At 41.6% G+C, this 72,089-nt stretch overlaps 2 protein-coding genes across 2 annotated transcripts; one reads left to right on the top strand and one right to left on the bottom strand.

Annotated features, from left to right (window-relative positions):
* Positions 1-17,563: 17,563 nt before the first annotated feature.
* LOC147879853 (riboflavin biosynthesis protein PYRR, chloroplastic-like) lies at positions 17,564-46,970 on the top strand. Its single transcript, XM_087371589.1, has 9 exons — positions 17,564-18,463; positions 19,266-19,403; positions 34,497-34,596; positions 34,684-34,809; positions 34,925-35,238; positions 35,819-35,938; positions 37,108-37,353; positions 45,809-45,934; positions 46,154-46,970. Exons 1-9 carry the CDS (start codon positions 18,143-18,145, stop codon positions 46,418-46,420), a joined length of 1,758 nt encoding a protein of 585 aa, XP_087227715.1. The 5' UTR covers positions 17,564-18,142; the 3' UTR covers positions 46,421-46,970.
* Positions 46,971-67,635: 20,665 nt separating this feature from the next.
* Positions 67,636-70,059, bottom strand: LOC147879852 (uncharacterized). Its single transcript, XM_087372061.1, has 3 exons — positions 69,367-70,059; positions 68,704-69,219; positions 67,636-68,564 (listed from the first exon to the last, which is right to left on the bottom strand). Exons 1-3 carry the CDS (start codon positions 69,968-69,970, stop codon positions 68,065-68,067), a joined length of 1,620 nt encoding a protein of 539 aa, XP_087228187.1. The 5' UTR covers positions 69,971-70,059; the 3' UTR covers positions 67,636-68,064.
* Between the last annotated feature and the right edge of the window lie 2,030 nt (positions 70,060-72,089).

Below are 72,089 nucleotides of genomic sequence, written 5' to 3'. Positions count from 1 at the left end.
TATTTTCCAAGGATGGAAGCACATTAACCCGTTATGCTTTTTGTGCTTTTTAGCATTGACAAGATAGCATGAGTTGAAAGCATACATGTTTGAAAATGATTCATATTCATTTGATATTTTTATTTTATAAAATAATGTTAAGAGTACGTGAATAATCACAACAAGGCATGGTCTTTCATGGCCTTGCTCTCAACTGAATCCAAGTGAAGTTGAATGACAATTGGAAGCCTTAGTGAGTAGCTCAAAAAGTGCAAATTCTATAGCAGGCAATGTGCTAGCACAACCTGATCATCATGACTAGGAAGGGAAGAAGTGGCGAGCATGGGCTCCACAAGTTTAGGAAGGGAAGGAAGTGCAAGAGAGAACATGTTCGAGAGAAGCCAAATCCACCTCCAGCTCCAGCTCTGAAGAATACTACCAATAGAAAAGAGAAGGCTGCTCCTATGAGAGAAGCCAGAGCCACCTCCAACTCCACCAGCTTCGAAGAAGACTGCCAAACAAAAAGAGGAAGGAGGCATAGGAGAGAATAAGAAGCAAAAGACAAAACCCCTCCAAAGAGGAGGAGCGTTGACATGCAACCCTAGGGATTCTTCTACTTTTGGTTCATTCTTTTTCAGTACCTATAGGTTTATTTTTTCTCTATGTCATCTCCACATCGTTTATTCTGTGTTCAGGGCAATAGAAAGCTCCCAAACTAGAGTATCCAAAGCAAAGGAGGTTGTGCCTTACGAATGAGGCTTTTCACATTGAATATGGCCTTAGTTTGATGGGAGATGATCCAAAAACCTTAAAGGAGGCTAATATGTTCAAGATGGAGTGGTTGGGCGTGTTCTAAACTCCCAGAGATCCATCCGTGTATAGAATTAAGTGCAGCAATAATCGTCCTAAAGCATATAGGATTTTTCTTCTTTCCTACAATAAGGTATACAAAAAACAATGCCCTACTAATATGGAGGTCACAATGGCCTTTGCAAGGGCGTATGCAAAACAGTTTAGCCCGGTTGCAATCGATCAAGTCAGTTCAGTTGATTTTGCATGGGCAGTTTTTGTAGAGCAACATGTCAAAGAATTAAAGAAAAGTGGCTATTTTGAGAGCCATGTCATTAAGTGGAAGAGAAATAATGAAGGAAGTTTTGCAATCCATGATGATGAGGAATATTACTTTCAGTCGGAATAGATGAGAAGGGGCATCCTAAAGAAACCCCCATATCAAGAAGACAGTGTATAGGACATGGCAAGAAAAATAGGGGTCCTATGCTTGTTTGCCACCCACATGCAGAGGAAAGAATTATTTCTTTGATTGATCACTTGGATGCTGAACTCAAAAATGTTGCATAGGAATTGGAGAGGGCAAACACTTCATTAACAGATGCAATGGTTAGATAGCAGTTGCACCAATCACTAACAACACTTCAGTAGCACTAGTAGCACCAACCACTAGCAACTGTACTAGCTATAGCACTATAGCAACTACAACAACCACTACATGCAGCACTAACAACTAGTAGCAACATCACTAACCACTAGTAGTAGCCAATCATTATATATATGTCCTAAAAAGATGGTAGCCATTTAGAGTATGAGAAAAGAACCATCATAAAAGGAATGTAGGCCAAGATTATAGCAACACACACTAATGTAGGGACGATAAGGGACAATATGTTTATCAATGCAACTACTGTTAAATGATGTCAAGGTTTATGAGGATGCAAAGAAAAGGTGCCATTGACAGTATGATGGACAAACCTAAATATATTTAAGTAGATCATAGTCAAATTTGAAATAAACATATGAGCATAATGAACCATAAGAAAAGGATCTAGGCTGAAACAACTTTGCAATACATAGAATATCACTTTGCATTGAGGGGTTCCCTTTCATGTCAATATGGCCCTTGAGGGGTCCCCTTTAGGGGCAATAGCACTTTCCATTCCCAAGGCCTCAATTACTGTACTAGTCATTCAACAATGTACTCTCCTTTCTTTGCATGGCGACTTGTATCTATGGATTGATGAAAAGCATCACCTTTGAACATGATGACCATCATAGTAACAAGAGGTCTATTATGCATGTTCTTCCATCCATTTCTCATAATGGTACAAGCTATCTTATCCATGCCATATAGACAACTTGATGCATCTCTTGTTTCAACTTTTCATAGTACCTATCCAGCATGTCATTTCACACAATATTTTAGGATGGCATAGTGAATCCAAGGCATGTCCTTGTGATAGAAGCCATGGCCATTTTCCAATGGGGGATTGCACCACATTCAAAGTATTGTTGGTGACAAATGGCCTTGTTGCACTCTTTTCTACATGTTGTGATTTGAAATATTCTTTCAACAATTGTTAATGGACTCAAGTGTGTGGATGAGGTACATTCCTACATTGTTCATGTTCCTTAGATACATTTATGCAACTTGTTTTGTGTGGCAAACCCATGGTAGGGTGATTGAGGACAACTTGTGACAAACCACATTAAAATACAGACACCGCATTATGAGATTCTCGATCCACTATAATGGAGTCCACCATGCTATTTATATCTCTTTGTGGTGCCTCCAGTTTTTGTGACTTCCTTAGCTCCTGACCTAGTACACTTCCCAATTTTCTTGCAAAAATCTCCTAACAAGTCCACCCAATGTCATGTGCCTAATCTAATGAGCTCTCTCCCACAAAATTTACAATTTCACTGATTATATTTTTCTTGATGAGTAAGCCACTGATGTGCCCCTTCTAGTTTTTGACGTCCTCTCTCCAGAGGCATGCTGGCTATGAATTTAGGAGGAAAAATAAACCATTATTAAAATCTAAAAGTATAGTATGAAATATTGGCCAAAAAGAAATTTACTCAACATATTTTTTATTTAAATTTTTTTGTTTAAGCCTATATCATTTTTTACTTATGGCTTATTAATAAAGCTAACTTCAAAGTTTCAATAATTGCTACATCCATAACATTTTCCTTGTAACACTTCATGCAATCCAAGATAGCAAAAGAAATTGATTGTCCTGTCCCCTTCTAACATAATTGGATGATTACAAGCGTGGTAATCTACCTATTCAAATAGGCATGGGATAGTGGGCTACCTTTTCCCACATCCCCCTCTTTTTGCTAGTAAGCATATATTTACACTATGATCATTTAAGGCATTATGCTTTGTGAATAAATGTTTGTATCTAGCACACTTGGGGGGATCACCTTGCAGAATGTTAATGTACCACATGCATTCAAAAGGAGGGGTTGTAAAATTCAAATTCAATAAAAATTTTACCAAGATTACAACAATAGGAGGGGTTTTCCAATTCAACTTTTAGAAAAAATGCATAAGTTCATAAGTTTTATCAACAAAAAAATTAGTTGATGGGTTTTTTTAATACCACTTGAACACACGTGATACATAGGATTTCTAGTAGTGCACCCCACAAGAACACACACTAGTGCAGTAATTGGCAATACTTGCATGGTAGTGCAGGATATCTTATGATCACACCTAAAATGCTTTACATTCCAATCCTTATTTACAACTTATAACATTCTATGTAAGCTACACACGCACACACACACACACACACACACACACAGACTTTTGTAGCTTCAAATATCATAGTTTCTTGAAATCCTTTTTATTCATTGCAAGTAGTGGCAATCAATGCAACATCAAGCAAATTGCCATGCATCTATTTCTGACCACCTTTCATGTGGGTAGCCAATGACTACACTTTCTTATTGTCCTTGAGAATCTCCAAGAACTAACTTTGGACTATTTTCTACTATCTACGGGCTGAATCTCCCCTACCATTATATTTGGGAAGTTCCAGTTTTCCCAAGGGGCACCTGCCTTGATTGCTATTATTTCTACGATTAAAGACCCTCTCCTTTGTAACTACATGTTCAATAGCATGATCATCAAGTGGCTACAAATCAAGCTGAATGTTGGCATCAAGAGTAGGCCCACATCAGAGGCTTGTATTGAATGCTATTTTTTACAGTCCAGCCAAGGTAAAGCTATATTCTTAGCAAAAACCATGTCTATAATGACAATAACCTCGCTTCTGTTTGACTTTTGTCACATATATGAATAGCCTGAAGAAACCTACACATTCTTATTTTGTTCATGTGTTAGTACATCATTCATAAATATTGCATGTAAGTTTTTAATTTATAGATAAATGTTACTTTTCGGAGAAGTTTATTTAATTGCGAATGCCACATGCAATGCCTATTTTATCATATCTAAAACAGTCATACATTTGATATCAAGCACACATATTGAGATTCCTAGCATTTATAATTTATAAGCTAATCAAGGCCAACATATGTGGGCCACACAACCAACCAGACTACAAACAGGTTGATATAGACCCAACATTTGAGCAAGCCTCACAACCAGTTCATTATCTCTTACATTACAAGCATATGTATAATACATCTATGTGCATTCTATTTTAAATCAACATAAGCAGACGTTCTAATTGACACACAAATCTTTTTTTGAAGAGACTGCTAATTAATCATAGTATATCAACATTTTTAATACTATGAAATAGACATTAAAACATCAAATAAATATTTTCAACTTGCTATGTCTATAAATTCATTTCAAATTAAATAATAATATGCTACCACCAACTCTACAAACTACTTTTAAAAATGTGTATATATGCAACTACCAATTAACAAATAATCAGACACTATAGTCTACTTCTAAAGATTATATGCAACTACAGTCAAACACTACAGTCTACTTATAAAAGATTATATGCAACTATCAACTACCAAAAAATTAGACACTTTAGTCTAATAACTAGAAACATAAAATTAAAACATCTTATACCTACATGTGGGTTCATCCAAGCCAACAAAAGCAAGCTAAAAAACTGACTCATAATACTTTTAGAAAGGATAGAACAAAACTCACAAATTCAATGTAATCCTTATTAATCCTCAAAGATTCTTGAAATCCTTTTTTTTTTTTGGGAGGGTCTTGTATGATTGATCAGAGAGCATTGGATATTCAAAAAAAGTAACAAGTATTGTAGCATTGCAATAATATATAGTTAATATATACCACATGGTAAATTCAAATATTGAACGGTAATACAATTATTGCCAAAGACTTTTATAGCACGTTTTTTAAATTAAAAACTCATAAAAACGTTCCAAATGCAAAACATGTGTTATCCTCAATGGCCATAGTAAGTTGGTTGATCAGTTAAATCTCATGTGGTAAACCAATACACTACCAGGTATAATGTGGGTATTTCATGCGATGTTTTTGAACACCGTGCAATAAATTGAGATGTGCATGTGCTCCACGTGTCTTCCACATGGTAGCTTTTCAATTTGGATTGGGTCTCTTAAAAGCCCCCTTTCAGCCATTTTACCACATAAGTTACAATTTTCCCACTGCCATCATCATTGCTAGAGTTCATGTTTGCCTATTTTTGGTGAGATTTTAGGTTTTGTTTCAATTTTTTGTTTCCCAATCGAGGCTGAGTGATGTCTCAATTTCATTGGGTGAAACTGCCTCACCTTGGCTAATGTGATGAGAGAGATAGATAGATAGATAGATAGAGATAGAGAGAGAGAGAGAGAGAGAGAGAGAGAGAGGATCGAATCCAGGTGATGACTTGCTTTCTTTGGTCAAAATCACCCTACTTTGATCCAACCTATATATATATATATATATATAAATGTACACACACACACCTGCACGCACATGTGCACAGGTTGCGAGTAGAACCGGTTATTATCCAGATGATGGGTCACCTTTGCTGGTCAGTTCACCCTAATAACAAACTTCCCAACCAAATATGTGATCAGCAAATCTAACTAGATAAGTTTGGTTACTAATGCCCTTGAAGTGCATGCATTTTTCTCTGCCTATTCTTTAATCAACCCTATCAAAGGTGGCCGCTTCCAAGTTGTGCTCTTGCATTCTCTGTTTCTTGAGGATTTGGGTGCCGACAGGCTTTATGTATAAGCCTGTTTAAATTTCACACAGTCTCGATCAGCAGAAGGGTGATTGTTTCAATGCCTGTAAGCTCTACGTCTAAGGCTCTATTGATTTCACACAGCCTTCAATTATCTATTATTTGTTCATCATAGAGGTAGTCGATGAATCAAAGTTAAAGAGTCCTATAATTTCAAAAGGCCACAAAGCTTTGCATGCAGCAGAGGATAATTTCATAGATGAGTAGGCTCCGAAACTTCTTCATGTAAGCAAGGGTCTTTGGTCTTGGCCTTGCGTTCTTTCATTGTTGTCGTGCGACTTTGTACCTTTATTTGGAAGAAGACATGTCTGTTGGCCCTCCCATAATAGTTGTTATGTGTTGGTCAGACATCACAGCAGAAATGCTTATACAAATCGGAATCTCAAAAACATCATCTGCAAATGTGGGGCTGAGAAATGAACTTTCAATCCAACGGAAGGGAAATGCAAGAGAACAAATGCACTTTTTTGCTACAGTCCAATTAATCACCCTTCTATGTAGTCCCATTAAATTTTGGTGGTGGCACCATTTTTTGCCTTAGTTTTTGGCTATACAAGCATTATTTGCCCTTGTAAGTTTTTTTTTTCCCCATTTCATGAAAGGCCTTGGCCCACCAATAAGAGAGGCGAGCACTCACTCAACATGGCATTATTTCAATTTCTGGTGGTGGTTTAATAAAGACCTCTCTTCCTCCCCCCACATCAACAAAAAGTTTCCCTAGAGTTAGCCCCAACTAGGGAAGGTGGTATCCGAAAGCATATCAAGAAAACATTGAAAATTGCATTTTATGCGGCCACCAAGCAAGCTTGTGCTAAAGGTATAGATTCATTTTTTAACTTTTCTCATAATCAATTAGTATGCATTGGAGATGTTCATAATTATCCTCACTTGTTCAGTTTGGCAAACAATCTGTGACAAGGGATGCAATATTAAATTGAAGTACTAAACAAAGTTATAAATGTGAGGCCACCAATTTTAGAGGACGATGGTGCTTTAGAAGTTGTACACACATAGCCTTGACTTAGTAGATGCTTGCTCTTGTTTTCGAGCATACAGGTTCTTTTTTTAAGGACGTTATATCTTGCATAGACCCTATCAATGTGTTTGCTTTAATTTTGATATTAAAAAAATGTAATTTTACTTCCGCCTGCATGCAATTGTGCTTGATTTCAATTGGTTGTTACACTAATAAAAATGAACATTTTGGGCTCCTTGCCAAAGGACTCTTTCATCAATGCGAGGCATGCGGTGGAGCTCGAGTGAGCCAAGATCCAGCATGCCCATACTGTTACAGCTATGATGGCATCTAGACCATTTCCCAAGTTCCTTCTTTGAAAGGGTGTGTTTTTTTATGTTGACGGCACCCAGGTCACTGTCCAAGTTTGTGGCCCCCACATTGATGAAGAAAGTCTTCATTGGCCAATCTTCGACTTCCACAATCACAGTGTTGTTGCGATACGATCCATGCTTCTTGAGAAGAGGGCCACATGCAAATTTACTATCAACAGCTCAGGTTTTGTGACATCGTTCGCAGAGACTGCATAGCGATGATCTTTTCTCCTTTCCACTACACATTGTGAATATGCTGCCAACTGTTTCTTTTCCTTGCTTCGTCTCGCTTGATTGTGTGCTTGCTTCCTACCACTTAGTTTCTTGCTTTTGTGCATATGTTTTGCCTTGAGATTACAATGTTCAGTTCACACCAAACCCAAAAGGTTACTTTCATTGTAAATATTTTCACCTATGAAAATCTATGCACAAATGTTGTTTGAAAAATTCCTCGGCCCTTTATAACATGCTCATATCTTTGCCCGGGTATGTTTAGGTTTTTCTAAGCAAGTTTTGTAACGGTCTCTTGATTTTATGAAATTGTTTATTGGAAAGCAATCATTGTTTGCAACAACACAGAGTACAAACTTCCGATCCTGCTCAATGGAATCCACAATTAGCTTGGACTCCTACAATCCAAAACTGAATGAGGAATTCATAGAGAAACATCCATGCAACATTGATTTGATTTCCTGTTTGATAGCTCTCTATCCTGCATACACCTACGTTATGATGTTTGATATGCTTCCACCAAATTCCATTAATTACAACTACGAGAAAAAAGCAATCTCTGGCACATCTGAGGCACCAAGAAGACCTGAGGACAATATCAATGCATTGCATGATGATGCACTGCATGAACTTCAAAACTGCGGGCCGTGCCCTACTTTAGTCTTTCGTTGCCTTGCAAGACTACAACATGCTTTCCATCATTCTTTTTTCATTCTACTATATGATGGACTTTCACTTGTCTGGATATTAGATTTGGAAGAACCAAAGGGAAAATAAAGTAATGTCCTTCTGATTGACCAATCACATACTCCAACCACAATTTTGCCTCTCTTACACACCAAAAAAAGAGGGCATATAACATTTGGACACAATATGAGTTGTATTTGATGCATCTTCTACAAGAAAATATAGACCTGCCAATAAAAGTCGTAGCGAAAGCCTATGAAGAAAGCCACAAGGGAATTGCCCATAATTTTACAGCCACATGCAATAAGATTTACATACTAAAAGTTGCAATGTAGCAAGCAAAGAATGCAGGTCTAGTGATGACTGGTTTGTCTACGTACATCTAAGAGGAATATCTCCATGTGAATAATAATTTTCTTAAGCAACTACCTAAAAGTAGTGCATATGCAAGCAAACACTTAAAGCAAAAAGGGAACAACATGAAAGGACAAAGAGCATGCCTTCTAAAATCAATGACACACCAAGTTTTGCTTGTAGCTCTTGTAGAGCCGGTTATTATCCAGATGATGGGTCACTTTTGCTGGTCGGTTCACCCCAATAACAAACTTCCCAACCAAATATGTGATCAGCAAATCTAACTAGATAAGTTTGGTTACTAATGCCCTTGAAGTGCATGCATTTTTCTCTGCCTATTCTTTAATCAATCCTGTCAAAGGTGGCCGCTTTCAAGTTGTGCTCTTGCATTCTCTGTTTCTTGAGGATTTGGGTACCAACAGGCTCTACATATAAGCATGTTTAAATTTCACACAGTCTCGATTAGAAGGGTGATTGTTTCGATGCCTGTAAGCTCTACATATAAGGCTCTATTGATTTCACACAGCCTTCGATTATCTATTGTTTGTTCATCATAGAGGTAGTCAATGAATCAAAGTTAAAGAGTCCTGAAATTTCAAAAGGCCACAAAGCTTTGCATGCAGCAGAGGATAATTTTAGAGATGAGTAGGCTCCGAAACTTCTTCATGCAAGCGAGGGTATTTGGTCTTGGCCTTGCGTTCTTTCATTGTTGTCGTGCAACTTTGTACCTTTATTTGGAAGAAGACATGTCTGTTGGCCCTCCCATAAAAGTTGTTATGTGTTGGTCAGACATCACAGCAGAAATGCTTATACAAATCGGAATCTCAAAAACATCATCTACAAATGTGGGGCTGAGAAATGAACTTTCAATCCAACGAAAGGGAAACACGAGAGAACAAATGCACTTTTTTGCTGCAATCCAATTAATCACCCTTCTATGTAGTCCCATTAAATTTTGGTGGTGGCACCATTTTTTGCCTTAGTTTTTGGCTATACAAGCATTATTTGCCCTTGTAAGTTTTTTTTTACCCCCATTTCATGAAAGGCCTTGGCCCACCAATAAGAGAGGCGATCCGAGCACTCACTCAACATGGCATTATTTCAATTTCTGGTGATGGTTTAATAAAGACCTCTCTTCCTCCCCCCACATCAACAAAAAGTTTCCCTTTAGAGTTAGCCCCAATTAGGGAAGGTGTATCCGAAAGCATATCAAGAAAACATTGAAAATCACATTTTATGCAGCCACCAAGCAAGCTTGTGCTAAAGGTATAGATTCATTTTTAAACTTATCTTCTCATAATCAATTAGTATGCGTTGGAGATGTTCATAATTATCCTCACTTGTTCAGTTTGGCAAACAATCTGTGACAAGGGATGCAATATTAAGTTGAAGTACCAAACAACTATAAATGTGAGGCTGCCAATTCTAGAGGACGATGGTGCTTCAAAAGTTGTACACACATAGCCTTGACTTAGTAGCATGCTTGCTCTTGTTTTCGAGCATACAGGTTCTTTTTTTAAGGATGTTATATCTTGCATAGACCCTATCAATGTGTTTGCTTTAATTTCGATATTGAAAAAATGTAATTTCATTTCTGCCTGCATGCAATTGTGCTTGATTTCAATTGGTTGTTACACTAATAAAAATGAATATTTTGGGCTCCTTGCCAAAGGACTCTTTCAATCAAGTATAGAATTAAAGCAAATTGTGTTCGTATATAAAACAGCTATCTTGTTTTAATTTGTCTTCAAAAAAACGTTCAACTAATTTAAATTATTTCTTTGGATTTCCTTTGAGAAGGATGTGAGAACTATGAATGCATCTTTCTCGAACATGCATGCAAACAAAATTTCAAACGCTTACTATCATACCTATACTTTAAGATAATTTAAAATTTATGTACTTTGAAAATGCCAACTATGCTTGCTCAAAACTATTCAAACACAATCCACTATGTTTGGATTTTAGTAATTCATATTCAATAAAAAATGGAGAATGCATAAGAGGGTCTCATTTTTGTTAACTTAAAAAAGATAACAAAGTAGCGCTCACAACATTCCACAATGCCATTTTCTAGCTAGCTCCAATGTTGGGCCCAAAGTAGTGAAAAGTTTCACCCATGTCAATCTAAAGTTCGTACATCAAACCGAAGCTATGCATAGGATGGAAGATGGTAGTGGGCCTAGTGCTTTTGATACATGCCCTATCGAAATTTGTTCCCCATCGTTTTGCATTTGAAGGCAAAGTTTTGGCAAAGTATGGGACTTTCAAAGAAAAGGATGCCCTGTACCCTGTGTACATGCGGATTGACTTGACTGATTCTATATGCTCTGAGATGATCACATTCCATGTCCTCATGCATATGTAATAGGTCTCAAAGGCATTTTCCAAGTCGATGATTTTGTCAAAGTAGAGGGTCTAACCACCAGCAAGCGAGCTTTTCGTGAGGCAGGGACATCTTCTTTCTCTTTACATGTTGATGCTATGACCACAGTTCTAATAGGGGAGCATTTCGATGGTGAGATTTCATATGTTCCAGATAATGTGATAAGACGTTATGCACCATGGGCGGCCAATCAGATGGAGAACATGAGAGCACCCTTCACATCAATTATCGACACCCCGGCTTTTGTCATCATCAAAGTGGATCTTGATGGAACTGACCAAGTCATCATCACTGATGGGCCAAACCCTGAGGATCGTGCCACAGTAAGAAATGAATAAGTTTTTATTCTAATAATTTTATTAAATGTAGATTACTCTACAATGATCTCCTCCAACTTTATTTCTTTGTTCCTGGCAGCTATCTTTTGTTGCAAATAGGAGACACACACACTTACTCATCTAGTGGAGGAGTTCATCGATGAAGGCGTTGTCATGTACGTTGTGAAAAACATTTCCTACATGCGGGCAAGGCATGTAATAGGGGTATTCGATTTCACCATCTTGGGAGTAGTTCCGCAGGGAAATTTTTAAACCACCCTACAAGAAGCCTTGGGCTACAGCGAAAAGGTACATCTTCCTCACACCCTATGTGAGTGCACTATCATCACACTCTTCGCACATAACAATCACATATCGTCCTATTCTAGGTGGTAGGTGTCCTTCATCTAATCAGCCTGAACAACCCCCTCATTGAGTATCAATGTGAGGCATGCGGTGGAGCTCGAGTGAGCCGAGATCCAGCACACCCATATTGTTACAGCTATGACGGCATCTAGACCATTTCCCAAGTTCCTTCTTTGAAAGGGTGTGTTGTTTTATGTTGACGACACCCAGGTTGATGAAGAACTCAGTCTTCATTGGCCAATCTTGGACTTCCACAATCACAGTGTTGTTGCGATGCGATCCATGCTTCTTGAGAAGAGGGCCACATGCAAATTTACTATCAACAGCTCAGGTTTTGTGACATCATTCGCAGAGACTGCAAAGCGATGATCTTTTCTCCTTTCCACTACACATTGTGAATATGCCACCAGCTGTTTGTTTTCCTTGTTTCATCCCGCTTGATTGTGTGCTTGCTTCCTACCACTTAGTTTCTTGCTTTTGTGCATATGTTTTGCCTTGAGATTGCAATGTTCAGTTCACACCAAACCCAAAAGGTTACTTTCATTGTAAATATTTTCACCTATGAAAATCTATGCACAAATGTTGTTTGAAAAATTCCTCGGCCCTTTATGACATGCTCATATCTTTGCCCGGGTATGTTTAGGTTTTTCTAAGCAAGTTTTGTAATGGTCTCTTGATTTTATGAAATTGTTTATTGGAAAGAAATCATTGTTTGCGACAACACAGAGTACAAACTTCCGATCCTGCTCAATGGAATCCACAATTAGCTTGGACTCCTACAATCCAAAACTGAACGAGCAATTCATAGAGAAACATCCATGCAACATTGATTTGATTTCCTGTTTGATAGCTCTCTATCCTGCATGCACCTGCATTATGATGTTTGATATGCTTCCACCAAATTCCATGAATTACAACTACGAGAAAAAAGCAATCTCTGGCACATCTGAGGCACCAAGAAGACCTAAGGACAATATCAATGCATTGCATGATGATGCACTGCATGAACTTCAAAACTGCAGGCCGTGCCTACTTTAGTCTTTCGTTGCCTTGCGAGAGTGCAACATGCTTTCCATCATTCTTTTTCCATTCTACTATATGATGGACTTTCACTTGTCTAGATATTAGATTTGGAAGAACCAAAGGGAAAACAAGGTAATGTCCTTCTGATTGACCAATCACATACTCCAACCGCAATTTTGCCTCTCTTACACACCAAAAAAAGAGGGCATATAACATTTGGACACAAGATCATGAGTTATATTTGATACATCTTCTACAAGAAAATATAGACCTGCCAGTAAAAGTCATAGCGAAAGCCTATGAAGAAAGCCACAAGGGAAATGCCCATAATTTTATAGCCACATGCAATAAGATTTACATACTAAAAGTTGCAATGTAGCAAGCAAAGAATGCAGGTCTAGTGATGACTGGTTTGTCTACGTACATCTAAGAGGAATATCTCCATGGGAATAATAATTTTCTTAAGCAACCACCTAAAAGTAGTGCCAATGGAAGCAAACGCTTGAAGCGAAAAAGGAACAATGCAAAAGCACAAAGAGCATGCCTTCAAAAAATCAATGACACACCAAGTTTTGCTTGTAGCTCTTGTGGGTGCTTAACTTTTAAGTCAAAATTGAGAACAATGAACATCAGACTTCCATTGGAAGCACAAGATGAAAACATCTCAATCCCAATAACACAAGTAAACAATCTTGTGTGCTCATTACATTACAGTACGCGACATGCATGCAAGGGGGGGGCATGGGGTGTGGGAGGGGGGGGGGCATGGTGGGTTTGGGGGGGGGTACACGACATGCGTGCAAGGGGGGGGGTACACAACATGTGCGCAGGGGGGGTAAGCGACATGCGCGCAAGGGGGTGGGGGGGGTGTTGGGGAGGGGGCCTGAGGGGGTGGGGGAGGGGGTGTTGGGAGGGGGTACACGACATGCACGCAAGGGGGGGTTACACAACATGCACGCAAAAGGGGGGGATGGGGGGGATACGCAACATGCGAGCAAAAGGGGGGTTGTTGGGGAAGGGGGGAGTATGTGACATGTGCGCAAGGGGGGGTGTTGGGGGGTACGCAACATGTGTGCAAAGTGGGGGGGTGTTGAGGAAAGGGGGGGTACGCGACATGTGCTGAAGGGGGGGTGTTGGGGGGAGGGGGGGTACGCAACATGCATGCAAAGTGGGGGGGTGTTGGGGAAAGGGGGGGTACGTGACATGCACGCAAGCTTCGAAGCAACAAAATACCGAAGCTCTTGCAAATGTCAACACCACAAAAAAGTACTGCTGCTCTCAACAAAGTTGAAGAACGTCTCATTTCAATAAGAGTACCTTTTGCATAGATCAAACAACTATCGTATGAAGGCTAGCTTGGTCTCCATGGTAGTGTTATCAATGTCTTTGTCGATGTTGATAGGGATCAACAAGTACTCTCAATGAGTGCACTGCAAGAAATGCTAACCACACCTCTTTATTTTAAAAACAATGTCAATCTCCAATGTGATGAAGATAATCCCCAAGTAATGCCTACAAACATCTATGACACATCCCCACAAATTGACAATGCGATAGCCACTCTAGTACATGGCATTTACATAGGCCATCAAGTTATTAACTTTGAGAAGAGTCGTCGCACCTTTGGAGGGGTTCTGCCCTCTCAAACTTTTTAAAGACGAACACTGTGAGGAGTTGGCTTTCCCAACCCTATTTTATGGGCACTCTCGTACATATGATATACCAGCACAAACAAGCTACTAGGACATAGTAAAATGGGAGTTGTGTAATGAAGACAAACGGTTTGCGTTGTCAATTGAAAACTTATTCTTTAAGACAATGAAAGTACTGGTATGGCATGTGCTGTCATCTATGTGGGTACGCATGAGAAAAGGCCAATTACAAGGAAGGATGCTTGAGGCAAAAACAATAGTGGTGGACACAAACATTCAGAGACTATTGCAATCCAGAATTGGTTTCTATGACTTCGTGTGCCTGAGGACGTCACCTGATTATAAGCAATGAGTAAAATGAAATGTTTTTGTGATGGTGAGACAACTTGGGCCACCCACATTCTTTGTCACTTTATCTGTGGTTGAGAAACGGTTGGAGCCATTGTTGCGATGCCTCCGGGAGCTAAAAAAGCACAACTTCCCAAAAAACACCAACGAGGACAGCAGCAACATCTAAGCGTAGTACTACGTACATAAATTCAAGCATTAATGACATTGTTACGACAGGATGAAAGCATTTTGGGCCCAATAATGGATTTCTTCTTTGTGACAGAATTCCAAAACAGAGGTAGCCAACATGATCATGGCTTAATCTAGGTAGACGAGGCACCCATTTGTAACAATTGCGATGACAACAACATAGAACAATTCATCAACAAATACATCACAATAGATAGCACGAGACTTGACATCAACCAAAGCGATTTACAAACCCACAAACATAGACAAACATGCAGAAAAAAACACAAAGACTCCAGGTTTGGATTTTTGAGAACACCTATGCGATAAACAAATGTTATAAGGCCTTTGCCTGACAAAATGAACAAGACCTTGCATAAAGGAAACTATCCAAAGGTCATAAGATCTTTACAAGACAAAACAACTACTGCATTCACATTTGATGCATTCCTTCAAACAACCTCAATGTCCGAAGAAGAATACAAACTCGCTATTAGAAGCAACCGTTTGCAAGAAAAAGTCTTCATAAAGCTGTATACCTATGTTTTTCACTTCCACTCTTAACTGCAACAAGAGAATTCATGTACATAAATACAAATCCGATTGAGGACATGACACTCCTGCTAAAGCATCGTGCTCAACTAGAATCGCTACAACCAAAAAGCATTGACATCTTATTTGATGACATAATCACAAAATATGCCAACAGCAAACGGAACTACAAGATGTATACTTGGCTGCGTTCGCGAGCAACTACACGGTAAAAAAGGGCAACACCCAAAAAAGAAAAAGGGAGAGAATAATAAGCTTCAATAATTATAACAAAGTGTAAGAATCCGAAAATCATCACATAGAACTATGCCTGTCGTACTTACCATTTCAACACAGTGAGCACACATTAGATGACACATTTCAGACTCGAAAAGACATGTATGAACACCATCAACAAGCTATTGATTTCCATCAAACACTGTTTCATAAATTCATTGCTATACCAACAACATCAAGTACCACCAACAACAGCTCCTCCAAAGCCACAAGCAATGAACAACCTATACTTTCTAGCAAAAAATACGACTTCGGAGTTGACATGGACTTCTACAGGAAGGCAAAACCCTTCGATGCACTTCGACAATGCAAGCAAAGAACTCTTACGAATGAAAGATACTATGAAATGCTGAGAAAAATGAACCCCGATCAATGAATCATTTTGGACGACATCATGCTTAGAAAAAGATTTGCCAAAAATCTTGCTACGGGCCTATATTAACAAAGCAGAAGGGCAATCGACGGAAGCGTGATACACGCAGCCCTTCATCTGCCTTTGTTGACAAGTTCATACACAGGCTTGTTAGCGAAAAAGCTACAAACGTTGGCTGCATAGTATAGAGACATCGATGCAATTTTAATAGACGAGATATCTTTGGTCGGATTTAACACATTTCTTGCAGCAGACATGCGAATGAGAGATATAAAACACAACCACGATAAGCCATTTAGCGACGTAGATGTCCTACTATGTGGCGATCTTTGCTAGGCAAGCCTAGTCAAAGACTCCTAGATATTCGTTGACCAAATGGCAAAACGACATCTATGTTGGGCTCTTTTTGGAGATCACATGTCAAGTACTACGAATTGCAGCAACCAATGCGCCAAGAAAATATCATGTTCTTAGAAGTGTTGGACAAAATACGGAATGGAACACAAATTGACGAAGACATCCAAAACCTAAATACAAAACACTTGGGCAATCTTGCAGAGAAAAACAATGTCCCACACTTGTTCTACACAAACAATGCAAAGGACAAACACAACGAATCTATGTTTCAAAGCCTTAACGATCGTCCACACATTTTAACCGATGTCAACAAAGGACATGCAAAAAAGACAGTAACTATGCCAGATGACCCCAAGAAAACAACCGGCCTGCACAGTGAGCTACGCCTGAAACCTGGAATGATCATTGAAATATGCTTGACATCAATGACGGCATTGTTAATGGCACAGACGGAATTTTTAGAGACTCAGATAACTCGAGGAAACCATTTCTTGTATGGATAGAATTCAATGACAAAAAGCAAGTGCAAGAGCTCGTGTAATTTCAACATTGACTACACTTCCAACATAGCCCCAACATTAAAATTCAAACAACTACTGCGAACACACGGAATGCAAAAACTGATTTCAAGCACCACAACAATAAATAGAACTACTATGGATCACATATAGATCGACTCAATACAAGAGGATGCAAAAAGCGGGACAAATTACATTTATTGGTCCGACCATTCGCTGCTTTGTACAACAATACAAACATAAAAAATATGATTGCTCTTTATCTTAACCAAAACTCTGTCTTACCGAATTCTAATAACTATTGTCCAAGCAACGGTCATGTACCTCCCATAAGTAAACCAAAATCCAATCAAGGACTCGATGTAACAAAACAAGACAGGCCCATTGAAGAAACTTTAACTTGTTTCTAGCATTGGATTGCTAGCCCGGCAAGGCAAACATTCCAATGCCGAATGACTTTGATTAGTTGAGATCCTTCCATTGTCCATGCCATTTGTTGAAGTAGACTTATGTCAGAGTGGATTTATCCAACAACATCCCGTAGCTGACATGTGGGGACGGAGATCAGGCTCACGCCTCGTCGACTGAATCGACAGCCTCTCGAGCCTCAAGCCGTGATGTAGGGAGGCCCCCTAAAGAGCTTAAGAGAGCTTCCCTGTGTATGCCAATGAGCCCCACTAGCACGCAAGGTTCACGGCCCCATGCACTGCCAAGGTTTCGCCGAGCAAGCTGGGCTGGCATTGCAGCGCTAGTTGAGAATACTGAAATCTGAGGATTCAAGCGATGCCCATTGGCCCTCAATCAATGAGATGTTAAAAGCTCTCAAGTAGCAAAAGGTACCTTTCAGAATGAGGCCCCTAAGACGTTCCCTTTAAGGGAAGGCCAAAATCTCCATCTTTCCAGCAGGGCCAAAAAGGAAGTCAGCGTGGCCAAAACCAACATCAACAGCATGTGTGTAGAAGTTTCCGACGAAATGGAAGAGTTCGTATTCGATCGTCATACAGTTGTTGTTGAGAAATTCAATCGATCCATCATCAATCGATGGAGATTTCCATTTTGTATGACCAACGAGCTCTTATGAAGGAACAGGTCAGATGAGCATAGGAGTGAGAGAAACGAGAGAGGAACAGCAGATCAGTTCTCGTCCTGGCATAATCCTCTGAAATCTCATGCACTGCTCAATAAGGTGCTCAGCTCAAAAAGATGTTCACCCATGCCTTTTGTGCCACAGCATCAGGAATTTCATTCCCAGATGTAGCTGCCGACACACGACTTTTATTACGGGCTGCTGAGCTTGCGGATAGATCCGCTGGTTATACAGCTCCGCATCCAAATTCAGCTTGCATTATAGCAAGGGGCTCGAACGTCGTGGGGGAAGCCTTCTTGTACGGGCAAGGGACTGTGAGCGCAGAAGTACAAGCTTGTCAAAACGCAGGAGAGCATGCAAGAGGAGCAACAGCATATGTCAATTTGGAGCCCGGCGACTGCCATGGAGACGATAGCGGCGTGGTTGCACTGAAGCAGGTGGGTTGATTTTCATTAGTTTTCCGTTGTTTATTTCCTCTCATTTCACTTGCAAAGGCAGGCTTACGAACACATTGTTCACGGGAATAAATCCTGTATTCTGCTTATGGCGTCAGCATTAGACGCATCAATTCGCATGTTTCTTGGCAGAAACCCTGCGTGGATTCCACCTTATTTTCCGCTATAATATCTAGACGGTCTTATTTGAACGGTCTCTCTTTTTTGCGTGGAACTGGCATATTCAGTTTACGGGTCTTGTTCATCAGCTACCTCCTCTCAGAATTTGTCGTTGAAGCTTTACTTGAACAGTGAGGCTGTCTCTTTAGTAGAGAGGTGCTGGTCTATTCGACGATTTCTCTATTTTCCTCTAGTCTTATGGTAATTGTTTTAAAAGAAAGTAGTTGAGCACCTACCACTCGATCAGTCCCCACACAGCAGACCTGTCAGCCTGGATGTTCAGGGATCCCATGGATCTGGCCACCTGCCACTTTGTTTTTGCGCTATATTGGTTCTCGTTGCCTCCGTATGAAGGCTGTATCCTCAAGCACGGAGGTGGCATCAGGAAATGTTTATGGTTATGTGGATTTACAACTTCTAAAAATTAAAAGATATATCTTGAACTTTTATCTCCACTTTGAAGAAAGAGTTGTTTTCATACATCCACTAGATCCATTCTGGAATATGATATTGAACATTTAAAGACATGCACACATGCGTTGCCTAGTTGTATTGCTTGAAAGTAAAATAAACTTCCATAAACGGATTTATTGACAAATTATAAGAGTTGCATGCTGACTGGCAGGCAGGAGTGTCTCGGGTGGTGGTGGGGCTTCGTCATCCACTCCAACATTTTACAGGCAAAGCAATAAAACAATTAAGGAGTTCGAACACTAGAGTGGATGTTCTCGGAGAAGAGTTGCAGAAGGGTGCAGCTGTAGAGGTAAAGATTGAAGCTGCGATTTATGAGATTTCTCTCTTGTTTTGTGATTTATGATGAATCTCCCTTCAGGATTGTTTTGAACATGACAAAAGCAATAAAAAGATTATGGAAAGGTCTGCAGTTGTAAAATATTTTCGAGGGCCATCAGTAAAGTTACTGCAACCTAAGCAATGCACTTTCCCCCACTGTTTGGGCCTTGAAGAGTCTTCCTATTGAGTGAAAATACACAAGTGCCAAACAACTTTAGGAAAATAACCATTGTGACTATAAAGGTAAAGCAATGCATTTCCCCCCACTGTTTGGGCCTTGAAGAGTCTTCCTATTGAGTGGAAATACACAAGTGCCAAACGACTTTAGGAAAATAACCATTGTGACTATAAAGGTAAAGTAACCTAAGAAAAAAGGAAGCTAGCAAACAACCAGGTCGGAAAAGAATAATTCTAATCCATAACTTGTGGTCTGGTGGAACAACGATCTTGCCTTCAGCTCTTCAAGTTGCCATCTTCATGGTTTCCTAGATCACCATGGCTGTGCTCCCAATTCCTGTAACAGCATGATTTAGATTTGACGAAGCGGCAGTCAATGTTGTTGGAAAACCCTAACCACGTATCTGAGTTTATCTTATTGTGAGTTTATTTTAATTGAGTTTTCATTTAAAATTTCCTTTTAAACTAGAGTTCTTTCATTTCTAAGCCCCCCCCCCCCCCAAAAAAAAAAAAAAAAGCAGAAGGATTTTGGGACAAGAGGAAATATATTTGCACATGTTTCTCCTTTAGTGCTAGCCTTCGTCATGGCTGAGTCTGCCCTTCACCTCCGGAGTGCCGACTGAAACTCAGTACGAAGACTTTGTATAAATGGATGCTCAAGTATGTTTGGGTGTGTGGATTTGTATGTGTGAGCGCATATTTTTGGCCTGCCATGGGTAGGCCTTAGTGAAGGTTGTGGTTTTGAGATGGGAAAAATAAAATCATTGTTATTATTTATGCTCTGTTACATGTTAATTTGTGGTTGGTGCACTTGTAGAGTATTGATGATTTGGGGTCCCTTGTATGACTTTTGGGCCATTTGCATTTACTCCTCTTTGAACACGCTCAATCTCCTTCTTCCTTTTCACCTTGGGACCTCCAATTTTGTGCTCTCTCTGTGCATTTCACTCACACGCAAACACGCCTATTGAATGACGTCAGTGGGGATGCCATAGTAGCTAGTCCTTGCTATGCGTGATGGAGTTTATGGTTTTCAATCTTATGAGTGACTATCATGAGATTGAAACTGCACTATGTTGTGTTTTTAGAGGATGAGTTTGGGAATGTTCTTGGATTCATCTAGGTATATGTTTCTCATATGTTAGAATTTGAAATGAGAAAGTTGTGTATATTCTACCAGTTAAGTCCCCCCATGGGAGGGAAAACATGGTGCCATGCTGTCCCAAACTTCCCCCATACAGGCTACAGCTCAGTGTGCCACTGTGCTGTCTCCCCCTGTGTTTTGGGGGGAAGAGGGGGGTTTGAACAGCACGCCACTGTGCTGTCTTCTTCATGGCGGGAGTTTTGGACAGCATGGTGCCATGCAACCCTAGGCCAGTCGGCCTATTTTGGGAGGGCTTCAGCCGCAGGCGAACAACCTTGTTGGAGAGCAACATAGTGAGCATGTTGAGGACTAAGAGCTCTACCTTGAGCAGCTATTGAAGCCTAGGAACAGGCATGCAGTCAGCCTGTCGGTCGGTGGGACCCTAGGCCAGAGGGCTTCAGCCGCATGCAGCAACCTTGTTGGAGAAAAACTGTGAAAGGCAGTGATCTAGGGCACTCTAGTGCGCATACCAACAGCCTGTTGAAGAGCAACTGGGAATGCATTGATAGTGAACACGTATATTCTTTGACTTGTTATTACTGCTAAAAAAAGGAGCTCTTTATATTTTAGAGAATCACATGTGGGACAACATGATTGCGTGTTGTTCTGGTGGAGTTTGGGACAGCATGCCGCCATGCTATCCCTCATGAAATCAATTAAAGCATATTCTTATTAAAAAAAAGTCAAAAGAGATCCCAAATGCAAGGGAAACAGCTTTGCATCATGACATGTTAGCCTGCCAATAAGGGTCCTAAACTGGGTTAAAGTACCTTGAAATATATTTGCACATGATTAGAGCAACTGTGAAAGGCAGTGATCTAGTGTGCATTAGATAGTGAGCATGTTGAGGACTAAGAGCTCTACCTTGAGCAGCTATTGAAGCCTAGGAACAGGCATGCAGTCAGCCTGTCGGTTGGCAGGACCCTAGGCCAGAGGGCTTCAGCTGCATGCAGCGACCTTGTTGGAGAAAAACTGTGAAAGGCAGTGATCTAGGGCACTCTAGTGCGCATACCAACAGCCTGTTGAAGAGCAACTGGGAGTGCATTGATAGTGAACACGCATATTCTTTGACTTGTTATTATTGCTAAAAAAAGGAGCTCTTTATATTTTAGAGAATCCCATGTGCGACAACATGATTGCATGTTGTTCTGGTGGAGTTTGGGACAGCATGCTGCCATGCTATCCCTCATGAAATCAATTAAAGCATATTCTTATTAAAAAAAAGTCAAAAGAGATCCCAAATGCAAGGGAAACAGCTTTGCATCATGCCATGTTAGCCTGCCAATAAGGTCCTAAACTGGGTTAAAGTACCTTGAAATATATTTGCACATGTTATTATTATATGTTAGAATCCAAAGATTTCAACCCTCCAGATGAATTGGAGGACATATGCCAATTGTTTTGAGTACTTCTTTGGCTATACTATAAGAAAGTTGTGCATATTTTGATGTGCACGCTCCCCATGGCCATGCTCATTTAATTTTGGCTCAACAAAATGCGGGACCAAACGTGAACCTTGATTTCTAAATCTTTTAATGAAAGAAGAATGTTCACTCCGCCAAAGAGAACTTAAGCAACAAGAGCTGCAGCCCCACCCCCTCCAACCTCACCTTCTTCTTGGAAATAGGAGGATAGAATCACTCACACCTCCCTGATCTTCAGTTCCAACTACGCTCACAAACACTTGATGTAACACTCACAGATAAAGATCTAGATAGACAGCAAAAGAGAGAGAGAAGCTGAGAGTATATTCTTCCACAAACTGTGGGTAAACAGGGCTCAGTGTGAGAACAAAAAAATCTCCTCAAGGGTGAGTCAAAACTCTGCTGATGTCTCTCCTCAGTGGACTCCAAGAGGCTCTGTCTGTAGAAAACTCAAGTGCTGGAGTGAATGAGGAAATGGGGGGGTAGAAGGGGCCTTTTATAGCCCAGGTACAGGGCCTCAAAAAACCGATTAGGGGGGCCCGCTTTTCCCTGCTGCACCGACCCCTGTGGCAGCCCTAGAAACCAACCAGGAGTTGGCCCATATGGCCGACCCTGGCTGACCAACTTCTGGCATATATAAGGCCCCCTGATGTAGGGCTAGGGCCTTTGCTGCCCTTTGTGCCAGGTGCCTTTGCTGCTGTGCAGGCCACCTTGCTGACCGGCATGTCCACTTGATAGGTCCTGCTGCTGCTCCAGAAGATGGCGCATACCACCCTCGACCTGCTGCTTGATGCCGCCTCAGATCCGACACAGATCCACACCTCCAAAATGCCAGGTATGTGAAAGCTCGAAGGTAAATTACTGCAAAAACACACTCTAAAGCTCTCCCTCTCTCCCTCTCTCTACAGATACACTAGGGCCCAGTGGACCCCCCGAAGGTTTTTTAATTCATGAGAGAGAATTGGAGTACACAGTTCAGCGTAGAGCTGCTTCTAAAAATCCAAAACGTGAATCAATTTTTACAAGAGCTTCAAGCTCATTTCAAAATGGCAACATGCCACTTGTCTAAAATCTAGACTAAGTCCTATTACATGCCTCTGAGGGCAATTTCTGGGATCTTCGTAGCACTTGGTCATGCGGGTGGCCTCCGAAATGCTTGCTACGCTCCAAATTGCTTGGGTCTTTAGCTCCTCATAGTACTGTGTGCACAACATAACAAATATATAAATATATTTATTCTGTGGTTGACCGAAGTCAACGCTCTTGACCATGACTTTGACCAAGGGTCGAGGCGCCTTAATTATAGTCAAGTCTCTCCAACCGAAGTTGGCACAACTCTCCAACCGAAGTTGGCACATCTTGGTTAACCGCAGTTAACCTTCTTGGTATAAACCAAGTCTTCCTGACCGAAGTCGGGCTTACTTGACTGTAGTCAAATATCTTTGACCGGAGTCAATTCTTTGACCAATAGAAGAACTCTTTTGACCATAATTAACCTAGATGGAAAATTCTTCAATTATGATCAAATAAATGGTCAATTGTACTTTGACTTAGGATATTTACATTGTGGTGACATCCCTCGGCTTCTATTTAGTTGACCTCAACTGAAAAGCTTCCTTGTAAACATCCAAAAGCTGTGGATGATCGGACAACATGTCTTCATCCATCCACTTGGCATTCAATGCTGTATAATTCTTGAATTTTACAAGGTATTTGTAGAATTCCTTGCCCTGAGGGCCTTTGCGTATAGTATGGTACACAATCTGCTCTAGTTGAAGGACCTCCTCCAGCTCATCCCCTTCTGGTGGATCCTCTAATATTGCCTCTGTAGGCTTTGGCCCCTGGAATTTCTTTAGAAGACTCACATGGAATGCAGTGTGAATCCTCCAATGCTCTGGCAATGCTAACCTATATGCAACCTCATTTATTCTTTCTGTAACCCTGAAAGGGCCATAGTACTTGGGAGATAACTTTGCATACACTTTCTGTTTGCCTTTAAACTTGTGGAGCCTAGCTTTCTCAAACTTTAAAAGTACCCAATCCCATTCTTTGAGATCTAACTATCTCCTATGCTTATCTGCAGCTCTTTTATGCTTCTCTTGAGACCTTTCAATTGCTGTCCGGACTTGACTATAAGCTGTCTGGAGGTCTCTCACAAACTGATCAGCTGCAAATATTTTGTCTTTGGTCCTTAGGATAGGTGGCAGACTCACCTTCCAATAGATGACCTCAAAGGGGGCTTTCCCTGTAGAGCTGTGTACTGTATTATTGTAAGCAAACTCTACCAATGGTAGGTACTTTTCCCAGTCTGAACCTTGGTCACCCATGTAGCATTTCAGCATATCCAATGCTGTAGAATTTGCTACCTCACTTTGATTATCTATCTGGGGATGGAAAGAAGAAGAAAAATTCAGATTCGTGCCCATATTATCAAATAAAGCTCGCCAGAATAGACTGGTCATTCTGGGATCTCAATCACTGACATGTAGGAATATAGAAGAAAGAGCTAGAAACTAGAAAACTAGAAGTAAAATAAGAACAAGATTGAAAGACAAAGAAGTACCTTGAGATGAGTGTAGACAAGACACAAGATAGATAGATTGCAATGATGTGACCCATGAATATATGGGCCAAAGTACAAGACATAGAGCAAGAGTGCTTATGGGATAATTGTAGAGGTGCCACATGGCACACACTCAAGACACAAAGACTAAAGTGAGACTAGACAAATGTAGACTAGGGAAATAGTACACCTAGTGTGCACTTATCTCCAACACCCTCCTTAAGTGGACACTAGGAGGAAGACAGAAAGACAAGACTAGAAGACAGACATAAAGACCGATAGACTGAGAGACAAGACAGAAGACATAACAGACAAAGATCCTAAGACACCCCTCCTCAAGTGATATCCTCATATGGGTCCACAAGGGTAGGGACAAGATGGATCTAAAACAAAATACAGTCAGATTGATAGACAAATAGACAGACAGACAAGACTAGATAGACAGAAGACTGACTGTAGTCAAACAGATGGACCTCGGAGACATTCCCTCCTCAGGTCCAAAAGCAGAATGAGTAAGACACTAGAACCCCTTGACCTACATCATTGGTGGTCAAAGTGGTAGACAAGAAATATGAAGTAATTAGAAAGCCCACTTCTCATCATATGAGGAAGAAACAGCAAGATCTGTTGATGGAGATGTTGCAGCAACATGGGCTGAGGTAGATGCAGGGGCTGATGTAGAGGGTTTGGAGTAGCAGTCCTTCTCCCGGTGATTATCACGGCCACAAATGGTGCATGGATGAGCCTTGAAACAGTCCTTCTCCATATGATTAGTTTTGCCACAATGGATGCAAGGCTTTCTTACCTTAGAACTTACTTTCTTTGCTAAAAATGCAGTGTCAGTTACCTTTCGTTGTTGAGTTCTTTCTTCTTCTTGGAGAGCATTGATGATACCTTCAAGAGAAGGATTATTGTGATACTTGAAGGTAGTGACAAGAGTAGCATAGGTGTCAGGTAAGCTTTTGAGAAGCACAGCAATAGCAATATCTTCGGAGATGGGGGACTTCACTGATGCAAGCTGAACCATAAGACTGCGAAGATAATTGACATGAGAGGCTATAGTAGCTCCCTCTTGCATATGTAGATCAAAGAATGAGATCATAAGTGCAATCTTAGAGTTTTTAGATCGGGGTCCAAAAAGGGTATCCAAAGTGATCCATGCTTGAGAAGCAGACTGTATGTCAGAGATGTGATGAATGTAATCATCTCCAAGACCGAGCAAGATGATAGCATATGCTTTGTCGTTCTTGGCAGTGGGAACATAAGTGACAACTTGCTCAATGTTGGAATCTTCGGGAGCAGCACGGTGAACAATGTCCCAAAGACCTTCTTTTTATAAGATGGCACTTGATTTTGATTTGCCAAGTATGAAAGTTGGACCCATTGAATTTGTCGATAGACATGAGAGAATGAGTAGAAGAGGCCATGTGGGAAGGTCTTGCCTCTTGCTAAGATGCAAGGGCAGTGTCTATTCCCTTACAAGATTGCAGAAATGAATGAAAGAAGAGATCCAAGAAGCCGGCTCTCTCACCACTTGTCAAGGCCATAGCATATGACAGCCCATTGAAGCATGAGGAACCAGCAGTTTGCAGATATGAGGATAACAAAAAAGACTGCTCAGCAAACTGAAAGAGACAATGCACAGTACCTTGTAGACTCTTCAAGAGGAAGTGAGAGCAGAACTGAATGCAGCAAATAGCTCGTTAACAGGAGGAAAGTCGATCTGCAGCTGCCTCTAGATGATGCGCAATAAATCCCAGGCAGAGGCAAAGGCGCAGAAAGAGGCGCGGTCCAGGAGGTGCAGGCAGCGCAAGCTCCAAAGCAATGCCGTAGGGAAGACGTGGGCAGCTCTTCAGCATGAACAGGGGCTGGAGAGGTGCACCTGTTGAAAGAGGTGAGCGCAGCAATGGCGGGCAGAACTGAGAAGAACAGCAGCGGCTGGCAGAAATGGCATGCAGATCTAGCAGAGAGATGGTGGGGCAGAAAGAGGCGGCCTGATGTGGTGGCGCAGAGAATGGCGGGGCAGACAGGAGCAGCCCGTTTCGGAGATGATGGCGACCAGCTGAGCGGGGCAGAAATCTGAGAAGAGGCGGCTCCTTCAGCTCACGAGATCGGGGTAGAAGCAGAGGATAGCTGGGAGAGGTGCGGCTATGGCTACAGCAGACTGAGGGGAGAGAAAAGGGATCTACATGGCTCTGATACCATGTAGGAATATAGAAGAAAGAGCTAGAAACTAGAAAACTAGAAGTAAAATAAGAACAAGATTGAAAGACAAAGAAGTACCTTGAGATGAGAGTAGACAAGACACAAGATAGATAGATTGCAATGATGTGACCCATGAATACATGGGCCAAAGTACAAGACATAGAGCAAGAGTGCTTATGGGATAATTGTAGAGGTGCCACATGGCACACACTCAAGACACAAAGACTAAACTGAGACTAGACAAATGTAGACTAGGGAAATAGTACACCTAGTGTGCACTTATCTCCAACATGACAATGGACTTAGGCATACCATGGTACTTAAAGATCTATGCCATGAAAAGCTTAGCCATATGATCTGCCTTTTTGGTTTTGTGAACTGAAATGAAATGAGCTTGCTTGCTGAATCTATCAATGATGTCCAAATCCCATCATTGCCTGACTTTAATTTTGGCAAATAAAAAATGAAGTCCATTGTAATACTTTCCCACGGTGCCTGAGGCACGGGAAGAGGCATAAGTAGGCCAGATGTCTTCCGTCTATCATACTTCACTTTCTGACATGTAAGGCATTCAGTATATCTTTCCGCATCCTTGGCCAAAAGAAATACCTCTCTAGTGCTTGAGTTGTTGCTGTAATTCCTCTATGCCCAAAGCTGCATTTTTCTTAGTAAGATCGTGGAGTGGAGCGGCTATATCCGCAAATGCTTGACAAATAATCTGTAGTAAGAACACAGGCCTAGGAAACTTCGAACTTCATGCACAATTTTCAGCTCTGGCCATTCCTGAATGGCACGGATCTTTGCCGGATCCATCCGTATCCCATCTTTGGATATTATATGTCCCAAGTAATGGATTTCTTCCAGGAATAATTCACTTTTCTTGCTGTTTGCATAGAGCTGATGATTTCTCAGCTCTTGAAACACTATAGCAAGATGTTCCTTGTGCTCTTCTTCAGACTTAGAAAATATAATAATGTCATCAAAGAAGGTACCAGTGAACTGTCTGTAGGGTCGGAAGATATGATCCATCATTCGATTGAAAGTAGCTGGGGCATTTGTCAATCCAAAAGGCATCACCAGATATTCATACAACCCAAAAGTAGTGCAGACGCTGTCTTGTGCACATCCTGAGGCTGTATCCTCACTTGGTGATGGCCACTCTTTAAGTCTATCTTGCGGAAAACTGAAGCTCCATTTAACTGATCCAGCACATCATCAATGCGCGGAATAGGGAATTTATTCTTGATGGTCATTTTGTTCAGTGCGCGATAATCGACGCACATACGGAATGAGCCATCTTTCTTATGTACTAGCAGTACAGGGGAACAAAAAGGAGAAGAACTGGGCTGAATCAGCCCTTAGACAACAAGTCCTGCAGGCTGCACTTGAGTCATAATCTCCTCTTGTTGAGTTGCACTAACTCTGTATGGGGGCCTATTGGGTGGCTCGTTGCCAGGAATAAGTTCTATGCCATGATCCTCAGGTCTCTCAGGGGGTAGCTCCCTTGGTAAAGCTTCAGAAAAGCGATCTTTAAAATTTTTAAGAAACTGAAATTTATTCTGATCTGCCTCACATATTTCAGCATGCATTTCCATCTCTCTCTCTTTTACAAAAACCATGTAAGCTGAAACTGCAAACTTTATTTCTTTTCCAACAGAATTATTTGATACAATGGGAATAGTTTCCCCTCTGTTCCTAGCAACCACACGATGCACTTTGCCTCTATGTACAAACTCCAGCACTCTTTCAGGAAGAGTCAACTTCACTGCCTTGCGATGGAACCAAGGCATACCCAAGACTACATCATGATGTTTCAGTGGAGAAATGAAGAAGTCTTCCTGATCCACATAATTCTATATATGAAGAAGATGCTTCCCTATCAAGGGAGTGATTGGCACAGGGTTCCCACAGAACATCTGATCGGCATCTGGAGTCCTGCCCAGTTCCTTCGTCTTTATACCTAGCCTTAGGGCTAGATCCTCTGATATAAAGTTATCAGTAGCCCCTGGATCAAATAAAATCAGCGCTTGCTGGTCTCTAACTTTGCCCCAAGATAGCAGCAATTCTCGTTCCTCTAGGTTTGAAACATGACCCAGTATGTCAGGAATTCCTCCTGCCATAGGCTTTTGCAGTCCCCGTGGCTTCTTTGCCTCTTTTCCCTTCGAAGTTGAAGGCTTTTCTGGGCATTGGGCAGCTGCATGCCCCGCTTTGCCACATTTGAAGCATTTACCCTCTTTCCTTAAAGTTTCAATCTATTCAGGGGTAAACTGTGGTCTTCCCTTATAGGGCTTTTGAACTTGGTTTCCCCTCGGCTTGTGAGGCTGAAATCCCCTCTTCTGAGCCTTGGGAAACTCTCTTGTTTCAAACTTGGGGGTCGCTGGCTTTTTATCCCCTGGTAACCCTGCCTGTAGTGAAGGCACACCAGTAGGATCCTGCATGTACATGAGACTAGCCACATCGGTTGAATGCATGAGATTTGATATTTCTTTAATATCTTTGGTGTTCACTTGGGCTTGTATCTTTGGAGTGAGCCCTGCCCTATACTTCCTGAGTTGAGTCTTGTCAGAAATATTCTTGAAAGGCGAAACCTGCAAGTATGTGTCCCAAAATTTCTGGTTGTAAGACTCAATTGTATCTTGTGCTTCCTCTTCCAACCCAGAAGGACATGATCCCAAAACTGTTTGGGAATAAACTGTTTATAGAAAGCTTTCTTGAAGTCCCTCCATTTCCTAGGGGCTACTTAGTTGGCTGTTTTAGCTATCCACCATGCACTGGCTGTACCAGTCAAGTGTAAACCAACCATACGAAGCTTTGAGGACTCACTGAAATTTTCCAGGCTGAAGGCAGCATCAAACTGCCTTATGAACTGCATAGCCTTTTCAGCTTGGCCGTATTGGCCATTGTAAGTGGCAAATCTTACTGACTTCCCACCGTCCTTGAATTCTTTAGTCTCTGCCTTCCTGCTGGACTTCTTCTTCTTCTTCTTCTTCTTCTTCTTTGACTCTGAAGATCCCGAAGAAGGAGGTGATGTCGAGGATGAAGAGGTAGAGCTAGAAGATGAAGACGAACTGTATGAACTGTAGTCTGTGATGATGCTTCGCCTTTTTCTTCTTGGGAAGAGGACCTGCTCTTTTTCTCTTTTTGCCCACCACTTCTTCCTGATCTGCTCTAGAGGGAGGCTTCTCTGGATTTCCCTCAAAAAGAGGTTGTACCATCTTGTGAAACAAGGGATCGCTTGTTGCCTCTCCCAACTAAGTAATCAACTCTCTATAGGCATTCTCTTTATTTATTTGTATAGCCTCAGCCTGCTGTACCTGGTTAGACTCTGCCATTTTCTCACGGGATGATTGGGCATGCTGCTGTGAAGCCATCTCTGCAACTTGTCTAAGATCTGCAACTCTTACACACACTGTGTATGCAACTGATGCAATCAGCCTTTGCTTTTCAAAGAGAAAAAAATACCTCAACAAGAGGTGTCTTGCATTCACAACTTGTGCCAGTGCCGGGCTGTCAACTCAAGGCATAAACTCAAAGCTGTGTGCCCCTTTTCTGGCTATTGCAAATGACATTCAAAAAGCATCTGTTTTTCTCCCTTTTACTGCTCAAAGGAATGCATTTCTTTACTTGTGCAAATGTCTGATTTCTCTGCTTATCTGCTGTTTTTCTGACAGGAAAAAGTCTGACAGCTGAGTGAAAATTGATGGCCAGAACTGTCTCTGCAACCTTTTTTTTATTGGCCAATAGCTGGATGAAGTAACCGGCTGGTTACACTAACCAGACTAGTTCTGGTCTGGTTTGGTTGGCTCCCAACTGAACTTAACCCACTGTAGTCTAGTTAACCAGCTATGGTCTGGTTAACTACAGCCAGGGTTAGTTGGTCAAACCTGGTTTGTCTAACCAGTTTGGCTTAGTTAGACCAACTAACTGAACCTTTGAACAGGGTTAACTAACCAAAGTTAACTTAACCACTGGTTTGCCACATCATCTGCTGAGCTGGCTGCCACGTCAGCTCTATGCATGCACTGCCACGTTAGCTGGTGTCCTTAGTGCCACGTCAGCATCTGTCAGCATGGATTGTCACGTGTCAATGCCACGTCACATGTGTTAAGGGCTGGTAGTTAGCTGATTGTAGCAATCTAGGAACTGATCGTTGACGTCAAGTATGAGGCTGCAAAGGCGCTAACTACAAATGTGGTACTATTATCTATCCTAACTCTAAACCTCTTCCCGTCAAGGACTCCATGCATTCTGACTGGATCATGGGGGCCAAAGGTCAATTGCCACATGGCGAATAAATAAAGCAATTGTGGGCCTCATCCTTGGATGAGGATCTTACTCCTCTAAAGGTGGAGGAGAGGCGAGCCCTCCTATCACAGCAAGATGTTGCTTGTAGGGAGGGGACATGGGCGGCAGTACATGAGGGTCTACTCCTGATTGGCCCTAGACAAGGATCTATTGACATGCTTGCATAGGGAGATGGGGGCTTGTGAGACTCATAGGACTGAGACCTTGACTTGTACCATGTGGAAATGTAATGGAACCTTATGGTCACAGCCAAGGAACTTCTATAGGATGTGACATTGTATTCTACACAGGGACTCACCTGAGCCCAGAGTGCCCACTACCACTAATTTATGGGTACACATGGGAGTCAGCCTACCGAGATCAGAGAGGCAAGATGAGTACGTGGATCGAGTGGGGTCACAGTTCTATATATATCATCTTTCATTGGGATGATCACCTTGGAGCGACGCGATCTACACACCAGATTCCTTTGTATTCGGATCAGGAGCACATCTTCGAGGCTACCTTCATTGTGGTATTCTACTTGACCTTACATTTGGCCGGGGAGCACCGAGAGGAGGAGGAGGAGGCATGCCCATATGCTATCTTGCATCATGGGCTTTTCGAGTCTCAAGGAAGTTTCCCTTTTTGCAGACTTCAATGCCAAGATTGTCGACTGCATTTTCAGCACGGCTCGATCAAGGATCCCCAAGTCACGTCATATGGGCATACCTTCATAGAGATGGGCATGGATGATTTTTCATGTTAGTTTCAGTATGTATCCCTACTCAACTTTTAATATGTTAATATGTGTCTCTACTCATGTTAGTTTCATTAAGAAGTGAAACTTTTATATTGGCATCAAAGGCTTATATGCCCTTGTAAAAATAAAATGCCAAGATTTGAAGCTTTATGTTAAAAATTTAAAAGTTTCGTGAGGATTTACAAATTTAACTTAGAAGCAAATATATAAAATCATACTATGTTTTATCAATATCGTGAAACTAAAAAAATTATCTTGATAAACTTTTGTTAAGATTTAATAGTAATATAAAAGTATAGCTTCAATAAAAAACCGATGGAGATGGGGGGAATGCATGATCTAATCATCTACAATGATCTCAAGAGGTTGCCCTCCTCCGGTATGCTCACTTGTTTCCAACATGGAGGAGTGTCCAATGTAGTTGACTATCTCACACCACTAGATTTACCCACCCACTACCCATTGGATTACCTTGCAATATATAGTGGGTATGATTGTGGTGTAAGGTCTTGCGCCGTTGACTCAAACTCAAGACCAAGCAACATCTTTTGACCGAGACAGAGACCAAACAAGAGTATAACCATTTGGTCCGTCGGAAGAAAAGAGAATTTGTCAAAATGAGGAAGAGTTACTAAGCATTCTATGTAGTAGCAACTCCACGGACTTCTGGCAGAAGTTCACCGTCTGGTCCGTCAAAAGAAAAGAGACTCCGTCAAAATGAGTAAGCATTCTATTTCTAATAACTCCCAAGACTTCTGGCGGATGTTTCTCGAGCGGAGGTCCACTTCCCCTCTCACAGACCTAGTCATCTAGCACATTTATGCACGCACCCTTCATGACGTCCCCCATCGGCTTATACCAAACCTCCCTCAGCTACCTCATCCCACCTCTTGCTCACTCTTTACCATCGGTAATATCAAACAGGCAACTCTGAAGTTACACAATCGCTAAGTCAAAGATCGTGAGGGCTATGTACTGAGTACATTGCACATGTGATTAAGACCCTGGATGTGATTGTGGTTTTCAAGAACAGGAAGTAAGTTTCTCTTTGCCGCTGTAATGTCAGATTCCCCTTTAAAAAACATATATCAGGGAAATGCAAGTATTTGCTTTTATTGAGGGGAAGTATAAGCAGTTGAGTCTGTAATTGCACATATATCTGCTCGATTTTAATAAGGTGTTAGAGATATGTTGCCTTTTTGGATAGAGTAATTCTGACAACTCTCAAAGCCTTTCGCTCCATGTCTTTAAGTATGCAGTATAGTTTTATACCCAACTCATCATCAAGGCTCTATTCTGAGCCACTGGATTCACCATCCACATAAGAGTGACCTGCATTCACATAAACCATGGGTTGATCTACTTTCTGTTTTCCCTTTCGTGATACTTGCATACCACTATCTGCATTGCTTTGAGGAGATTCTCCTGATCTCAATCTACGTGTCCATGGTGAAGTATGTGAACCACTGCTAGAGGACACTACAGGTCCACTAATATTTTGTGATTGCTGCTATGAATTCTGTGCAGCATTACCATTTTGTGCATCACATCATCAATCACATTTACTGGTTTGTACCAGCTGCTCATCTTATAAAAACATCTCCTCTGCTCACTGTAAGCTTACGAGTAGAAGGATCTGGCAGGTATGGTTGAGAAAGAAACAGGCCTACCAATAAAATGCCTAAGGTCAGAATGAGGGGGAGAGTAATGAGTTTGCAAGGTTCCTGTAGAAGCATGGCATAAAGTAGTAATATTCATGCAGTCATACCCCATAGCAAAATGGACTTGCAGAAAGGAAAAACATGTCTATTGGAGAGGTATCTCATGCCATGCTCAAATGATTGGCCCTAAGGTTTAGAGTTTTCATTGCATTGCCGAGACTTGGTCTTGCTGATATGGTAATGAAAGGACCTATATCAGAAGTGCTTCTTGGATTCACTGCTTGACTTGTGCATGCATGCTCTTGGAAGAACCTCAGCCACCTTAGCACTGATCCATTCTCAGGGGGTTATCTATTTTTGCATTTGGGTCTTGTTGACTCCTCCGCATCCACAATCCACTTTTCTTGAGATAGCTCGTTTGCATTTGCGTGTCGGATCGTTTGAGCGATTTTGTATCACACTTTTTACAAGGGAAATTTTGTAACAAACAAGGTTTGAGAGTTTTGAAATCTTGTCAATGCAATTGAAGGGGTTTGGTGCACTTCATTTCTGTGATTCTCCCCAATTCTGTAGTTTCTGTGGATTTGTCACGAATGCGAAACTTCTCTTTGTGCTGGTCATTATTAGTTATCTGCCCAAAGCAAAATGTCTTATTATTTTTCCTTCACCTTCAATGTTTTCTGATCGAAGGCTTTCTGAAATTCATGGAATCCATCTAACTTGAAAAAGCAAGTTTTACAGTCTTTTTCTGTTGGAAGATCAGTACTTACTAGTTACTTGTTGTGAAATGTGCTCTTATTTGTGAGAATTTTTATATTTCTTTGTGTTTGGGCCTCTTTTCAGGAAGCCCTGAATGCATGTCAGCAAGTGAATGCTCCGCTCCTCTATAGGGCTGCATTTCAAGTCCCTTTCTCCACACTGAAGTATGCAATGACTCTCGATGGTGAGGTTTTAGTAATTCAACGTTTTATGACTAAGGAGGGCAAACCTCAAGGGTTAGTTGGTTCTTATGCATGTTTCTCCTTTTTAGGCAAAATTGCTGCCAGCAGTGGACATGCAGCCTGGGTCACCAGCAAGAAGTCACGGCAACGGGTGTTTGCCACTCGAGGGAGGAGTGATGCTATAATTGTTGGAGGAAACACAGTTCGCCGTGACAGTGAGTTTCCTGTGTTATGTGTTTGTGCTATATGCTGGGATCATTTGCCTGGACAGCTTTGATACAGTAGTCTATTACATCTTTATTCTTGTTATCTTTAAATGTATTCCTGCAGATCCAAAATTGACAACTAGGCAAGAAGGTGGTCACTTACCTGTGCGGATAGTGATGTCACGATGCCTGAATTTGCCTGAGGATGCTAACCTCTGGGAGGTTTCCAATACACCTACAATAGTCATGACACAAAGGGGAGCTCGGAAAGATTTTCAATATCAACTAGAAAAAAAAGGAGTAGAAATTGTGGAGTTCGACTTTTTGACGCCAAAAGGAGTCATGGATTATTGTTATGATCGAGGTTTTCTTAGTGTCATGTGGGAATGCGGAGGCACCCTAGCTGCACCAGCAATCACATCCGGAGTTATTCACAAAGTAAGTCTAGCAAATGGCTTTCCTTCTTCATGGAACCATTTCCCCCCCTCTTCATGGAACTTTATGGCTTAAGAACTATTCACTACTTAACAATATAGTGGGCATTTCTAGAAATGATCAGCATGTTACTGGTCCAACTTTGTCTTCAAAGGTACGTTTACAGGAAATGATTGCATGTCCCCCCCTCCTACCCGAAAAGCAATGATTGCAGGTATGGGGGTAGGGTTGCATTAAATATAGCTAAGCTCTTTAATACTTGTTTATGCACATTCTTAATGAGACGAGACTGTTCATCGAAAGAAAAATGCCTGATTTTGCTTTGCATTCAAAAAGTTTCCCTGTTCTAAGTGATTGACGAATATTGAATCTTTCCCTTTGTTAGAGTGGTGTGTTTTTATCTCTATGTGCCATGTCAGTAGATCAGGTGAATTTCTGGACTTTGGTAGTTGCAGTAGAAAGCAGGGGTACTAAACTTCTTCATCCAACCAAGCTTGTGAGCTCCTGCAGCTCTTAAGCTTGAAATCAGAGAATGGCTTGGATTTTTTATGCGTAACAGTGATACATTATTGTCTTAGAGCAGGTTATTGCTTTCGTTGCTCCCAAGATAATTGGAGGTGTAACTGCCCCTTCTCCTGTTGGAGAAATGGGAATGGTAGAGATGACGCAGGCGCTCAACCTTACAGATGTTTCATTTGAGCAGGTAAAGGAGCATTTAACTAATTGAATCTCAAACAAATGCAGCTTGCGAGGGGGTGTGATTTTTTGGTGAGCTTTTTGTCATGAGCTTTTTTTTAATTTTCATGAATATTGCGAGCTTTTTATTCACCTGAGAGAGAGAGAGAGGGGGGGGGGGGGTCATGGAGTGGGGTGGGTTGAAAGTTTGGGTTGTGGTTGCAGTTAAGAGGAGAGAGGGGGGGGAGGGGAGATAAAGGAAAGGGGGAGGGACGGGCGCATGGGTAAGGTGGCATGGAGAAGGGAGGGGAGGGGAGTTGGAACATATATTCGTTATCATAGTGGAGAACGTAGAGGGGGAACTTATAAGGTATGCAAAGAGGAGTGCGAGGAGGAGAGAGAGGATGAGGAATGTGAAAGTTATGTTCATCTACTAAATGCAAAGGGGAAGGGAGAGCATGTGGGAAATTTGTTCATTTTCAAAGTGTATAATTTGACAGGTTTGACCTCATATTTGAATTCCTCGTCGAATTCTGGTCATTTTGAGTACCAACATGACCATATTCCGATAAAAATTGAAAAAATGGTGTTTTTGTCATTTTGGCCTATTTTGGGCCTATTTTGAGTCTAGCGCAGACTCAAAATAGGCCCAAAACAAGCCAGAATGACAAAAACACCATTAGCGCAGACTCAAAATAGGCCCAAAACAGGCCAAAATGACAAAAACACCATTTTTTAAATTTATATAGGAATATGGTTATGTTGATACGCAAAATGACCGGAATTCGACGAGGAATCCAAATATGAGGTCAAACCTGTCAAATTATACACTTTGAAAATGAACAAATCTCCCATAGTTCCTCCCTTCTACTTTGAATGTGGACATATCTTCCATAATTTTTTGCCTCCTCCTGCCACTCATATCCGCCCCCCCCCTTGTGCACAGTATACACTCTTCCACCCCTCCCACATGCTATGAAAATGAACATATCCTACATCCTCTCTCCCTCTTTCTAACCTTCCCATCTTTCTTATAACAAAAACACGTATGGATTTCTAAAAAAAGCTTGCAAAAACAAAGGAAAGGGTAAAAAAGCTCACATTAAAAAGCTTGCCAAAAGATTTTTCCCCTTGCGAGGTTTCCATTTGTAGTAACAGCAGGCTCTTTCTTATGATTATATTTGGTCGAATGTTCAGGTTGGTCCTGACATGCTTGTTACTGGGTACCTCCAACCAATACCTGATCTACGACCTCAGATTCCAGCTGGGATGGATGATCCTAGTACGGCAGCAGTTCCTTTTGTGGAAAAACCAAGTATTACATCGTTTTATAAGGCATGGGATGCCTTCGGTGCCTTTTCAAACTTTTCGCCTCACCAAATCATAGTTCCGGGCTCCAATGGCAGACCAATGCTATGGAAAAGTGTTGAGCACTACTATCAGGTCTTGCTCATCTAAAGTTAATCTCAAAAAGTGCATTTGCTTGGGATTGGTGAAAATCAAGAGAAGAATATTTAGATTCCACATAATAGGAAAGAGAAAGTGAACTGTCAAAAGTCAAAACTCCTGTTATACCTCTTAACAGTGCTGCCAATTTTTAAAGTCAATATCAAAAAGTGCTCTGCTTGGGATTGATGAAAATCAAGAGAAGTGTATTTAGATTCCACATAAAAGGAAAGAAAAGTGAAACTGTTGAATGTCAAAACTCCTGTTGTACCTCTAAACAGTGCTGCCAATTTTTAAAGTTAGAAAGTGAGGACAAAGGATACTGCCTCGAAGGAAGTGTGAGTGCAAAGTATTGAATGGTCTGAAGTGGAACAAAAAAAGTTTTTTACAGAACCTATACCATTGCTATTCAGGAAACAAGTCACTAGAATATCTGGAAGATTCTTTCTTCCTCCCAGCCATGAAAAAGCTGTGTATTACTTTTCATAAACACAAGCAAGATAGCATCCTAACAAGACCTTAGTCATTAAACCAATAAGGCATCTTGGAAATTAATGCATCTTTGCTTTAAAGAAACTAAAGCTTGACAAGGAAGTAGCTGACACCTCGATGTCTCCAACATGATACATCAGACAATTTGGATTCATAGTAGCCTGCTTCTTCCCCAATTTAGTAAGTAGAGCTCAAGCTCCCAAGGTTTTCAGGATAAATTAGACAAGGTTTTCACTTGAGCCACGAAATTGCTTGAGCGATTATGTGCAAAAACTGTGAAAGGGATATAAAGACTGGGCAGGTAACTGGCATCCCCACTAAATCTTTTCTCTAAAGTGGCACAATAATTTTCGAAGCTTCCAGTAATACTAGCAAGTTGCAGAAGTTGACTGTATTTCCACATTGGAGGAGTAGCAGCCTCACCACCCAGCTGATAGCTTCAAGCCGGTTCCTGCTGCTCAAGCTGGGAACCTACAGTAGAACGTGGTAATAGGCATTGCATACTTCAAGCCCCCTCTGCTCAAGTTAGGAACCACAGAAGGAAATGGTAATTAGTATTAGCAGAGCTAGTACTTTCATGCCTCGCCCAGTTCTTTCTGTACTTAAATGATTTGCTCTGAGATCTACCAGGTTCAATCCCTCAACGGTTGTTACCGTACCAAGACACTATGTAAGGCTGGAGCTCTACTTATATAGCCCTTTCTATTCCATGTTTATCAGAATTTTATGTTTCATTGCAAGCAGTTCTAAATGTTATTGACAAGATAGTCCTAGCCCACGTTGGTTGATCTTATCACACTAGCTCCGTACACCCATGACATGATAGGATCAATTCCTAATTCTCTCTTGGATTACGTCAATCACAGGCGATGGCATCACATATATCCACCCAGCCTTTTCATGGATCTCATGTTACTAAAGATACGTAATTCATTTCTCATGCCTATCTATAAACCCACAACTCCCTAGATGGTTCCCTCTGCCACATGTGATCATTTTAGACCTTTTACTTGGTACACCATTTACCCCTCTCTTGGGGCACAATTTAGAACATTTGCCCCTTGGCATTATTACACATTTAGGTGCACCTAGGCCTTAGTACTCAGAACCACCTAGTCAATGCCATTACACCCTCACCGAGGACCTTGGCAGTTACTTCCCTTGACCATTTAATTTACGCACATGAAAAATTACAAAAGTCGGTCATCTAAGAGAAAATGCCCACCGATCTTTCCGAGGTCATGCTATCTCGGCTAGAGCATAACATTCCTTCCCTCTTCAAGCATCAACGACCTCGATGATGAAATCTGGGAACACTCTCCGTAACTGGTATACGGATTCCCAAGCAGCTTCCGATAGAGGTAGACCATGCCATGCAACCAACACCGTGGGTATCTTCCGATTGCGCACTTGCATTGTTCCTCGGTCCAGGATTCTTGTTGGCTTGCGTCTTGCATTATCCTCTATCTCCTGAAACAAAACCACACCTTCGATTAGTGAGTCACCAGTATGCAAAAATTTCTTTAAACGAGAAACATGAAACACTGGGTGCACCTTACGCCCCGGTGGTAATTCTAATTTATAGGCTACCTTGCCTATTCTTTTTAAAATTAACCATGGCCCACAATATCGAGGTGATAACTTAGCACACTCTCCTGAAGTTAACGACTTCGAGTGCGAAGGAACTCTGAGAAAAACTTTTTCTCCTTCCTTAAATACTCTTATAGACCGGTTTTCATCCGCATACATTTTGGCTTTATCCATAGCCTGGCGGATATTAGCTCTCGCAAGTGCTAGCATCTCCCGCATCTGAACCACAAAGTTCGTGGCACTAGGCACTTTTTGAGGTACTCCAACTGTAGTTGGATTTGCTGGTCTATAACCATAGTTCAGCTCAAATGGACTGAACCTTGTAGAGGAATGTTTTCTATCATTGTAGGCAAACCCAAAAATGTTAACCACTTGTCCCACGTATGTTGCCTCAATGACACATACGTCCTCAGCATATCCTCTAAAATCTGATTGACTCTCTCCGTCTGACCATCCGTTTCAGGATGATCCTCACTACTCATTTCCAACTCAGTCCTTAGTGTCTCAAATACCGCTGTCCAAAAATGCCCGGTAAATCTGACATCTCAGTCTGACACTATGGATCTAGGCAATCCATGTAGACGAAATATATGTCTAATAAATAAATCCGCCACTTGCGGGGCACTAATAGACTCTCTACTTGGAATGAAGTGAGCCATCGTTTCAGGATGATCCCTACCGATTTCCAACTCAGTCCTTAGTGTCTCAAATACCGCTGTCCAAAAATGCCCGGTAAATCTGACATCTCGGTCTGACACTATGGATCTAGGCAACCCATGCAGACGAAATATATGTCTAATAAATAAATTCGCCACTTGCGGGGTACTAACAGGCTCTCTAGTCGGAATGAAGTGAGCCATCTTGGTTAGACGATCAATCACCACAAGGATAGAATCATACCCTCCTTGTGTCGTAGGCAACCCTACAATAAAGTCCATGAAAATGCTCTCCCACTTAGTGGTATCTCCAAGGGCTGTAAAAGTCCGGGTGGCTTCACCCGCTCGGCCTTGCTTACCTGACACGAGAAACACCGTGTCACATATTCATGAATATGCTTTTTCATCTTTGGCCAAAAGCAATCTCGCTTCACGAGATCATATGTCTTCTCGACTCCTGGATGTCCCGCACATGGGCTATCATGGCACCGTTGAATGACTCTCCATCTGAGATCATTCTGATTAGGTACTACTACCTTGCCATTTCTTTTCAGCATACCATCCCTTATGATATATCTTGCATAAGTTTGGCCTTTTCTGGATGTCAGGTCATCCTTTTCGTTTTCCCCGGGTTTTAACACATGAGCCTTAGGCCATAAGCTCTGGACAAACTCGTCCACCCTTTGAGTTTCTCTAATCTCGGTCATTAGAGCACTCTCTAATACCGTGAAACTCATGTTATGCATAATGCGAGACAACGCATCAGCAACCTTATTATCCTTCCCTGTTCGGTACCGAATCGTCAAATTAAACTCCTGCATGAGCTCTGCCCACCTAGCTTGGCGGCCCCTCAAGTCAGGCTATTTACAAAAATGTTTCAGAGTATCATGATCCACATCCACATAAAACTCTGAACCATACAAATAATGCCTCCATGTCTTCAAAGCATGGATAACAGCATACAACTCCAATTCATGAGTTGGCCAATTCCTTTGAGAGGGAGAAAGCTTCTTGCTTTCAAAGGCTACTGGCCTTCCCTCTTGAAGGAGAACTGCTCCCACCGCAATGCCACTTGCATCGGTTTCCAGGAACAACGGTTTCTGGGGATCAACTATTTTTAACACCGGTCTTGTGACCACAGCTTGTTTTATGGTGTTAAAACTTTCTTGTTGATTCTGTCCCCATATAAAAGGTACTTTATCTAAGGTCAGATCAGTCAATGGCGATACTATTTCGGAATATCCTTTGATATGCCTTCGATAAAATTGGACAAATCCCAAGAATGATTGCAAAGCGGTCAGACTCTGAGGGATTGGCCAAGTCAATATCGCAGCCACTTTCTTTGGATCCATTTCTACCCCCTCTGGAGTAATTATGAATCCTAAATATTCAAGCCTAACCATACACAGTATAGTTTTCTTTTCATTTACATAAAGACTGGCTTTCCTCAAAGTACTAAACACTATTCTTAAGTGTTCACGATGCTCAGTAATACTTTTACTGAACTCTAGAATATCGTTAATAAAATGTACTACAAACTTTTCGATATACGGACGTAGTAAATCGTTCATAAGCATGACGAATGTAGCAGGAGCATTGGTAAGTCCGAAGGGCATTACCAAAAACTCATAATGACCAAACCTGCTTCTGAAAGGGGTTTTATGCACATCCTCGGCTCTAATCTGGATTTGATGGTAGCCACACTTAAGATCTATCTTACTGAAAATTACGGCTCCATATAATTCATCTAGTAAATCATCAATCCGAGCCATCGGATACCTGTGCTTAACAGTGATATTATTCAATGCTCTGTAATCTATACAGAGGCGAAACATATCATCCTTTTTCTTCTTTAATATCACTGGCGAAGCAAAAGGTGAGAAACTTGGTTGAATCTGTCCCAACTTGAGGTATTCTTCTAGTTGCCTTCGCACCTTCGCTTCTTCGGTAAAACTCATTCGATAGGGAGGCCTATTTACAGGTTCCGCCCCCGGGATTAGTTCGATCCTATGCTGAAGATTCCGCTCTGGAGGTAACCCATAAGGTAGCTCATCCCTAAAAGAGTCAGAGAACTCCTTTGATATCTCTTTAGTCAACTCGGCGATTTTCCCAACTTGGGTAGTCTAAGTGCTAGTCGATGCATCATCAATCGACTCTACCGATGCTATACACAGACACAGAAACTCTTTCGGAGTCTTCCGAATTTCCATGGCTGAAATCAATGGTCCTCGAGGTAAATCCTTTTCACCTCGCAAAACATATTCTACCCCGTTCATCTTGAACTGGTAAATATGCTTTTTCGAATCAATGGCTGGATTTTTTCAAAAATGCCAAGCCATACCTAGGGCTATATCTGCGTGAGCAAGCCTGGTCAACTCAAAGTCTAGCTTCTCAACATAGTCCTGAATTTGAAGTTCCAACTGGGTAACCCTTTGGTCCCATACTTCAGTTAAACTTCCGTCCGCCATCTTGACCGTATAAGCATAGTCAGACAGACTGGTTTTCAACTTGAGTCTCTTAATAAGCTTCGAGTTAATTACATTGTCCGTTGACGCTGAGTCAAACAACACAATCACATCATGATTGGCTACTTGTCCTTTCATTTTAATCAACTTGGGCTCATCGAAAACCGTATACCCCGTTGCTGCGGGCTTTGAAAGGATGTTATCAGGTGCACCGCTTACTAACTTAGTAACATACACACTTAACAACACATGTACTAACCTCTGAGAAGGTCCCGCCAATTGCATCTGCATATGTTCCGCATTGGGACTCTTGCATTTCCGCGTTGCATTCAGATATTATCATATTGGCCGTGCGACGGTCTTTATTCAGTGGACAATCTTTCCACTGATGTCGCTGAAGGCAGCCAAAGCACAATCCTTCTTTTCTAGCTTTCTCTTTTTGCTCAGGGGTCAACGAGGACTTTGACCAAGCCCGGGCTGCCATTGGAGTTATTTTCCTTTTCATCCCAACGGTGGTACTTGTCTTTGCTGGTCCCTCAACCGGCTTCACCTGCTTGGTTTGGCCACTTGGCTGCGAGACACTTGTCTTTGAAGTCCATTTCCTCTGAAATCCCCCTTTTCTTGGGTACTCATGCTGAGTCCCTGCCTGCACAAACCCACTAGGCCTACCTCTGGCATCCTCATAGTTCAGGGCTACTGCAATAGATTCATCTAGTGTAGTCACATATTTAGCCCGAACTTTCATTTTAATCTTGTCGTTCAGTGCATAGATATAGTCTTTTAACTGAACCAACATAGGGAGAGGGTCTGTTATCTTCATAACACATTTCCTGAATTTGTCAGTGTACTCTGCCACCGACAAATTCCTCTGGCAAAGGTTTCTATAAGCATCCCAAGCTCAGGACTCTTCGTCAGGTGGAAGAAAGTGTTTCTTAAATTCAGCCTTAAACCCTTCCCAAGTGGTAGGGGTAACTTGATCTTTCTGTTGCTTTATCCACCATCTATCCGCTGCCTCAATAAACAGGTGAGTGGTCTCACGGATTTTCTTTAGATCAGATCTGGTTTCACAAATGGCGAAGGCTTCTTCCCACTTGTGTAACCAAACCTCGATCACATCAGAACTGCGCTCGGTCATCCGACCAGCGTACTTCTCCGGTCTATAGTTGGCAATATTAGGTACCTTGACCTTCGCACGCTCTGATGAGTGTATACTGGGCTCTGGGTCTGCTAGAGCTTTGCCCTTTTCATTTCTACATGGTCTAGCCGACAAGGCTTGCACCATCTCCCTAATTTCATTTTGACCAGCGTTCACTTGAAGCTGCTGGTTCATGATCTGCTGTAAAGCATCTTCTAGTACACAAATCCTACCCACCAGAGTAGGTGTTGTGTGATGGGACACTTGTTGTGTAGACCGTGCTCTAGATTCACTAGGATTCACCCTGGAATCTTGTCCCTCTGCCTACATTGTTTCAAAAGGGAAAATAGTTAAAAAAAAAAAAAAAAAGATTTCCCTTTGCTGTACAGGAATAATAAAGTGCAACCTCTGCTGTACAGGAATAAATCGCCTGCAAACTGGAAACTAAAATTTGATATAGAAGAAAAGAAAATTTGCTCCCGGGAGTAAATCGTCGGAGACGACGCTGAGACCCAAAAATCACCCGTCACTCCTCCTGCTGAACTGAGGGCTTGTTTTCATGCACAGGGCTTCATGCAAAATGATAGGTACAAGCGAGATCGAGTGGTCCAAAATCAGCATAAAAAGGTTCATTGTCAATGTTAAAGCAAATGGCTGGCCCTTCAAGTCACGATGCTTTGAGATCCTCCGGCCTGTGCAAAACGGGAAAATATAGCTTTCGTCTGCTGTTACGCAGATGTTTCACCCAGCTCCACATATTTCCTCACTCCAACAAATCCCGCGCCTAGTGTAGACCCTCCGCGTTGACTCGAAAGTTCGTGTCTGGTAACTATAATGTCGAGGTAGCCCACGTAACTAAACTTGTTATCGCCACCTCCACACGGGCGCACATCGCTGCTCAGCAAACCTGTACTGTTTGTCGTCACATATCCCGTTCTGAGTCCTCTCCAAAAATATCTGGTATGCTTCGCGTTCGCACCTGCGGTCTGTCAACTAAGATTTGTGGCTTCTATGTGACAAGATACCAAAATAATGTGACGATCTCACCAACCATTGTCGGACCACCAGGGAGGTCCAGGCCCTGCGACTCTTTCAAGGGTTCTTCCAAGCTTCTGGCATCAACCACAAACACGCAAGGCTTGTCCGTCAAATAGTCAAAGGTGCGCCATGCCATCATAACTCATCGTCAGCCTACTCCGTTGCTTTCCCCCTCGTCAAACCTGCACGCTTTGATACCAATTGATAGGATCAATTCCTAATTCTCTCTTGGATTACGTCAATCACAGGCGATGGCATCACGTATATCCACCCAGCCTTTTCATGGATCGCATGTTACTAAAGATATGTAATTCATTTCTCATGCCTATCCACAAACCCACAACTCCCTAGATGGTTCCCTCTGCCACATGTGATCATTTTAGACCTTTTACTTGGTACACCATTTACCCCTCTCTTGGGGCACAATTTAGAACATTTGCCCCTTGGCATTATTACACATTTAGGTGCACCTAGGCCTTAGCACTCAGAACCACCTAGTCAATGCCATTACACCCTCACCGAGGACCTTGGCAGTTACTTCCCTTGACCATTTAATTTACGCACATGAAAAATTACAAAAGTCGGTCATCTAAGAGAAAATGCCCACCGATCTTTCCGAGGTCATGCTATCTCGGCTAGAGCATAACATGACATGGCATGGAAGTAACCTATAGGATGCAGGGGGCTACTGTTATAGGCTAGGGGCTATTGACTTATTACTTTTGTGCTCATAAGGAAACCCATAGGTTGCTGTCATAATCAGGATAAACTTTTTCTGAAGGTTGGCACTGTTGGTTCAGACGTTCCTATCTTTGATAACCTTGTCGAGGTAGATCAGAAGTTTTGCATTGCCTGGTTAGAAGGAAAACAGTTCTCATTTTTGTAGTAAAGACATGAATTAACACAAGTAATATGTGCGTGGTGGGCTTTTTTTTCCTTTTTTTGTTTGGGTGGCGCAGGAGGGGTGGGGGGTAGGGTTGAGTGGGTGCAGGTATGTGTGGGGGTAAGCGTGTGAGTTTGGAGAGAGAGAGAGAGAGAGAGAGAGAGAGAGAGCTTATCTGCTGGTTTTGCAACAGGCACAGAAGTTTGAAGGGGTTCAAGATCCGCTTGTATCAGAGTATATTGAGAAAATTCATGCAGCAGGAAGTCCAGAAGAGGCAGCACGATTAGGGCGGATTTTAGAGAAGCAGAGGCCTGATTTGGTAAAATTTTCTACCCTTAGCCAGCCAGGCGCTATAGGGATGGATAAAGCAGTTGTATAAAGCCAGCTGTTATAGAGAATGTTTTTTAGATAGAGGATTGTCGAATGCTTTTTGTAGGTACCTTGTAAATAATGTGGAAAGATCTTGTTAAAGGGTTACAAATAGTTTGTGACTGGCTATAAGCCATTGTAATGAGTTCAAGCAATGTTTCTGGTGCAGGTGCGCCAAGATTGGGACAGTGTGAAGCTAGAAGTCATGTATAACGCTCTTTTTGCCAAGTTCACGTCATACCCTTTTTTGCGATCTTTGCTTCTATCAACAACTGGATCTATTCTTGTGGAAGCCTCTCCTCATGATCTTTTCTGGGGAGCTGGCCGAGAAGGGGAAGGCCTTAGTCATCTTGGCCGTTTGCTGATGAAGCTTCGGGCTAAATTTCTCATTGAAGAAGGTGGTGAGGTCAATGCCATGCAGTATACTGCTAAATAGGGGAACATTTATGCTGTTAAATAGGGGAACATGAACAATATGTTCACAAGAACATACGGCATTAAAAGAATAAAAAACTGCATGTGGCGCAGCCCCCTGAGTTACATAGTCAATATGTGATAGTCATATGTAGTGGGAGAAGAGTCCACTATAGGGGGAATTTTCGCCCTGTATGCATCTATTTCTAAGTGACTCAAACCAACAGGTTGAAATATTTTGTTGTTGGCCTTATCTCGATTCTTAGAATAGAGAAGTTCATGTTGTCATAATGGGCTAGAGCAGGGTTAAAAAAGGAGCAAGCTGGACATTCCTCGGAAACTTACTGAAAAGTTGCCAAATGGAAAGTTTCTAGGATTAATTCATTGATACCATCAGTCTATTAATCAGAACTCAACTCACATTGCAAGTGGACAACTTGGGCAGAACACTTTGTGGTAGATGGAGCACTCCTTGACAAGTTACGTCCTTGACAAGGGGACAACAATTCCAGACTTGGTATGTGTTGCTTGAGTTTTTTGGATCGAGGCTTTTTCAATAAAAGGCTTTTCAATTTAATGTATCCCTTCATAATAATAAAGATGATCAAATATTAACAATTGAAAACTGGAAAGTTGATCTGGCAAAATGGTGATGATGCAAGCTTTGTGCTTTGGGACAGGTAAACCAAAAAACCAGCCCAATATTGTCTCTTTCTTGATACACGAAGGTGGCACCTTGCTTAGCCAATATGTCCCCAAAAAAATGATAATAATAATGTGGCATTAAGCTTGGAGAGTTTTTAAACATGGGTGATGCCACCTTAGATCAATATAGGCATTTTCTATTCTAAGCTTGTTTTATAGGCACATCTTCCCCTGGTACTTGAGTTAGAATGATGCTAATACATTGAAGAGCAGCACACCCTTAAGTTTATGAATAAAACCATTGAATCGGACTAATCTTGATAGTGCAAGGAGTGAAGTGAAATACATGCTTAAAATTGTTTTAAGTTTGCTTAAACCTCTCTATCATTCTGACCCTTAGAAGTCTTGGAGTATGGCTGCACAAGTGTCCTTCAAGATGGATTGGCACCATGGGTTGACCTATGCACTAATTATATTTCTACCTGTTGCACACGTTCTTCAATCATTTGCTAAGGGGCTATTGAGGACCGATAGAAACACTATATAGGGCTCGAAGGGTCAACAACTCGAAAGGTCATTGTTGTGCATAAATAGTTGTAAAGCACATGGGTTCCCTCCTCATAGGTGTTGCTTGTAGTAGTCCGTACGTCCAGGTAGTTGAGCAAAGAACAACCATAAGATAACTGAACCCTTAGGGGTTGAGCTAGCAAGCTCACCTCCTAGCCATAGGCTCACTATTTTAGAACCACCCAAGAGCTTGAAGAGTAGCCCATCCAAGAAGCTAGTGTGCTTCATAGTTAGGTCATGAATCCCATATTAATGAGCCTGCCACTAGGCTACCACTCCTAGGCCAAGAGTTCTAGTGTCCCTAGGACCCACTTGCTCCCAAACAAACCAAATAGTAAATCCCTAGCTAGTATTTATAAGCCTAGCGTTGCTATCATTAGCATTTGACTCTTACTTTGGAAGCCATGTCCCAAATAGGTACTTTTTCTTTTTCTAGAATAGCATTGCCTTTCTTCGATTAGCCTGAGTTCTCGGATCAATTTTATCCATGGGGTCTAAACCTTAGGTTAATCTATTACCTTGGTTAGATTGGGCCCGAATCGTCAGCCGGGTTAGCTTGGTCTTAATCCTAGCCATTGCCAATCTTGGGTTGGCTATTTCTAAACCCTTAGAAATAATTGAGAAGATGCTAAAATTAATCATAGTTTATTAGCGTTGCCTTCTAGGCAGTAGCGCTAGACAAACTCTTTTCTTAACACTTGTCCCTCCAAGCATTTCTCACCACGTTGTTGCAACCTCGTTCGTGGCCATATCGTTGTGTGTCGCGCCTATCTTGTTTCATGTCTTTTGGTATGGCCTCTCTCCTCGCCTTGTCTGGGACAATTTGAGTGATTCTGTGTGTGCGTGCGCGCGCACATGTTTTTGATCTCGTAGAAGTTGAGTATTACAATTCTTCAATCGGTTGCAGCTTTGACGGTTTCTTTGCACGAGAGTTCGCTGCGCAAAAAAGTAGCAGCCTCAATGCTAAAATTTGGATTCTGATGCAAGGATTGCACGAAGCAGTATTCGTGGGGCTTGACAACATCGATGCAATATCCCCTATACTCTTGTGAATAGCCATCTCTACAGCTGCTCCCAATGGAAGTTTTGTTTCCAACTTCTATTGTGCCTCTTTAATACATTGCAATTGAAAACTAACTTTTCAACCTTTTTTATTAAAATACATCCATACTTTCCTTAGAACGTCGGAGAAGTGCACTGTTGGACCATGTGGTCTTACAGCGAAGGAAGCCTTGCTGAGATTCACAATTGTGTTGTCTTTGAAGATTCCGAGCTATGGTCCATACCCCGCTAGGTGTGTGTTTAATGTCTAAAGGCCACCTCAAGCTTCGTCTTTCAATGGAGTTCAGAGCTAACTTTTGCCCTGTCTTGTCACATGACAAATGTGGCATACAGCTTTTCCATTGTGGGGTTTCAAATCTTCAGAACTTGTGTGCGCCCTACTCTTAGTAACTTGCAAGTTGTTGAAATTCCTTGAATGGGAACGCTAGCGACTTTGTCTTGGCAGTTGGCATACTTCTTGCAATTGTGCAGTTGAGTTCACGATCCCAAGCTGAGTCCAGGCTTTTCCCAATCGATGTTCTCGCACCCATCTCATTAGAGCCTAGGTAGACTGAAGTAGAGCCTGAGCTTCGTCTAGCAAGTGGACTACATGGGTTCCATGGATTGTGTTAGATCACGGGGCTATAATGGGCAAGAGGGGGGTTGGAAGGGAACGTGCGATGGAGATGGCTACAAAGGCCAGTAGAGAGAGTGTTGTAAAGTTTATGCAGCCAAAAGGAGAGGCGAGTGATGGCCGTGGAGAAGTGTCCGGGTGACAGGGGTGCACTCTTAGGGAGGCACGTGTGAATGCGTGTGGGGTCTCATGAAGCACCATAATGGGCATAGCCATAGGGACCTTCATCATAAATAGTACCACCAAGCGAGCTAAGGGCTCTTTCTACAAGCTTCACCTCCTTCAAGTATCCACATTTCAGCAACAATGCTATGCCAAAACCTTCTCTACAATGTGTTTCATGCCTAGCATCCCCTGCTCCCACAAGCATAAATCCATACATAGACATACACACATCCACAAAATATTGAACCGAGTATAGTTAATATACATTGAACTTACATTGACCTGTAAATGTGATGGTAATAACACATTATCCATAATTAGAAGTTTCATCCTACTTTTTAGAAGTTTTCAAATGGATATTCAAGGGAGTGCTTAGGAGTACTTGCACTCTCTTGTTTACTCACTAAGTCTTCGGCTTGAGAGCTAAGTGACATGCTTTTACTCACTATCTCATTTATCCTCTTACCTTGGGTGAAACAACACATGGTTCGTGATTCTCATAATCTATGAATAGGTTCCCATATTCTAGAAAGTATACTTACCATCTTATGTAAAGTCTAATACCATATATTAATGATTTAGTCTATTGCCTTTGGTATAGGATTGAATTTTTTCTTCCCCCCCCCCAGAGAAGGTATAGGATTGAATTATGCTCTTTAAAAGATTTGATGCATCCTTGGATAATATTTGGAGTGTCCCATGCCTTGTAGGTGACCTATCTAGCTTGGATCATCACTTAACTTTGTAGGATAAGCATGTTATGAGGTTGAATAAACCCACTTTGAATTTTATTATGGTCCATTTCTTTGACTTTTTCTTCCTTCCCCCTCTAAAGAATAATGGGGTAGCTCTGACCTATATCATATTGTATACAAACTAGACTTTAGAGAGGAAGGCAACCAAGGGTGGTCTTTTGGTAAGACATTGGTTCTTATGGGGTAGCGTTGACCTATATCATAGTGTATACAAACTAGAGTTTAGAGAGGCACGCGACCAAGGGTGGTCTTTTTTCAAGACATTGATTCTTGACTGCTCCATACTCATCTAGACATAAGTAACACACTGTGTTCAATTAGACACAAGTGATGTTCACATTCGAAGGGTTGATCCTTGCATATTGTATCAAGTTGAGTACATGAGTGGCTACTCAATTCTCTTTCACCCAGTGTCTAACAAGACATGTAAAAGTTGACCCTCACCTATGTTAGGTTAGATATATGAGTTATCCACCCAGAACTTTCATCCTATGCTCTATTAAGATAAGGGAACGTAGACTGCCTATGTCATGATAGACATGCGAGTTGTTGATCATCATGGCAATCCAAACCTCCATAATGAGCAAGCAACTCTTCACACCATGTGTCTCCAAGCATGTGAAAAATCATAATGATAAGTATACGCATACCCTAACATTCTATCAATCCAAACATATGGTCTTTACTTCTTATCTGTTATGAAACTTTCTCCTTGTAAGACAAACATTAAACATTTGGACCATCTTTCCACTAGAACATAGGACTTTATAAACTAGTTATACTATAAAAACACAGCATGGTTGAACATCTGTGCAGCTATGGAAGCCATATTGCAGGGTAAGCATGCTAAATTCTCACAACAAATCACTAAAGGGAAAGCTGAGATGTTGGAGTGGAAAGAGGTATTCAAGAAGGGCACATCAACTCCAAAAAAGACTTCATATACAATGTCCTAGAGGACGATAAGAGACAGAAGAACAAGCCCCAAATGTCCTTGTTAAAGGACTAGAGGTAGGGGATATGTCGATGGTTGATACTGAAGCTTTGATCATCGAGATGGGTGTCAACCTCTCGAGCATGGTATGGTCTCCATAAGAGAAGAAAAGATAGAAGACCACACAACTGATAGCAAAGGATGCCAAAGTAAACTTACACACAATGACAAGAAGCAACTTGTGTAGCACAAGCAAGATATGCATGATAGTGAAGCTGCATCAAAACACATTCAAGAGCATGACAATGCAGAATATGCCCACAACTTTAACTTATATTTTGGACAGTAATGGAAAGATTCACCTTCGTGCATATGAGGGCAACATTGACCGAGACCAAGAAATATTTAGATGATGATCTCACATTCCTCCAGCAAGAGCATCAGAGGGAAGGGATGGTGCGAGTGATGGCAGCAAGGCAAGAAGGGAGACATGATATCTACAGAGATGGTAAACTAATTATTTAAGAGAAAGGAGAAAGGAAGAGGGGGATGCAGATAGCACATGATGATGTTGGGCCTACGAGGGGTGCAAAACAAATTGACCCTAACAGGGATGTCTTCTACACTCAGACACATGAGAGTCAGCTCACATGGACAAGATGAGGAGAGACAGTGGGATACAAGGCTTTGAAGGCATAGTAGTTCTTTTTTTCTTTTCAAATCACACCTCAGACCACTTATATTTGTGAAGTGAAAGGAGGAGCATTCGTGACACATGTAAATAGGAGTTTAGTGACTTGATACACGATCGATTTCATTGTAGTGTGCTACTTAACCTCGATACATCATCCTACGTGCATGAGGTCACCACAAAGGGTCACGTCCTAGATTAAAGTTATATATGATGATATCATGGAGTTCTCTAGGTAGATGGAGATCCTCCTTCTAGGTGAAATCAATGTGTATACAAAGAGCATATAGGTAGCCTTACTAGACTTTTTTTGGATCCTCTCAGAGCACCAAAGATGGACCTAGTAGGGCTTGCCATGGTGACACACTCAGAGGATGCACCACATGTGAAGGGGTATGGATGACATTTACTAGAGATGGGAGTAGTACGCAACTTGATCATATATGACAGTCTTCAAAGATGGTCATTATCTAGACAGATCACTCAATTTCCACATAGAGGGAGGATGAGTACACTTGACTTCTTGAGGGTTTTCAAGGCTGTGTTATATGAGTATTCGATTTCACAATGCCTCCCCCCTACTCTACATAGACCATTCCTACCTAGCATTTAGCTTCTCGACTGCTATGCCAAACAAAGAATGCAATCCTCTTGCCCTCCCATGTCCAAGTACACTTTGATCATGCCATTGATGTGATCTATGTGAGCCACCTGTCCTCCACGTGTCTCATGAGTTATCGACCTCCGTTGGAGATTGTTGTGGGCTAAACTTTCCCAGAAGAGGAATATGCATAAGCAATGCAAAGACAACAAGATAGTGAAAAAAAAAAGCTAGTCGGATAGTGTGTTATGAGTATTTGATTTCACAATCCCTCCCCCCTACTCTACATAGACCATTCCTACCTAGCATTTAGCTTCTCGACTGCTATGCCAAACAAAGAACGCAATCCTCCTACCCCCCCCATGTCCAAGTACACTTTGATCATGCCATTGATGTGATCTATGTGAGCCACTTGTCCTCCACCTGTCTCATGAGTTACCGACCTTCGTTGGAGATTGTTGTGGGCTAAACTTTCCCAAAATAGGAATATGCATAAGCAATGCAAAGACAACAAGACAGTGCAGAAACAAAAGCTAGTCGGACAAGATTACAAGCTTAAACTGTGTCCTTCAAGGCAAAAGTAGTTACAACAGAGAAGTATAGATGCAAAAGTTTTCTTCCCCCAACAATACACAATTGGAGCATGGAGAATTATGCATGGGATCAACATCGAGCTTGCTAAAGGGGAATACATGGTCTAAAATCTTGGTCAAATAGTAGTCTGACTGCCATACATCAAGATACTGTTATCCAAAAGGAGTTATAACTGCCCATAGTGGTCCTTGGTAATGGCCACTCATCTATATGACTTGTGACCTTCTAACTTACACATGACTTGTGACCTACTTCCACATGAATCTACTTAGCCTAGGTGCCTAAATACCCTTCAACACCTGGCACTTCCGGTGGGCAACTCTTTTTGGAATAAAAAGCATAGACACGAACCCTTCTTAACCTCCATGGTGTAGGTTTTACTGATTACAATTGTACCATTTCATGGCTACATGCCATGGCTGGGAACCCATGAAATATAATGTGATCCATGCTAGTTCATTCAAAATGAATAAGTAGAACCATGCATGAACCAGCATGTTCAGATTCTGCTGACACGTAATGGATACATGCTCAGATCAAGCAAAAAACAATATGTCGATGAAGCTCCAACATCCACAACATATGTCGGTGTAATGTACTCAAAGAAATCCATCATTATTGTTTGAAAAGTTTGCATTTGACCTTGATTAAACATCCCAAATTTTGAATTCTGATTTGTGTTCAGCATCCACCACAATTGGATTGTCAGAACTAGTCGGACTAACATCAGATTACTATCGGATTGCAAATGAGCTATCAAATATTTCCAATGATAAAGGCCACAAACACATTGAGAAAGCTTATATAATTCAAAAATATGCTATCCAGTTGGATTTTGAAAAATGCATCAGTAATTGAAGAATAGGTATTCAGATAATCATCGGGCTGCAATTGAAGTGTCGGACTGTTTGTCCACTTATGCCAATTGTTTGATCACCACATGCTAAATTAAAGATCTCACAACAAACACATCCAAACTTTTAGAACTTCCTTTTACTGAGATCATACTGAAAATCGATCTTTTGGATAGTTTCAAACCTTCGAAATGCATCCAGCTTCCATCATCGGACATCTTGAAACATGCTTAGACTGCTTTTTGTCGAACATATTGTCATACTGTTTATTGAATTTTGATTTGCCTTTTTATCGTGCTTGAAAGCTTTCATTTGTCAACCTTGATCATATACCAATTGTCTGATCATTTCTGGTTTGAAGTAGAGGTGGTTAGGGGACTTGTTCAGGCTACTTTGGCTCCATTTTTGGGCTCTTCTTGGTCCGGGTTAAGCTCCTCCTTTTCCCATCATCTTTCGTCCTTATCATTTCATGAACATCAACATAAATATCAGCATAATCCTCAATATATTCTATTCATTTGTTTCTGAATTTTTAGTTTGTGCTTTTGCACTCAAGTCCTCCCAAACAACTGGATCTTTGCCAACAATGGGATCTGAATATAAGCAAAATCTGATTGCATAGCATCATCATTTGCATCAAAATACCATGCCCTAGATTTGCTACTAGACTTCCCTCTTTCTTGGGACTTCCCCCTGAACTGTGATCTCCCCCTTTGCACATTTAATGTTGCATCCTATTTGTTTCCATCCATATAATTCCATCTAATCTAAGCTACCTACAACATCATCAAACTTCACTACTCCACAACTATACGAAAGGTATCCCTTGAGGATGGCAAATTGCAATGAACACAAGAGGAATATTACCTTAGTCTCCGCATCAAAATTCAGCTTCTAAGCCTGAAGCTGGTTGAAAATAATATTGAATTCATTTCTACGCTCCCCCCTCCAACTCTCATCACTGCATCTGCTCGCCTGTTCATCTTCCACTCACCCACTCATCTTCAGCATGCCTAGTACCACCCCCCCTCGATGCTCTGTGATCCCAATAATATCTGCCTTCTCATATAAGGTGATTGTGTTGGACTCACTTCGCATCGAAATGTTAGCACTAGTGGAGACCCTTCGTTCCCACCGGCCACTCTCCACACATCTGAATGTCATCACCTTAGATAAGAAACTCACAGAGGGTCTCTTTATGGTTGTGCTCTATGGGTTCCCTCTAGATGTCAACGAAGGCCTCAATATTTTCAGAGCAGAGTACTCTCGACTTGCTGGGGGGGCCACAATCTGAGTCCTGGCAATGTACATGGTCTTCGGCCTCTCCATCATATCCTCCTTTGGCTCCCTAAAAATTTGTAATGCAACAAGCTAGACTGGCGGAAAACTGAGTTGTACAAATTCCCTCTTGCTCAGATGAGGCTCTCAGCAATGGCTGGATGTAATCTTTTGGGCTCTCAATGATCTTTTGGCTCACTGGATGTAATGTTTTTGTCTCTAAGGCATTTATGTAATCTCTTTTTGTTCAATTTGAGGCTCTCAGTATGTACAGTTGTTAACTTTTATATTTGTATTTGAACGGTTATGGCTGCTACTTGTAATCTTTTGTTTAAGGCTCTCAGCAATTGCCAAGTTTTTATAAATGTAAGATCCTCTGTTCAATCTTTGCTTGGTATAAGTTGATAATTTTTATATAACCTGTTATTGGACGTAAATGTATATTGTAATCTATTTTGCTCAAATTTCACTCTAAAAATTATACTTTTGCCATCTTTTATATTTACTGCAATAAGGACTAAAATACTAGGAAAGAAGGACTACAATTTCCTTGGTTTATGATCAAAATAGCACCAAAATAACTCCAACGACCCCACCGTTGTGGTTGCATGGAGATACATCTAGAAAATACAATTAAACTTTCAAAAAATGCAATTGACGATATGGCCCTTGTAGGTATATATGTATGTAGGTGTACATAGGTATGTATGTATGTAGCTATGTACATATGTACATAGGTAAGTACATGTGTATATATGCATATATGTATGTACATTAGTATGTGTGTATGCTTGTATGTCGGTACATATGTGTGTGTGTATGTCCATGTTCAATACATATGTGCATGTATATGTAGGCACGTATTGTTGAAGGATTAGGGGAAGAAAGGGTGGAGTGCACAAAAGATGAATAATTGTACCATATTACTATTGGGATATCTCAAGGTGTATGCCTCAGGCACAGCTTATGTTTCTATGTGTGAGTGCTAGAGGCACAGTTAGGTGCCCACAAGCACAGTTAGGTGGTGCAGAGCCACATAGGATGATTGAGAGAATCTAGGAGCAGATTGAGGAGATGATTGTGGAGCTCTGAGGTCATCAGTGATGTCAGTGAGCATGTATGAGGTGCCTACTTAAGGACCTCACTCTTCTTCATTCTACAAGCAAGTAATGCAAGTATTCTGAGTTTGTGTCCACTCTTTGCTTTCCTTTCAGCTTTCCAACATGGTAACAGAGCCCTTTGATCCCCCTTGAGCCCATTTCTGCCACATCATCATCTTCTTCTTCATCTTCTTCTTCCCCATCTTCCTCCTTCTTTCCAAAATCTTAGAGAGCTTGGTTCTCTGCCTACAAACGACCATTGCCCAAACCCTCTGAGCTGGAAACTCCTCTAGTATGGACAAACTTCCACCTGCAAGAAATTGAAAAAAAAACGTCTCTGTTGGCTGCCATTCTCCAAACAACGAATTTCTTCTATTGCTCAATACTCCCTGCCTACTCTGCCATTGCCTGAGCCCTCTTAGGAGTAGATGGGCGACCTCAAGACAAAGATTTTGAGCCATTTTTCAGGTCATTTGGTTCAGTAACGAGGGAGAAATCGTCAAAACTCAGGTTCAGACTGTAGTAACTCTCTCGGGCAAAAGTGCGCACCATTTCGTCCAACCTCTGTGCTGGACCCTCTCTGGTATATGAACGTTCTTTTGCTTCAAAAAGCCCTCTTTTCGTTGCTTTGAAGAGTGAGCTACAAGCCCTCCAAGTTCAGCCTTTTGGTTTTGACAGTTTTGGACAAGTTTTTGAAGATGATGCTACATAAAATGCCACTCTAGCATTTCTAGTTTTTTGAATCTTTCAATAACTTCAGTACAAGTTTGGATTCAGTTTTGTGTTGAATTTCTAGACCTGATTTTGATTGGAAAGTATTCATTTTAGCCACTTCTATGAAGCATGTAAGAAGAAGCATCATTGATTGAATATTGGTCACTAGTCTTTGCTACATCAAGTGCTCATATTTTGAAAGTCTTTCAGTTATTTTTTGCCTTGTAAGAGAGATAGACACTGCCCAATATTTGGGTTAGACCCTCTCATGGCTACCCTATTGAATCTAGAGAAGTTCAATGGAAAGGGCTTCCACACATGGCAGATGAAGGTGAAATTTGCATTGATGAGGGAGAACTTATGGGGACTTGTCAAACCTACTCCTACCGCTTCTTCTACGGCCTCCAATGCTGGAGAATCCTCAACTCCGACACGACTGGCAAGGGATCCAGCTAGAGAAGAAAAAGCATATGGTATCATTGCTCTTGCTTTAGGAGATGATTATATTCACCATATCTCTGACTTGGAGTCTCCTTCAGAAGCTTGGCAGAAGCTTGACATGATTTTTGGTGCTAGCTCTCACATCTCTAAACTATCACTTAAAATCTCTTTCTTTGAATTGAAGATGGCTAGTGGTACTACTTTGGCAGCTCATGTCAACTACATGTGGAGTCTTATGACTCAATTAGCTTCTATCAAATCTCCTATTACTCCAGATGATGCTATGGCAGTGTTACTTAACAGTATGCCTGAAGACTATGATCACATAGTTACCACTTTGAAAAATCTTCCTAATCCTAATCTTGAAGGTATTATCTCTGCTCTCCAAGAAGAAGAAAGGCATATGGAGCTCAGGAAAGGCAATGACACTGTTTATGCTGTAAAAGTCCAGAAGGGCAAGTATACCCCTTGCAATCACTATGGAAAGACAAATCACCTTTCAAAGGACTGCTTCAAAATTAATCCATGCAAGCACTGTGGCAAGAACAACCATAATGAGAAGTTTTGCAGAGCCAAAGCAAAGACAAAAAATGCAAATCTACTTTCAGTTGATGAGCCTCCACAAGATGAGGCATCCTTTGAAGATTATGCATTTTAAATCATCTCTATGTATGCTCCAGATCTCTCTTTTTATGTCAAGGTACTCAGCCTGGATAGTCCTCCAAAATGAATGAAATAAACTATTGTGTTTTTGTGTGTTTTGTAAACACCTCTGGTCACCTTATGATGTAGGCCATGTGTATGTTTTGCTCCATGGTACCTCCTGCAGACATTGTGTGCATGTACATGCAGGGGAGATAACCATTGGAAGGTCTTTTTGTATCCCTTTTTGTTTACCTTACACCCAAGGGAACCCTTGCTAGCATGAGAACCTAGCCATAGATTTATCCTTGACCACCATGAGATGGCATGAGAAACTATGAGACTAGATGTATCCTCGACATAGCCTGAGGCATTCCCTTGAGGGGGGGTTTGTTGGGATATCTCAAGGTGTATGCCTCAGGCACACCTTATGTTTCTATGTGTGAGTGCTAGAGGCACAGTTAGGTGCCCACAAGCACAGTTAGGTGGTGGAGAGCCACATAGGATGATTGAGAGAATCTAGGAGCAGATTGAGGAGATGATTGTGGAGCTCTGAGGTCATCAGTGATGTCAGTGAGCATGTATGAGGTGCCTACTTAAGGACCTCACTCTTCTTCATTCTACAAGCAAGTAATGCAAGTATTCTGAGTTTGTGTCCACTCTTTGCTTTCCTTTCAGCTTTCCAACAATTACAAGGAAACTAAAATATATATATGTTTACCCCTTAGGGTTAGGGCTAGGGTTTCCCCTATGCTCTATCTCCATGGTGTGATTTATACTATTCTCAACACCCACTCTTAAATTGCACTGGATAAGAAGAGGGTTCATCGACATGCCATTTCTATCCAGTGGCATCCTGGATATTGTATAATGCACGTAGATATGGCCCTTGCCCCTAAAGGGGACCCCTCAAGGGCCATATCGACAAAAATGGCATGTCAATATGGTCCTTGCCCCTAAAGGGGACCCCTCATTAAGGGCCATATCTTCAATTGCATTTTGCTCGGTTGCACCATACAGAATACATTTTCCTTGGTACACAAATATATAACTTCAAGAACCATTGCAGTGGCTTTCATAGATCTCCTCGTGTAATATGTAAAAATAGGTAACAGAGCTATAACTCCAAGAACCAGCGTGGTGGTCTCTCCAAGACAACCCTGAATTCTAGGTGATGATAGGTGGTTAGGCGAGAGACTGTGCTGAGGTGATACTTAGAATGATAGATTGTGTCTCATTATTATGCCAAAAACCAGTGCGGTGGTCTCTCTAAGCCAACCTATGATTTGCATGGGCTGCAGGCAAATAAGCGGCAAAAGGCTGCATGATGATAGGTGGTCAGGCTAGAGACTGTACTATGGCGGTGTTCAGAATGATAGATTGTGTCTAATTATTACAGAAAGAACTAGCATGGTGGTCTCTCCAAGCCAACCTTCAATTTTAATGATCTGCATGGGTGTGTGCCCAGTGACAAGTGGCACAGCTGCAGGAAAAGGCTAGTAATGATAAGTGATCAGGCGGCATAAGCCAGAGACTGCGCTACGTGAAGTAGTGCAAAGATGCCATGTGTTGAGCTATGCAGTGTTCTAAACAAATAGATTGCATCTCAGTATTATGCCAATGTGCATGACATCGGGAAAATTTCCAATGAGGGCACGGGTCTATGCGAAATTCAAATATTCACCCAGAAGCACATCGCGTCGCAGCCCCAAAATGGCCTCGAAAATAGTTTCGCAATTGGCTACACCCAAGCTAACGTTGACCCTGTAATGTGTTTTATATGCCCCTACTTGCTTGTTGTTTTCCACCAGATTAATGGACCACCCAAATCCCCAACAGTCTTCCCTAAGCCCAAACCCTCTCCCTTATGTTGCCACCATATGACATTTGGATTCTCTGCTCCTCCATCTCACAGAGAACATTAAGCATGATGAAGAATGGGTGAAGGTTAATGTGGAATTGCACGCGGATGGGTGGGGTCGAGATAGATCTTCAAAGGAGGAGCATTTCTTGTGGGTTATAAGATCCAACATGACGACCCTCCATAAGCTTTGGAGGAACCCTGGTTTGAGCCTAAAATGGATAAATTGGAGACCGTGAAGGAGATAATGGATTGTGTTGACATCTTCTTGGATAGTGGGTACATCATCCAAGAAAAGTACTAGCATATAGAACACGATGTGCAAGATGAGGTCGTGAGTGACTCTTAGGCCCTACACACCTCAGGAGCAGTTGCAAACTACGCAATGAGGCATGGCTGGTAAGTATATAATTATCTTCTATTGAATATCTAATATGTTCAATCGTTCAAATGTTTTGTCATGCATATCTAACTCCTTGAATTTAAATCCATAGCAATCTATGATTGGTAGGCCTCCAGATGACGATGAGTATAGAAGGGTGTTCAAGATCGGATCCAAGCCTTGGTTTAAGAAGGAGGAGCAAGAAGGATACAACATCAATTGGCATAAGGTGGTAGAGCATCATGTAAGTCTACCCTAATCCTCATTGTTGTCATTTTGAGTATCATCGTTGTCTTACAATTGACTTTCTTATCTTATTTCCTAACTTGTTTCGTTCTTAGGGAGGCAGCTTTGAGCCATCCGGAGATCCAGACTTGGAGACTGGATCTCAAGAAGAAGTGGAGATGCTCGCAGAAGAGGAGGATGAGGGATCAGGCTTACGTAGAGAGGTCGAGGATGAGGAGGATGAGGACAACGAGGAGAGTTTAGAGGAGGAGGAGCAATAGTAGGATAGGACATTTGGTCATTTTGAATTTTGGGACTTTTGCCATTTTGTAGCGCATTACTTCAGCAAATTTGCCATTTTTGAGTTTGGCACTTTTGCCATTTTATAGTGCATTACTTTGGCAGATTTGCCATTTTTGTGTTTGGAACTTTTGGCTTTTGTAGCGCATTACTTCGGTAGATTCTCCATTCTCAACTTTGGCACTACTTTTACCATTTTGTAGACCTTTTCTGTAACATTGTAACATGATTTTGTAGACCTCTTGTGTAACATTTAATCTCCATTTAATCATGATTCTAATGAAAAACAAAATTGTGGGGCAAGATGGGACTGAAACAAGCCCCATCCTGCCCCACAATTTGTTTTTTTAACTTTGTTAAAGCATCGGTAATAGGTATATACCAACACCTATACTGACATTGAAGTGTCAGTATATATCGATGCCTATACTGACACTAAGAACATTTACTTACTATCAATACCCATATTGACACCCATATCAATGCTTTCTTTACGATGTACACATTGATGGACATTCCAACACTTTTCACTTGTTTTAAAAATATATATTTACATTTAGCATCGGTATCAGCGTAAAAAAGTAGCCCATGTCACTTAATGCAAACAACCCCTCCTTGCATCAATATTGACTAACTCATTACAACACTTTGCAAACTCATGGTTTGGGGATAATATTGCCGCAGCACCTTATGGAAGTCATGCATGAATTTTGGGATCTCTTCGGGCTTCATATTCTACCACTCGGGGTCTAAACGGTACCCAGCACTATGAAAGGGATTGTGAGCTTGCTCCCATTGAGGCCTAAATAATTGCCACAATTCCTTGCATTTTGTAGCATTATATGGTCTTCTCTTATCTCTTGGCTGGGTGAGTAGGGGAATTTCTTGCAATAAGAGCTTGCTTAATACTCCAAAAGTGCATCCATGCTTTTCCAATTGTTGGAGCCTTTGAGTCCAAAGCACTAAGCACATATAATACAGGTTACATAACATTAGCAACATCCTCAAACCACCTCCATAATATAGGGGCTCCCAATGTTTCTTTCAGATCATGCATCTTCTCCTTTATTGCCCTATCAGTCAACTCTAACATCCATTGTTCAAATGCATCACAATGAAATGTCTCTATAAGTAAACTCCTATTCTTCACCAATGATTGCAAAGTGTAGAAATATGTGGCAAATCTCATGGCTACTAGCAATTACAACATGGTAAAACCATCACAAGACATAAAGATTGCTTTGAGACATTGCTTCAATTGTATTAACTTCACAATGTCTCGAGGCTCACAAACAATCTCTTTGAACCATGGCACTTGTTTATACCAATCTTTCAATGCAAGATTTAAAGTATGCGTACAACACGCAGATGCATATATATTGGTATACTCCCTTTATAATATTCTACCCACCTTTTTACAACTCTTGGCATTGTCCATGACGACCTGCACAACTTTTTTAGGTCCTAACTCTCTTATAACCTTTGATAATATACTAGCGGTATAGGTCCCGAACTTCTTTACATGTGAGACATCAATTGATGTGTGGTGGCCTCCCCACGTGGCGATTTAACCATACATTCAATAAAGCATGGAGTTTTATGCTTATCCACCCATCTGAGACAATTGTGCATCCAGTGTTATTCAGTTGTTAAAAAATGATGCGACTTATGTGATCTTTCTCTTCTTCATATGCCTTGTCTAACAATGTTGTATGCAATCCATGGTATGAAGAGGGATTGAAGCCTCGTCCATAGTTAGAAATGCAATTCCATGCAGCTCTCATATCATTGTTATTGACCATACTCGGTTGATATCCAAACGGCAAAATTGATCTACCAAGAACATACTATGCATTCTCCAAATCTTCTATCCGAATGCTCTCAACTATTGTGGGTTTCCTGAAATTAGGATTTACAATTTCTGATCTAACTTTATGAGCCATAGGTGGACATCTATCTTGCATATTAGTGTCCACACAAGGTGTTCTAGCATGGGAGCTTGCAACACTTGTACTTCCATCACTGTGTATGCTTGCAGACTCTACTCCACTTACACCTTAACCTTCCCAAATTGATCTTCTTTGGATTTTACCTAGAAGATTGCAACTTCTCTATCAAGGTGCGAGTAGCTGGAGCAGTTCCTAGGAATGCTCTTCCTTGAGTCACCAAGCAAGTGACCCCTTATGCGAGGTGCTCCCCTTGACTTTTATATTCCACACTACTGGCATTTCCACTCAATATAGTCATGAATATTAATGGAAAAGTCCCGTTCTGGACCATGTGACTTAAGTTTTTCCCTATGTGCACGTGGAATATCTCTTTGAGATGATTGTGACACCTGCATAAATCCTCTCCCTATATCTTGGTTAACAAACCATCTCACAGGGTGGATCAAGCATTGGGGTAGTGTCCATTTCGACATTGAGATCCTCTTCTGCAAGTCCTTATCCAACCCCAGGAACATTATTAGGCATATGAATACTGGCTTGGGCATGACTTGATGCATCCATAGTTCCCAAAACACAAGGAGCCGAAGTATGGATCAACCCCCAAGAGCACACAACAAACACTTGCATTTACTAGAATTCACGTTCGTGGTCTAGGATTTCCCCAAAACATAAGGAATCAAAGTGGCGTACCACACCCACAAGTATAATGAATGTTGAATCACCCTCCCCCAGTTAGGCCTACCAATATGATCTAGATCATGGTTCACCTTTCTATCCCAACTTACTAAATGGTTTATTGGGATGTGAACCACAATCGGCTCAAATGAAGAGGCTGTATTGTCCTTTCCACCAATATATAGCATGGAGCTGCACGGGAAACTATGAATTTGTAGCTATCAATACTGTCAGTGACATAGGTATTACCAGCGGTACTATCACGACAACCAATGATAATATTGTATTAGCACCGATTATAATACCACCGATAATAATAACCATTGATAATGTCTATATTACCGCTTGTAGTATAAACACTATCGTCGGGTATGTTGATAATACCGGCGGTAGTCTTACCCTATTTCTTGGTAAATAATGTGATCACATTGATTTCATGCCACTTTAGAGCGTACTTAACGAATGTTGTTAACCCAGTAACACAAATGTGAAAACATGAATGTAATCCTAGCAAAATGCCCTTTAAAAAAATAACTAGCCTCTAATTATCTAACATAAATTTAAAGGGGGATGTTGGAATATGTAAATCACACCTAGAGTGCTAGGGTTAATATGGGACTGTGCCCTAAGTGGACTAGATTATATAGGCCAAAGGGACAAACCTTTCTCTGCACACTTGTATTTATACCCCATTTTATCTAATGTAAATTGGCCCTTTTATATGGAAGTCTCTCACCTTGACCCTTGCCCTCACCTCTCTTGTATGGTCGCCTTCTTTCAAGAACTCTCCCCAATCCTTTTAACAACACATGGGGCAAGGCATTGGTCAAGTCCCCTAGCATACAATGGTGTGGGTCTCCTTAAATTGAAAAATGCACTCAAACTAGCAAAACTAAAGAGAGATGCTGATGTAATAAAAACCTAATTGAAAAGGGTTGAACTTTATAATAATAGATATTAAAATTCATATTAAAAGCAACGTAGTCATCCTATTATTTGCATCTATGCCCCAAATGGTCAAGGGTACAATCACAATGCCTTTCAAATCTAATGGGTTTATTAAAAAATGTTCACATGATTTTCTACATCATCTATACACCAAGAAAGTCATATTTCTACATATTTCACATGATTTTCTACATCATCTATATGCCAGGAAAGTCATATTTCTATTTCCTGTTTAAATTCCTCAATATTGTGTAATAGAAGTTTGAATAGATATTTGATGTGGGATTGGCAAAAAGTTCGTGAAAATATCCAACTCTTCTACCCCACCTATGTAGAAGAAAAGTATCATCTAGAAAAAAATGGCCAACAATCCCACCAAATTTTGCATCTAGCAAGGACATTATTGCATATGCACTCAAAATGAATGTGTCATGGTCCATCCTATTGCTATCCTCAAAGTTTTAAAATGAAAAGTGATCACAAAATGTGCTTATATCACAATCAATGGGACTAGCCTTTCCCATCTTACACCTACTTAGGTATAGCTAGAGTTCAACAAGGGCATCTTTGACACTTGTTAGTGCTAAGCTTCAAAGGCATCCAAAATTTTTCCCTAAGTATCTTATAAATTAACATTGTAACAAAAGGTCTAGATCCATTTTGAAGATGTATTCATTTTGTTACAATGTTGGTAAGACATATGGCATACATGTCATAAGGGTCAGCAAAGATAAGGTATGAATTATTCAAACGTTGAATATGTTTGATAAGCATGCACATGCCATTGTATTTTTGACTTTAGACCAAGACTTGATGACAATACATTGAGGATGTAAAAATCATATAACAATAAAAAAGAACAATATCTTCTAGTTATCACATCGCACCAACTGATCTGTGTTGCATCACAAAAAATTTCATTGACCTGGGAAATTGGTAAGCCCGTTTTTTTCCTTATTTATATTCTTTTCCATGATTTGAGGTTGCAACATGTGCTTGAAAGATATTGAAATGTTGTTTTCATTGCATTTTTATTCTAGCACAATGCCTACCAAATCCCTTTGCGTGCACCACTTAAATTGTAGATGTTGATGTTATGTATCAATTTATTTGTAACAAAGTCCATCCATCAAAATATTGGAGATTTGCATGTGATTCCTTATATTTACATTAGAATATAGATATACCATTTTTAATATCATCATGCAATATTTTAAAAACTATGTTGCACTATAAGTAAATTATTAAATGTTTACAAAAGCTAAATTTTTATTAAAATGGAAAACTAAAATCTTAGCTGCGATGAAAATTTTTGAACATTATAATATTGTAAATTGTATATCAAAGAAATCTTGCAATGTTAAGCTTGTCAATGACTAAAAAGTTCCATTCTCTACCTAGAAAGGGCAATAGTGAGTGGTAGTTTCTTCAACTTTCTTCTCACATTGTTTGAATTTTCAAGATTCCTGTCACATTGTTATCTTAGTACTTTGGCTAGGGAGTAGGTTTATACCTTTTTTCCAAGTTACCATGTCCTTAACATAGTCCAATAGGAAAATGAATGCAAGCTAAATGCAAACTTGCTACTTCTTTTACCTCATAAGCACATCCACAAATCACTAAGAATCCTACTGACAAATCATAAGAAATGATCTTTTTAAAAAAAGCTTTCTCCTCCACACATTTGAAGCCATGTGAAGGTAATGTTGCCTTGCATTGTGATGTATCATGATGACTCAAGGATTGATATATGTTTTGTAAAGCATTTCTATGACCCTACTCTAAGGAAAGATTTCAATGTTATCTTCTTTGTTTCAATGCATTCCTTCATTGCTAATGACTCAAGATTTATATGTTTGATAAAGTGTGTAGGCATGTCTAAATTAAAGCCTTGAAGCTAACTAAACATTCTCATACTTTCATGGCTAGTTCACACTTGAAATTGTAACTATTACCCTTATTTTGTTCCAAGGAAAAATATAAAGTAGTTTAATTAATTTGCAAATGCCTAGCTACTTTATGCATGCATGTTTCTTTGATCAAAGCATGCATCTAAGGCTAGTCATGATGAATATTTCAAGGAACATCCACTTGGCATTGCTACAATGGAATTTTCAACCCCTTCTCTCTTACAACTAATAGGGGAAAACGGAACTCTAAGAATCTTGCAAAGTAGCTTATTTATGTATTTCAGGTCATTTTTTTTCCAAGCCCTTAGAAGACCTCAGGAAGGCCTCCAACTACAAATGGAAGTGGTAATCTTGATAGATCTCTAACAGTACAATTTGTGTCTTAAAACTTTGGCTTCGAAACAATTTAAAATATCCCTAAACTATGGGTTGATAAATGCCTTCTCTTGAATAGCATGCTATGTATAATTGTAAGAAACATGGCCTTGAAAAGTATACATATTCTCATAGAAAGTTTGACCATGTGATTGCTAACTATACAAGAATTGAATGGATGAGTGCTCTTGTAAAGAACATACCAAATTTGAGGTTCAAAAGAGGTAGGCCTCAAGTTGTCAAAGACTTGACCCCTAATTTTAAAACCTCTCTCCATCTCACTACCACAAAGCTTCAAAAGGTTTGGGTTTCCATAGGCTAAGTCATGTAAACGAGCTAGTTCTTAAGAGCCATGAAGCCACCATTCCATCCACGAGTCATCCAATGCAGTTCCTTATTGTAATGGAAAATATGCGTATGCAGGTACATGTATTTGAATGTGGTTGTAATGTCCTCCGGTCCTCTGGTCGATGCAAGTGAAGAATTTGAATGTCGTTATAAAGACCTCTGGTCTATGCAAGTGAAGACTGTGACTTCTGGGAAAATTAGACCTTACGATTAGAAACCACAAGGATGAAGAGAAGCATAGGTCTATGAGAATCGGCCCCTACCTGCCGAGAGAGAGCCTGCTACGGAGGAAAGAAAGTTGGACACAAGAAAAGCATGCACGGAAATCCTAGACATAAACCTGCAACTGTTGCCTTGTGGCCGTCACTAACAATACGTGGCGCATGGTGACTCCAAAACCCTGGCAGTTTGACAATCAACCACCATTTTCTGAGAGCTCTAGGTCAAGTCCGTCCGGCCGTCTGTCACCACATACAGTTAGTTTATATACTTGTGTTTCATATTCGCAAACCTACGTCCTTTCAATGATTGTTCCTCTGCCACTTCACACGGATTATCAAAGTGCTGCACAGATAATAAACAAACCAGCCACCCATACGCAGCTTTCCTCAAGCACGAATTTTTTATTACATCTCCAAAAGGACAATAGTCTAAATGTCAATATACAGTCCATGTTTGACAAGCTATCCTAGCTAAAGCCGTCAATGGAGACCTGCTCTAGTGCCCTCCTTCCCAGTAATGAAGAGGATTCAAGGAAAGTGAGGCACAAGAGAGAGATTTCCTCATGCACCAGATGCATGTATTTTACTCAGTCGTGGATTATATTCAGAGATCATGCTATAATGACTCCAGCCGTTTCCCTGATTAAACAAGCTCGTCCATTAAAAGCACAGTCACGAACTCTGAGCTGACTATGCTAGACAACAAGAGTCATCTCAGGATGGACTGCTCCACACTAGCCCTAGCCAGCAACGCAGATATATTGCTTCCAAACCGATTATCGACGAGCATTGCCTTTTGCTCCCCCGGGACGAGACTCACAGAGATCCTACTCCAAGGAAATCGATGAAGCGCACCGCAGTTCTCTTGTCATCCCTGTCATCCTGCTGCTGTTGTTGGTCCTGCGTATTTGAACATGACAGCCACGACAGCTTCGACCCATTCTCGGTAACCGTCGAGCTGTCCCTATTCGCCGCATTCAGCCGCAAGCCTTTTGACGTTTCCGCAATGCAGGAATCCAGCAAACCGTTGCCCTCCTTTTGCCTGCCTTGAAGAAGGTTCGTCGTTCCAGCCCTCCTGCCATCTTCTCCATGACCCAGTTCTTCTCGTCTGCTGGTAGGAAGTATGAAATATGGGGCCGCGACAGATATTGGCTGCCTGTCAAGGAGAATTCTGGTCGATGTCGTTGATGGATCGCCAGCTGGGTGCTGCATGTTCGAATAACGTAAGTCTTTGGGAGTGTTCTCAGAGTTTGCACAGATACCCAAGTTTGTGCAAGCTCCCATTGATATGGATTCATGACGTATGTCTCTCAATCCTGCACAGTGAAAGCTCGGATATCAAGATGCATGATGTCGACAAACCTAACAGGAATCGCAACAAACCAGAAATCAGAAAACGAACGTGGTTGCAAAGGAACAAATGCTGTACAGGCCTGCCGATGAGAATGGACGTACCGGAGGATACATCGAGTGGATTGGGAAACCCAATCCGTTGGGTTGCTATGGCCATAGATGTATGACGAGAAGCGAGAAGCTCATCTATAGGGAATGGTATTAAGCGTCCGACGGATGAAGTTTGACGGTAGACTGAAACAGAAATGTCTCTGCCAGGTGCATGAGGGATGTACGAGCTGCACTGCTTGGATTCGAATTCATGCCCCGTCGAATTTTTCTCCAGCCATCCGTAGACAGCAGGTGTACCAATTTGAGCTCCAAATACTGGTCTTTGAAGAGGAGGTCTCTTTCTTCGATATGCCCTGGACTGCTCCCTGCACTGTCTGGCCATGATCACGTGCCAGTGGTTCTTCACAGCGTTATCGGTTCTGCCCGGGAACATGCGAGCGATCATCGCCCACTTGTTGCCGTAGAGTTGATGCGCTGCAAGCAGACGATCTTCTTCTTCTTCGCTGAACGGTCTACGATTTATCCGTGGGTCAAGCTGATTGAACCAACGGAGCCTGCAGCTTTTCCCTGCAGAAAACAACTCCGATCATGAATTTACGACAAACCACCATTCTTATCGTAGGTTCAACCAGCCAGCAGGGAGAGATTTCTTTGTTGGTCAGAACTAAGTAGGAAGCAGGTGCGAGATGGGGAAGACATATGCGTTGAACACACCTGATCTGCCTTCGAGCTTTTCCGCGATTAGGTTCCAGTTCTGAGGCCCATACTGAGCCACGAGCTCCTTGAGCTTGTCATCTTCCGCAGGCCTCCAATGACCTCTCGCACACATCTTCGATTGCACGCTGTCGATATCTTTCATGGTCGCGTTCTCTACGTCCTCTTCCTGCGTAGAATCCTTCGTGTCATCTGACGAGACATGATCCACACTATTCTCCTCCGCATTTGAAACCCTCGCGGTCTGCTGATGATCCGTAGAGCTCTCCAGAGACTGCATGGTGCACGAGACCCTGTGCTCGGGGGGGCTGAGAGCCTGAAAAGCAATCTCGCTCTTCCCCTGGCTGGAGCAGCTATGCGAGGTTCCGTCGGCCACGGCAACGCCTCCCTGGGCGGCAAGGAAGGTAGTCAATCGGATGTTGTGTCGCCGGTCATAGACCGAGGGGGGGTGAAAACGGTTGCCAGATGTGGAAGTGATGGCTGGAGGGTGAAGGGAGGAGGTGGAAGGGAGAGGATGAGGATGAAGGAGGGGTTGGGGGTCAAGGAGAGTCGACATTCCGGGGTCATCTCCTTCTACAGGCACGCACATGCTGCTGGGGGGCATCCACTGGTAAGGGGAGGAGGGGAGGGTGAGAGAGGAGGGAGGAGGAGGGGAGATATAAGGAGGGGAGGTGGGTGGTGGGAGAGATGAAGAAAGCCGAGGGAAGCGGGGGGTGAGAAAGAAAGAGAAGCAGCAAGGGCAGCCATAGCCATCAGGGGAGGGTGAGAGGCTGAGGATGCGGGTGCTGCTGCTGGTGCGCGGAAGGTGACAGTGTTGACATGGGAACCGAGGCTCGTAAAAATAGACTAAATCACCTGCCCTCCACATTTGGCGCCTCCCCAAACCTCCCAGACCTCCAAATAGAGCACCTTTTTTAGCGGTTCTCCGCTGGTTTTTCCACGTGTACATCCACTTTCTGCCACGTCATCTGACACGCCAGCGACTACTGCATCCCACGGAAGCAAACGCCTCTGTATAAGGTTTTGGATGCTCACGCCACGCGGGATGCCACCCAAGCGAGCGCCCCTGTAGGATTCCGTTTTCCTCCACGTCAGGAGGCCACGTAGAGCAGCCTCTGTATATATAGACCAATTGTAAGTCACAACGGACAACAGAGAACCGACCAAAAAAAACAACTGCCGGATGCGCACCTTCTACTCATCTATGACGCACGCTGGAGTCCATTTCTACCATCCTCATCTCGCTTCAAAGTCCATCCCAACCAATTCGCATTTTGTGTTGATCAGTCGTCCATACTTTGCATCTGAATTCTACCCCTGCTTTGATCGTTCAGCTCCACTAGGCACCCTGGATTTCTTCTAGTTTCTATAATATCCATCGTTTCATCCACCTGTGGTTCCTTATTAATTCGACGTATTCACCTGCCCCTCTCATCTTCTTCGATTCTTTCCCTCAGTCAGCCTGCCCTTTCCCTTTTAATCGTTGCCTGCCTGCGTCTCTCTCGCATCTCTCTCCCACGTATGGCCAGGCAAGAAATCTGGGTCCCTCCTCACCCCTCCTTGTTGTAGTTGCCACCTGAACATCCGTTTCTTTTCCGACTTTGCCTTATCAATGCGGTTTGTCTATCGTCCCCCGTGTGCGACGGTATTCGTTTAGCTTTTGCTCCATAATAAGTAAATTGGCGCATCTGGATCGCGTGTGTCCTCAATATTTAGATTCATTCCTGAGAGTCCTTGCGTTTTATCAGCTTTTCGAAAACGATCTCAAAACGCCGCCTAGAAGATGCTCACGAGTTACGGTTGGGGAGCAACGGTAGTTTAGTTATTATGCCGCCTCCTTCCTCAAAGGTCATGAAATATTGGCAGTACCACACCTGCGACACACAAGCACGGTAGGAGCTGAAGCCACCGTCCCCAGGAATGTTGGTGTTCACTGGCCCTCCCCTATCATTGTTCATCGTTGAATTGGGTGGCGGAGTTGAAGATCATAGATAGTTGCCTTAAGTGGGAGCCTGGCATGTCCACGTCGACGCAAAACACCAAAACATGAACTCCTCAAGGTCATGTATTACTTTGCACACAAGCAATTACCTCGTGGTTTCTAAAATTCATTGCATGTGATTGAGGATGTAGCAAATGGTGAAGAGAATGAAAGTCGTGTATTGTATATTCAAAACTAACTCTCCTCATCTCAATCTGTGCGCTTGACTAAAAATGGGAAGACCATTTGAATTGTGCTTGTCTTTTCAATTGTGTTATGGCAAGAAACTTTGATACATTGACAACTATAGGTCTATAAAGTGTGTGTGGCCCAAAGCTCCGTGGTAGGCAATGGTTTTACGTTTTCTCTCGGTAACTCAACACGTTCCCTAAAACCAGCCACCAGTTGGTGCATGAAAACTACACCTTGCACAAGAGCTCAATATTCACCGTATATGAAACCTTTCTATACCTACCTAAATTTGCTTCATCACAAACTCTTATTAATTAATACTTTGTTACTTTGGTCTTCACTAGTAGTGGCTTTCAAAAGGGAACCAAATCAACCATTATCTCCATAAAGATGTTAACTCCGTCACATTTGAGTTGGTGCCAAAACCCCACCACCTTCATATTTGCTTGTAGTTAATAGAGTTTGTACTTAATAGAGTTTGACATAACCACGTACCCACACAAACAACTCTGAAACTTGAATAGATTTCTTATCTCTTGTATACAAATTG

This window comes from Dipteris shenzhenensis, chromosome 33 (genome assembly GCF_047967505.1).
Source record: "Dipteris shenzhenensis isolate YYH24624 ecotype China chromosome 33, Dip_SZ_1.0, whole genome shotgun sequence".
In the NCBI taxonomy this organism is placed as follows: domain Eukaryota; kingdom Viridiplantae; phylum Streptophyta; class Polypodiopsida; order Gleicheniales; family Dipteridaceae; genus Dipteris; species Dipteris shenzhenensis.
Note: the sequence above shows the minus strand (reverse complement) of the source record. Positions and strands in the feature narration are given on the sequence as shown.

Excerpts from the sequence above, each read along its gene's own strand:
- LOC147879853 (XM_087371589.1), top strand. The coding sequence starts at position 18,143 with ATGTTCACCCATGCCTTTTGTGCCACAGCATCAGGAATTTCATTCCCA. Across the intron at positions 34,810-34,924 it reads AAACACAGTTCGCCGTGACA|ATCCAAAATTGACAACTAGG; the intron begins GTGAGTTTCCTG and ends GTATTCCTGCAG. Across the intron at positions 35,939-37,107 it reads CAGATGTTTCATTTGAGCAG|GTTGGTCCTGACATGCTTGT; the intron begins GTAAAGGAGCAT and ends TCGAATGTTCAG.
- LOC147879852 (XM_087372061.1), bottom strand. The coding sequence starts at position 69,970 with ATGCCCCCCAGCAGCATGTGCGTGCCTGTAGAAGGAGATGACCCCGGA. Across the intron at positions 69,220-69,366 it reads AAAGCTCGAAGGCAGATCAG|GGAAAAGCTGCAGGCTCCGT; the intron begins GTGTGTTCAACG and ends TGTTTTCTGCAG. Across the intron at positions 68,565-68,703 it reads TCCACTCGATGTATCCTCCG|GATTGAGAGACATACGTCAT; the intron begins GTACGTCCATTC and ends TTCACTGTGCAG.